Source organism: Erpetoichthys calabaricus, chromosome 18, assembly GCF_900747795.2.
Source record: "Erpetoichthys calabaricus chromosome 18, fErpCal1.3, whole genome shotgun sequence".
Taxonomy (NCBI): Eukaryota; Metazoa; Chordata; class Cladistia; order Polypteriformes; family Polypteridae; genus Erpetoichthys; species Erpetoichthys calabaricus.
This window is the reverse complement of record NC_041411.2, coordinates 42,879,386-42,951,474: the sequence shown is the minus strand read 5'-3', so window position 1 is coordinate 42,951,474 and position 72,089 is coordinate 42,879,386. Positions and strand designations below refer to the sequence as shown.

Below are 72,089 nucleotides of genomic sequence, written 5' to 3'. Positions count from 1 at the left end.
GCTTGTATTCGCGATCTCGTTCTTTCGGTCACTACCCATAGCTCATGACCATAGGTGAGGGTAGGAACCATAGATCGACTGGTAAATTGAGAGCTTCACCTTGTGGCTCAGCTCCTTTTTCACCACGACAGACCGATGCAGCGCCCGCATTACTGCGGATGCCGCACCGATCCGCCTGTCGATCTCACGTTCCATTCTTCCCTCACTCGTGAACAAGACCCCGAGATACTTGAACTCCTCCACTTGGGGCAGGATCTCGCTACTAACCCTGAGAGGGCACTCCACCCTTTTCCGGCTGAGGACCATGGTCTTGGATTTGGAGGTGCTGATTCTCATCCCAGCCGCTTCACACTCGGCTGCGAACCGATCCAGAGAGAGCTGAAGATCACGGCCTGATGAAGCAAACAGGACAACATCATCTGCAAAAAGCAGTGACCCAATCCTGAGCCCACCAAACCGGACCCCCTCAACACCCTGGCTGTGCCTAGAAATTCTGTCCATAAAAGTTATGAACAGAATCGGTGACAAAGGGCAGCCCTGGCGGAGTCCAACTCTCACTGGAAACGGGTTCGACTTACTGCCGGCAATGCGGACCAAGCTCTGGCACCGATCGTACAGGGACCGAACAGCCCTTATCAGGGGGTCCGGTACCCCATACTCTCGGAGTACCCCCCCACAGGATTCCCTGAGGGACACGGTCGAATGCCTTTTCCAAGTCCACAAAACACATGTAGACTGGTTGGGCAAACTCCCATGCACCCTCCAGGACCCTGCTAAGGGTGTAGAGCTGGTCCACTGTTCCGCGACCAGGACGAAAACCACACTGTTCCTCCTGAAACCGAGGCTCGACTATCCGACGGACCCTTCTCTCCAGGACCCCTGAATAGACTTTTCCAGGGAGGCTGAGGAGTGTGATCCCTCTGTAGTTGGAACACACCCTCCGATCCCCCTTCTTAACTTCTTAACGAGGGGGACCACCACCCCGGTCTGCCAATCCAGAGGCACTGTCCCTGATGTCCATGCGATGTTGCAGAGGCGTGTCAACCAAGACAGCCCTACAACATCCAGAGCCTTGAGGAACTCCAGGCGTATCTCATCCACCCCCGGGGCCCTGCCACCAAGAAGTTTTTTAACCACCTCGGTGACCTCAGTCCCAGAGATGGGGGAGCCCACCTCTGAGTCCCCAGGCTCTGCTTCCTCATTGGAAGGCATGTTAATGGGATTGAGGAGGTCTTCGAAGTACTCCCCCCACCGACCCACAACGTCCCGAGTCGAGGTCAGCAGCGCACCATCCCCACCATATACAGTGTTGACACTGCACTGCTTCCCCTTCCTGAGACGCCAGATGGTGGACCAGAATCTCCTCGAAGCCGTCCGAAAGTCGTTCTCCATGGCCTCCCCAAACTCCTCCCACGCCCGAGTTTTTGCCTCAGCAACCACCAAAGCCGCATTCCGCTTGGCCTGCCGGTACCTATCAGCTGCCTCCAGGGTCCCACAGGACAAAAGGGTCCTGTAGGACTCCTTCTTCAGCTTGACGGCATCCTTCACCGCCGGTGTCCACCAACGGGTTCGGGGATTGCCGCCACGACAGGCACCGACCACCTTACGGCCACAGCTCCGGTCAGCTGCCTCAACAATAGAGGCACGGGACATGGCCCATTCGGACTCAATGTCCCCCACCTCCCTCGGGATGTGGTCGAAGTTCTGCTGGAGGTGGGAGTTGAAGCTACTTCTGACAGGGGGCTCTGCCAGACGTTCCCAGCAGACCCTCACAACACGTTTGGGCCTACCACGCCTGACCGGCATCCTCCCCCACCATCGAAGCCAACTCACCACCAGGTGGTGATCAGTTGACAGCTCCGCCCCTCTCTTCACCCGAGTGTCCAAGACATGTGGCCGCAAGTCCGACGACACGACCACAAAGTCGATCATCGAACTGAGGCCTAGGGTGTCCTGGTGCCAAGTGCACATATGAACACCCCTATGCTTGAACATGGTGTTCGTTATGGACAATCCGTGACGAGCACAGAAGTCCAATAACAAAACACCGCTCGGGTTCAGATCGGGGGGCCATTCCTCCCAATCACGCCCTTCCAGGTCTCACTGTCATTGCCCACGTGAGCATTGAAGTCTCCCAGCAGAACGAGGGAGTCCCCAGAAGGTATGCCCTCTAGCACCCCCTCCAGGGACTCCAAAAAGGGTGGGTACTCCGAACTGCTGCTCGGTGCATACGCACAAACAACAGTTAGGACCCGTCCCCCCACCCGAAGGCGAAGGGAGGCTACCCTCTCGTCCACCGGGGTAAACCCCAATGTACAGGCTCCAAGTCGGGGGGCAATAAGTATACCCACACCCGCTCGGCGCCTCTCACCGGGGGCAACTCCAGAGTGGTAGAAAGTCCAGCCCCTCTCAAGGAGATTGGTTCCAGAGTCCAAGCTGTGCGTCGAGGTGAGTCCGACTATATCTAGCCGGAACCTCTCAACTTCGCGCACTAACTCAGGCTCCTTCCCCTTCAGAGAGGTGACATTCCACGTCCCAAGAGTCAGCTTCTGTAGCCGAGGATCAGACCGCCAAGGTCCCCGCCTTCGGCCACCACCCAACTCACACTGCACCCGACCTCCTTGGCCCCTCCCATAGGTGGTGAGCCCATGGGAAGGGGGACCCACGTTGCCTCTTCGGGCTGTGCCCGGCCGAGCCCCATGGGTGCAGGCCCGGCCACCAGGCGCTCGCCATCGAGCCCCACCTCCAGGCCTGGCTCCAGAGTGGGGCCCCGGTGACCCGCGTCTGGGCAAGGGAAAACGCCGTCTAAAATTGTTTTCCATCATAGGAGGTTTGTATAACCGCTCTTTGTCTTATCCCTCACCTAGTACCAGTTTGCCTTGGGTGGCCCTACCAGGGGCATAAAGCCCCGGACAACAGAGCTCCTAGGATCATTGGGACACGCAAACCCCTCCACCACGATAAGGTGGCGGTTAAAGGAGGGGTGTTTACATGTCGGCTGCCTCATTTGACATATTTCAATAAAGAAGGTGCTCTCCTGGGATTGTTTTGTAGTTCGGCCGGTAACTATCGCCGTAAAATGTAATCTTTCTGTAGAGTTGTTGCAATACAAACATATTGTAGCGACAGACGTCACTGATGTCCCATTAGGCTCTGCACCTAAAATTAAACTGTTAATTATGATATATTTCATGTTGGATTTAGAATAGTTGTGTTTAATGTTGGGTTATAGCTTTTGGCAGTAGGAGTGTTTTATTCAAGTTTAAAGGAGAGGAGGGGGATCTTGGGGTTGGAGTTTGCCTACCACCACTAGCCTGGGGTATGAGTCCGGGTATGGGACTAAAGAGGTTGGTTTAACTTGAATATAGCTGTTTTGTAAGCGTTACTTGAATGTACAATTCTACTATTATTAAAATTAAAAGTGTGTTCTTTATAATTGAGTGTGTATTTGTCACGATATATACGTACGTAAATATATACATACTTCCGGTTTACTTCCCAGTGTTTTCATGTCTCACTGTTATGGGAAAAGATGATAAGAAGCAGCCTAGTTTTCTTGTCTCACTGTAACATTGTGAGCTCGGCTGCATTACAGGCAAATTCACGTCGTTAAACTCATGTTATTAATTCTATTGCGGAATGCACTCCTCCTCAACGGATTAAGTTTACGTAATAAGCGTTGATTAAAGACAGTCAATTGAGTTATTTACAATCTGATTTTCTCGGGGCTTTGCATTTTTCACTAACGCCATCGGCCACAGGATTTGTCGAATAATTGAAAGCAATTTGCATTTTACACATTTTTGTAGCTTCAAACTTTACAAAACTTGGCTTAGATTCGTGCAGGTAAGCAGCATAACAAGCGCAGTGAAAAGCATGCCCGCTACACTGGAAAATGTTTTTCTTCTGTGAAGGGTGAGCAATCAGCGACTGAGTCGTTGTAATGAGCAGAGTCCAATCGGGGAAAGGATAAGAAAAAAGCACGAAAAAAATCCGAGAGCGATTAGAGTATCGTTTTCAGAAAACCGCGTTTATGTCCATTCACACCAAAGCTGACGCTACGTTTTCCGAAGTGCATGGCGCTGGAGAACATTTTTAAAAAATCCGTTTTCAGGTTTTGAGAACAACGGGGTAATGTGGTTGAAAAGCGAAAACGCAGATAAATGTATACGTTTGTAAATGAAAATGCATTATAGATAGGGCCAAAAATCTCTCACATTAAATATTGAGATTAAGCCATGCCAGAGGCATAGCTTCGGCCCCCACAGGAAAAAAAAAAGATTCTAGTCAGTGGTTTCAAATATACAGAGTCAGTATCAATCCAGAAAATAAAAATAGCTCTACACAAAAGCAGCATACGAGCCCAGTTACTCTATGTCTTATCAGTATTGGAGATATGCTTCCAAATCGCTCTTCTCTCAGATTCAGTTCTTCCAAAAACTCTTAAGAATGGCAATAAAAAAAATCACCATGGTATGCAACTAACGACTAGATCATCCAACAACCATTAACAAAATCTCATCACAGCCCTGTCATAAAAGACAAAAACAGATTGTCTTCTTTGGACAAAATCTCAATCTGTCACGGATACATAGAGATTACAGCATGTGAGAGGCATTATCCCCGGTCCTCCATTTGAGATGAAAGATTCCATTCAGCATGACAGATTGGACTGAAAAGGAAGAAAAGACATGAAGTGCAGTGTGTAAGATTCTGTACATATACCGGGTAGGGTATCCTTCTAAAATGACAGCGTGCATACCTTAGAAAGAAAATGACACCTCTTGAGTTAGAGTCGGTTGCCAAAAACTGAAGGAAAAAAACCCTTTCCTAGGACTGTTAACCGCTGCTTGTGTCTGTGTCAGTCGTTCTCCACCACATCTGGAGTTGCTTTATGACTATGTTCTGCGTAGTTTGTGAACAATGTTGACATAGCCTTGTGCCCAGGGATGTCAGGATAGACTCCAGCTCCCCTGTGGTATAAGAATTTAATGTCTTGTAATATCCATATTAAGTTACAGCTGAGAGCAAGCATTATATCTTTATGAAGTTAAATGGGCTCAGTCTAGTTTCACTGAATTGTGATTTCCTGCCTTGTTCTCAATACTGAAAAGATATGTTGCATTTCCCTGTACAACTATAATGGAATAAAAAAGGATAAATGAACGCACACATACTATAATAGACTGGGTACTGTACATTTAATTTCACCTTGATGAAAAAGTAAAGAAATGTTTAAGTTGTGTAAATTGTGTAAACATATTAAAATTTTCTGAAACTGAAGGTAGTTTAGTTTAAATAAATAATTGTATTTGTGTGTGTTGGAGCTTGAACCTATCTTAGCAGCATGGGGAAAAACCTGAAATCAACCCTGGATAGAGAACCAGTATATGGCAGGGCCCATTCATGTACACACCCATACTAGGTGGATTTAAAGAGGCCAGTTAATCTAACATTTACACATTTGGTTTGAAGGATGACAACAAGAGTATATGGAGACATTTAGAGAATTAGAAGATTCAACTTAAGCAGCACCTGGGGTCTTATTTATAAAACTGCATGGATTCAATCCTGAAAACAATGAGTGTGCCAAAAACAGAAAAATGTGTTCACAAAAAAAAAAAAAATCATATTTAAAAAACCTGATGTACGCACATTGCTGCACAGTTTATCTTTGTAAATCACAATTACCTTGGAAATGTATCTGATTGTGCCGCAGACCCTCCCCCCCCTGAAACAGCCATATATGGACTGCACTAATGAACCTTATACATATTAAATCATGATGCTGCAGACCATCATTGGCTGGCAGAGCAGCCTCCCACCTGATGCCCCAGACACCGCTAACTGCATTATGTAAGTTCTATAGTGCACTCTGTACAGCATTACAGCACTTCTCCTCTGCTCTCTGGGGGTCTGGGAAACACATCTGAGTGGGTGGTCACTATCACCTAGCACATGTAATGACAGGATTGCTGTTGCAATGAAAAGTATTGGCCATATAACAATCTCTGGCTTCAGCCAATTACTTTACCAACAAGCCAGGACATCATGTACAGTACCATCTGCAAGCTGTTTGCTTACAGTTAATAAAAGCAGCGTCATTCTGGGTAGGTGCCCTTATTGCAATATGAGTGCTGTCAATTTTCAGGATTAGGGTTAAGAAAACCGGACACTACAGCAGATTTCCTTTCTATGTTTGTATGCAACACTAAACCATATGGAAAATGAATGTAGTGCCTCATAGGTCTTCTGTGGTTTCCAGCACACTGACCGTGATGGAGCAAAATCTTACCTTTGATATTCCCAACTTGTCAGTGAGTTCCCTCTGGAATCATTGCCAACTATTGCTAAAACCTGAATATAAATAAGTAGAGCCAGATTTTGGGCAGTCTGTCTTGCTAACTGCTAGGGCCAACTCAGCAAATAGTTTCAAGAGAATAGCTCTTGAAAGCCTAAATTGGCTCATAAACTAGTCATCGTCGTGAGCAAAAACAAAAATAAATAAATCAGACCAGTCCCTAAAAGCTTATTCCCCTTTGTATATGACCAGCAGTGCCAAATAAGCCACATGTTGTGTCCAACCATTAGATTATGAATAGGCTGTAGGACATTATATGTACGGTTTTCTATACACAGAAAGTAAATCATGTCTGTGTTTTTAGTAAGCTTTGGTTTCTAATCCTTAAAAGCGACAACAGGTAGCCGATATAAACTGATGAAGAAACAAAAAAGTTCTTCAGTGGAAATACACAGCTTCGGACCCTCTTAAAAGGGAACTACAGTTAACTCAGTTTAGACATCATATTCATCACTTGTGAGGTTTAATATGTCTGTCATATCAACGCACATTATAATAGCAGCTCAGTAATATGCATTATTTTACACGTGAGTCATCAAGTAGCTTAATTTCTCAGTTTCCCTGAAATGTTGCATATACAGATGGGTCAGAGTTGCAGTAAAATATACACACACTTTCTCATCAAGTTTTCTTTTATAAATCCTGACATTTGTGTGGAAAGCTGCATATGCACATTTCAAGCCTCTTTTTGTGCGTACGCAAGTTTAATAAATCCAACTCCTGCTCATTTGATTTGAACTCAAGACAAAAGGTTTGTGTGGTAGCAATACTTTGCCAAAATGTCACTTTACAATTATATTTTGGAACAAGCTAAATCAAAACAGGGCCATAGTGGCTGTCATTTATTTAACATTGTGCTAGGGCTACAGTTCAGCTCCTGGATAGGTTTACTTATTAACGTACCTTTTGTGTTAAACAAAGTCATCTTCTACAGTGCATCACACTGGTAGGGTGATTAACACTGAAACTAAAGGGCCAGTTCTTTGCCCTTGAATGTCATCCTTTTTAAGTGGGATGGCCCCTACCTCTGTGCGGACCTGCAAAAAAAATGTGTGTTCAGAAAATGAAAGAGAAAATGTTATTAAAAACAATGCATGGTTTGTTTGAATATCTCAAATGTATCTCAATTGTACTTTGTTGACTGGAAAAAGAAAATAAATAAATAAATTTGTGTTTCACAATTGCAAAATTACTTGCAACTGGAAAGCAAACAAGCCCACCTGGAGAACATGTAATATAATTTTGTGGCTGTGAAAACATTTGCTGTCAAAGTAGAATGCAAAATGAAAATTAACCATATTTCATCTTGGGTGAAGTTTTCAACTAAGAATAATCCTTCCCAAACCAAAGAAGTTATACATGTATAATATTGTGAACAATGTTACAGGAGCAAGAGGAAACAGGGAGTATTGCCATTTCAGCAACTGAGCTAAACTGAGTGAGGCATGTACTCAGCAAAAATAGTTGTTATTCATTTATGAAGGAGAACTAAGAAGGAAACTGGACTCTTTAAACGAGTCTGATTACTATGAATCACTAAAGCAGATGACTGCCAGTCTTTTTGCACTGCTATAGAGTGTTATGTATTGTTGTATACTGTGTTGTTTGGTACATTTTATATTGCACAACTTAACATGTCCTTTCCGATATGTGATAAAACAAGAACAGATAAAAATAAGAACTTTGATATATTGTTTACATATGGCAAATAAAACTTACATGAACAGGTAGATATCAAGGTCAATCTACTCTTCCTTACTTTCCTAAAAAAATGTAGAACACATAAAGCAGCATACTATAAATGAAACATATCCTAAAGGTTATTTTGTCCATTTAGTGCAGGCCCAGACCTAACCTTGTAGCATCATCAGTCGCAAGGCAGGAACCAGACCTTCAAACTGAGGTAGCCCATTCACGCACAGATACACAATATGAGTGACCTAAATAAATACAAAATAGACAGTGTGTACCTTCACCCTGACTTTGACAGGGCTTGAGATTTGAACCTGATCTTGGCAGGCAATGGTGCTAACCACTGCGTCAGTCTTATGCCCTATTATGCTGACTTTAACGATGTCAAGAAGTTATGTGGTTACCTTCAGTATATGAAAAGTTAACAAAAGACAGTGTTGAGTTCCAAACTGGAAAGCACTATAGCGTCCAAGTGTTGCACAGCTGAGCCCATGAGTGCAGTGCCATCTTCATTTAAATTTGAAAGATGATTTAATACACTCTTCAAATGGAAATGACCAAACAGCGAGAGCTGCACTGCTCAGTTCCATCATAACGTTCTTCCATCCTCCCCTTTCTTTTTCTTTTTATCATTGAATTCCATCAGCCTTGCTTTGATTTTTCGGCTGCGCAAACAAGACAGATCAGATGTCCCACTTCAATTTCAATTTAATTGGCATAAATGTAATCATGACAGGCATAGTATTGTAATACTGTAAGCGATCTGCAATAATATAATAATATAAATAACTATTATCACCGTCGGCTTGACGGCGTTCAACCAAGCGCAGGCGCACTGAATCTGCAGGCCCGCCATAATAATGGTGAAGCCATGAGCATTGCAAGAGTTAATGATTACGTTTGTCTGTTCGGAGAAGATGATGTAAACCCCATCATCATGTGACATTTTAATAAATAATAGAACAGCGGGCCACAGACACTGTCTCCAAGCTGCAGGGTCGCAAAGATGTGTCGCCTCCCAACTAACGGGAGCGCGTGCGCGTGCGCTGGGACTCGTCTTCTCGCGGCGCGCTTACGACTTATCGGTGATCAGATGGCGAAGAGAAATGAGACCAAGGGAACTGTAACTTTTTGGGCCACATCTGGGGTGTTGTTCGGTCTAGTCCGCGGCGTGGGCTCCGTCTGTGCGACTCTCCATGTCGCAGCAACCGCCGCGCTGCTTGTACTCGGCAGGAGATACCTGAAAGCGCGCACGCGATCCCCTTCGGGAGAAAAACTGGACAGGTGAGTTTAAAAGGCAAAACTGATCCACTAGGCATGCTTTTGATAGCGAGTCCCATTATTGGTGAAGGTAGTGCTTATCACTTCCCAAGGAGTGTGGCAATAGTGTTAAGCTGCCTATGAAAACGTAAGGCGCAACAGGTGTCCGAGATGAGCATTTAATTCATTTTCAGAAAATAAATGGAGACGGTGGAGATAGTTCAACCTGGGCTGTGTAGTTTTGAACGATCATCTGTTCATTTCATAGCCTTCTTACACAGTCCAGGATCACAAAAGAAATTAGTACTGGGCGAAAGTTGGACGGAATGATAGTCGCTTGCAAGACATGTTCTCACACATTCACTTTGGGAGAGGTGAGGAAACAAGACTATCCGGTTGAAAGTAGACACATTTAAACTACACATATTCCACAGAGATGAAACATGTTCAGCATTATATATTGTAGATCCATTTGCTTGCGTGTCATTGATGTGTCATCCATTTATGTACACTAGAATACAAGATGTTGGGGAGCCTATCAAAGCACCTAGTGCCAGACTGCACTCCTATATACTTTCAGACTCATTCAGTCATCTGCCTATTTATTCATCTTCTGAACTCACTTAATGAAACCCGTTTCATTTGGCAAGTGCTATATAAACTGAAATATTCAAAGAGATTTATTTGATAATTTTTAACAGATTTAGTTGTCTTTTTAAAATTTTGATATCTTGGGTTAAGCTGTGCAATGCTTTCACTATATCTTCTCCAATGTATCTACCGTTCATGATTCCTAGTTCTGATCCTCAAGCACTACTTTGATTTGTTACGTGATTTTAAAGGAATCTTTTCTTAAAGCCATCTTTTTCCTTAATCATAGTATAGAAAGTCAAAATAAATGAAACTTTACACATTAGTTAGAAAGATGATCACAAAATTATCTCATAATACCTGTTGCGCCTTACGTTTTCATAGGCAGCTTAACACTATTGCCACACTCCTTGGGAAGTGATAATGGTAAATGAGATATGTCCGTTTCAAACACAATTGCCAACATTCATAACACATTTTAAAAAGTCTCTTCACAAAAACTTTTCAGCACCGTTTACACTGTATAGATTTATATGACCCTACCCTGCATAAGGGGGTTTGGAAGATAGGTGGATGTATGGATAGAAAGTAGTCTAATAAAAAAAAAATGGTCTTGCTCTCAGGGAAGGTCATTGGGAGTGAGCATGTTAGGAACAAGCTCTGTCAGGAAGAGTCACCAGTTCTGAGCAGGGAACACTCCTTACACACCCACACAATGGATTAATATAGCGTGGCAGCCTTATTAGTTGTGGGATGTGGGAGGAAAAGTGGAATAATACACAAGCAGTTGATGCCAGGTCTCCTGGAGCCACATGGTAGCAGCATTGACCACTATGCCAACAAGCTGTCTGATGATGTGAATGTGATTTCTTTCACCCTGTAATAGGTTGGCACCCTGACCCGATGCTTGCTGGGATATCCTCCAGCTTCCCTGCAATCCTGCTGTAGATAAGTGGGTTCAGAGAATGGATGGAGGATTCTCTCAGCATGAGACCTGAATATAAGGGGAATTCTTTTAAGAATCATGTAATACATATTTCTATTTCAAATGTTTGACTTAATACAGTAGTAGGACTAATACAGTAGTGCTTGCTTGCAAAAGAATTCTTAAATAAAGTGACCAGAAGCATCATCATTGCTTTAGTGTAAAATAATTGTATAGTAGTTTCAAAACGATTACATTTTAACCTTTATTTTAAAATAATATTCAGTGTAATGAACTTTCCCTGGAAGATGCCTAAACAGAGTAAAACATCCCACACTATGAAAGACACTATTTACAAGTCTATATTTCTAAACATTGCAAGATGAACATAATGGTAAGAAGATGGATGGGTGGATGGATAGTCATTTTTATGCACTTTGTTTAATTCAAAACTAGACTGTTTGTGTGACGATCAGCCATTTTAAACTATTAAAATCACACATCTATAGAAAGTAGACATTTCAATCAGTAAATCAATTTTTTATCACGTATTTAAGTGTGTGCATCATCAGATGATTTTTTTCCCTCATCTATTCATCCACTCATTTTCCAAACCTGCTTATCCAGAGCAGGTTTGCAGGGAAGCTGTAGTCTATCCCAGCAAGCATAAGGATAAAGGGAAGAACAATCCCTGGACATGGTACTAGTTCATCGCAGAGTAAACACTCACACACACACACAAACAAACACAAACTAGTGCTAATTCAACCTCGCCAATCCATCTATCCTGTATGTATGACTGTGGGTGGTAACCAACACACCCAGGAAATCCACACAGGCAGAGGTAGAACATGCAGACTCCACACAGGGAGGATGACAGGACATGAACCCTGGCCTCTGTGTTATGAAGAAGCACCGCTACCACTGCACTGCCTATATTAATAAATGATAATATTGTTTAAGAATTTGTTTACTATGATAATCACGAGTGATCAATACTATATTATACAAAATATAAATGTAGATTAAAAGCTGGAATAAAAGTAAGTGCAATTTATTTGGCATTAAACATAGGTTTAGAGGGGAATTATTGTGATGTGTAAAGAGTACAGTAAAATTCTTACTTGCATTTCTTCTTTTTTGTATTATTGTTTCTACACTATCCTTTTCCTGTTCTGTCAACTGTATATCTTCTGTCCAAGATTCTCCCCATATTTCTTCTCACCAATCTGTTTGCCCTTTACTCCTCAATTTCCTTTATATTCATAGGCATAGCATTATGTGTTGCATCATATTCCTTTTGAGCACAAGGCTGCACCTTCTCCTTCTGTCTTCCATGAAGGATCCACCTAGGGACTAAAAAGGAAAAGGATCACCACTGTAAAGTGTCCACAAGAATTGAGACCAGTAGTCTGGATAAGAGGAGAGATTTAACAGGTGTATTACTGAAAACACTGAATATGTTTCTGTGAAATGCTTACCTTTCATAATAACTTTCCAAGTAGCAAAAATTACTTTAGAAATACCCTCTCTGGCCTAAGAAATATGAATTACGATGCACCCCAGTGTCATGTCATGGAGCTCCCTATGGGCGATGAGTGCAAACTTGATGATGGAATTGTGCTTTGTGATGACATACTGGCTGTCTTGAGTTAGAATGCGTGGGAATCAGGAAATCCTCCATTCATAACTATGTAAATCACGAAGGTGGTCAACCACTTGAAATCCATGTGATGCGGAATAAATAAAGTTTACTAGTCTGGGCAAGCATACTTTTACTTAATAAACACTCTTTGCTGAAGTATCTGACTGAAGATACAGTGAACTACAGTTGTATAGAATACAACCAAATATTGTTTCTGAAAGTTTAAGTATCTGAGGCTTAATTAATCAAACTTCTAAAAGCTACTATGAAAGGCATTCATTTTTCTTTTTTCTCTGATACAGAAGCTAGATGGATGAGTTGAATGGCACGCACTGTTATGAAAACTGCTATTCAGAGGCAACTGCAGTGATTTGCTCTGGTCATGGAGAGTAAAATGCATACCCCAGCAAATGCATGGGCCAATGCAGCTTGTAAACCAAGAGAAGACAGCATCCCGACCAGCTTCCCTGTTTTTGGGTCTCACACTTGGTTCTTGGAGTGGTGAGCTGTTACTTCTTAACCAACTGGCATATTCAGTGGGAGCCAGATGAAAAGGTTGCCTTGACAGGCATGGTGCAGGGTAGTTTTGGTGATGGTGTTCTCTTCATAGGCATTTTTAAAAATCATTATTTTAAATAAGATGGAGCTGTGTTTTACAGCATCCACTTTTAGTCATGATGTTTGTGGTTCTTATTACCAGTTAGTATTTATTTTCTTATCAGTTGCATAAAAATTAAGTCAAATCATGTGATGGAACTGTTCATTTATAACAAAATGATTGTTCGTGTTGAATGTGTCATTTAATATATAACCTTTTATGCGCAATAGATGTATACTTTATTATGGACAGATGAATTTAGGTTATAATGTTTGTATTGTGCTTGTGTTACACCCAATCACAAATGTTTGTCATATCTAAGGGCTAAGTAAACATGTATAATTGTAAACAAAATACTATATTATTCACTAGAGAACAAGACAATCCTGTCAAATTCTGTTTTGGGTTTTCAAATTCAACAGTAATGCTTGCATGATTTTTGAATATATAACAACAATAGTTTCTGCATACAATTTTTATCTAAAGTTTATGGCCATATGATCAGAATACTCATTATTTTTAAATGACTAGTGCATAATACAATGTTGGAAAATTAAGTCATAAATACACTCAAAATCATCCATTCATTTTCTAACTGGTTTGGAAATGTGGGTCTAGTGTCTAACCCTGTAGTACTGGAGCTGGCCCTGCAATGCAATGATAGCTCATCTTAGGGAACACAATCACACCATTCAGCTTACCTAGAAACTCTTTGGGAAGTGAGAGGAAATGTGAAATACCCAGAGAAAAGCCTATGTCTGCAAAATAAGATTGTTCAAACTTCATATAAGCAGTGCCCAGGCATGCAAATTGATAAAAAGATAAATGATCATCATATGAGTAGTTTTAATCCAGAACACTTAGCCAGCTAAGACTTTCTTAGTACTTTATTGAAATTTTGTGCTGAAAACACAAGGAGAAAGGAAAGGGGCAAAGTGGATTCAAGCTTTTTCTACATTTGTAGTCTTTATTGTGCCACATAGCCTTGATATTTTTATGGGGAGCCTGACTGGCTCCATTGTTTCAATTTTACTGAACAATGTGGTACACTGTGTGTCTCCACTGACGATTTAAATTGAGAAAACATCATTTTCCGTTATCATTGCTCTTCCTAAGCATTAAGAGGACTGATCCATGATAGGGTTATTGGTCAAGCATATTGCTATTCAAATGGTATACACATCTTATGACATGCAATGGTAGGATTGATAACAGCAGAATGGAAATCAGGAACCAAAAAAAAAAAAAAAGTGACTCCTAGCCATTGTTGTGCAGGTTAAGATACTGGTGTTATCCTTCACTGCTACTGTGGTATTCATATGTCAAGATAGATCTATGACCATTTATAACTACAACTAACCATTTAGGTAATTTCCTTGCAGCATTAACCTTATCAAAAAAAATTGGATTGAGGATCACTTTGGATACCAGTGGGGGTAGTAATATAAGTTTGGAGATCAGGAATACACAATATTCTTTTTTTGTCTTTTAAAAGGCATGCACTGATTACCCACTTAAACTAAGCAACATTTTCATCCCAAGGCACTTTATACATCAAGGGCTATAGTAAGGCATTTCTTTACTAGTTTAAAACAGGGGTCTAGGCAAAGGGACTTGTACAGTGTCAGAGGTGTGGACTGAATTTTGTATTTCTTAAAAATCAGTATTTCAGCCATGACCCTGAAAGAGATTAAGCAGGCTTGATAATGTAGATCATATTACTCTTCTGTATTAATATGCCTTTAAGAAAGATTGCATATGCAGTAATACCATTGGAATAAATTTTGTCCAGTTCACCATTAATAGTGTTATGGAACAGCATTCCCAGCCTTCTGCGTGAATATGACTACTCTAGTTGGTACACTGTTTTTTTTTTTTTTAAATATATTTACTTTTACACTTTGTGGTAAGTGGATGCTGGTGCTAAATGTATTTTTAGGTCTACAATTAACAGAATCCTTTCTTTACAGTCCTGCCATAAACGTGGGGTTTAAGGCATAGTCACTGTAATTAGTTGCTGCACTTGACTGATTGATTAAGTATTGCTGAAAAAACAGATGAATGCAATCACATCCATTAGGCTAAGCGCTGCAAAAGAAAGGGAAGAGATCTAAGGAGACTTCATCTGTCATACTTATGGACAGTGCATCAACTGTATGTGGGCGAGATCTTGGGACTAGATTGTGGGTGCAATACTTTGTTACTGTGATTAACCTTTGAATGTAAATGGCTCAGAATTCAATTTATACACGCTTATTTTTTTTTATTGGAAATGGTATGTTTTCCAGCTCTTATCTATATGTTTTTTTAAATATCTTCCTGAATATTTTAATATCTGTGCTGTTTTGATAAAGTTTTAAATGTGTTACTCAGAATATAAAATACTGATGTAATGAAATTCTACTGTAATAAAGATTTTAAATTATTACTGACTATGGTAGTGGAGTATTAGAAGTGTAGTACAGATTTGTTTTATGTGCACAACCATAAAAAAGGAGAGCATCTTTTCTTAACTGTAGCTCTGGGGGGGGGGGGGGGGGGTTAAGGTTTGGGGACACACCTTTTGAAAACAACATCATTTAACATTCTCAGTCCTGTTCAACCCAACAGGGGACCACAGTCTATTCTTGCAACACCTACTGAAAAGCTGGAAACAGCCAGGCACAAGGTCACTGCAGGGTCTACTGACGCATATGCCCATATTCACATTCATATTGAAAGACAATTTGGAACTTCAAGTTAACCTAACCAATACAAAGTTGGGAATGTGGAAGGAAAATTGTGTGGAAATGTGGAGAACATGCAAATTCCCCACAAATAGTAATTTGAATTTAGGATGCTGGATCTGTGAGTTGTAAAGTGAATTACTACTTGTAAGCTATTAATTCCTCAAAGCCATAAACTCACTCCGGCAGTTGTCAAACTACACAATAAGGACGTACTCTGCACCAGAACCTTGATTTAATTGTTGGAAAGCCTATGGCATGCAGATATAAGAATAGAAATACGGGTGAAAGTACTCATTCAAAAATGGTGAAAAGTTAATTTCATGTTGTATGAAATTTGTAAAATACATTGTAATTGATAATAAAATTTTTCAAAAGGCAAAATATACAAAAATTCTTATATTAAAGAAATTACAGTCTGCTTTAGACTTGAAATCTAATTCAAATTCTGTATTGTGTGCACTATGTAAAATAATTTTTAATAATAAAATGCAACTGTAATGAAATTACAAATGCTTTGAAATATGTATTATAACTCTCTCTCCATCCTGAATTTTATTTTTGGTGATTTTATTTATATATTGCAAAAGTGTTGCCCAAGGTTGGGTTGGCACCTGGGTAGAACTCAACAGAAGTCAGAAAGAGAGGAAACATATACTACTGCAGGTAAACAAGGGCTGCCAGCTGGCAGATAGTGCCATAGAAGTGTATAGACCTAAAGTAGTAGAATGAAAGAGACAAGGGTGTCAAAAATAACTGCCAGAAAATTATTAGTGGTGTATGTATATGATTGGGGAAATCAAAAGGCTGTTAGGTCTAAACTTGCAGGCTTCGTTACCAATTAATTGAGGGTAGGCGGCCGCAGCACAACCACCACCTGACTAGCTGAATGTGTGTAAAACTTGAAGAAAGGGAGATCCAACTTATTTAAGTTAGAAAAAATGTGGTTTGAAAGACTGGCTCAATTACAAATCACTTTGGTGCCACTATAAACAGGACTTCCTTACTCTAGAAGCAGTGCCCTGGTGTGGCCTTTTAAATAATCCCAGAACTGGGTTTAAACCATTCTATTACCTACATTCTTAAAAGTAATGGTTCCTAAATAGCTCTTAACAGGGTTGTGTGGTTCTTTGTAAATCCACTGATTGATAAAGAACTTTTTCATTCTGGGAAGAGTTCTTTGCATATTTAATTAGTTCTGTGGGCTTTCAAAACATTCCATATTTCCTCCACTTCTTTATGGTATTGTTCACAAAGTTCCATGATTCATGTAATACCTTCAAATGTTTTTGATTTTCCTGCCCACATTTAGAACTGTAAATTACCAAATATTCAAATATCTTGTTAGGCCATTTTTGGACCATAGTTATTTCTGCATGATGCAACAAAAGAAACATACAGAGATTCCTCTGGTAACAGCTTTTTTTTATTTAAGGCTAATCAGAATCACTTCAACTGATTTAGAATGCAATTGGTTAAATAGGGACACTGTTAAATTCCTAATAAGGGAGTGTTTACATACAACGGAAATACATTTTGAATTACTTTCTTAGATCATCATATATTTTTAATTTCAGCATTGATGAGAATAAAATTATTTTAAAAGCTCAAAAAATATGATAGCCAATTTCAAGCTTTACATCAACAAAGGGTAAAATATAAGTTAGTATGTGTAGACTTGTGATGTTTAATGTGTACCAATACGTTTTAAAGCTTATTTAACTACAGAATAATAACAGAAGGACAATTTTACTCTAGCCAGCTTTCTTTTCAATTGACCCTGAATTATATTGTTAGTACAGATTAGTAATTTTGTAAGAACTATTGTCCTACTTTCATGCAATATAAGAACTGAATTAAAAAAAAAAAAAAGTAACACTTATTATAATCTTGTTATTTTTGCAAAATTCTTGCCTTATTCTTATAATGAATTCTTGAACAGAAGAAGATCTCAGACACCACAATTTTTTTTTTTTACAGAATTAACACTGCTGGATTTCATACATAGTTATATAACAGACTTATGTCAAAAGAGTAATCACCCACTTAGATACACAGTAAATAGTTATACCACTGCAAGATCTTTACCTAAAATATTGCTTTTAATTAGTGATCCATTTCTTGAATAGTTATAAAATGATTTTGGCCCACTATCCCATAGTGCATTCTCTGGCTATGTTCATTTTACGTTTATGTCTGGATGTAGATTTGACCACTCCAAAAATGTCTTTTCCTTCAGTTTTGTAGTCACCAACTTGCTTTACATGTTTCAGGATGACTGCTTTGCTGTCTTATCGATTATACTTTTGCTTCAGATAATGGACAGATTAAATGGGATTAAAGCAGGAATCATGTTTTCTTCAATAATGACAAAGCATCTTCCAAACCATGACACTACCACCATCACTCTTGACAATTAGTACTTCTCACAGAATGGGGTGTTCCATTTTTACCACACATAAAGGAATGCTTTCAGATCAAAACTCACCTGTCAGTAGAATAGTTTTTCCACTGTCGAAGATTGTTTGCCAAAAGGTGAGCAACAGCCTGATTTTCTTTTACTCTGCAATCCCCATCTTCACAGTGTCTCGCAAGCTGAAGTCATGAACACATTCTTTAGCCATGAGAGGGCTGAACTGCCCATCTTTGAAAATTGTTCTGGAATTTCTTTGCAGCTTCCTGGATGATTTTAATTTATGCTCCTGAAATGTATTTGGGACAATAGCAAGACACAGTGTTGTCCAAAAATCTCCTGTATTTCAGAATTATATTAATGTCTGTGTTTTGGTTGAGGCTCAGGAGCTGTAATCATAGCTCAATGATTTTTTTTTCTAAGGAGATCATAAACCATTATTCTTTTAAAAGGGCACTGATGTACCAATACAGATAGATTTTGAGGGGGATATGTCACCGTGATAATGATGGCCAGTGTGTTTAGATTTAGAGAACAGTTGCTCCATATCAGTTCTACTTGTTCTGAAAGTGGGCACTAAATTGGACTGAAGAAACGACTGAATGACCACACCTACATGGAAAAACAAATCAGTTGCCCATCTTTTTTCTTTACCAAGCACACACATATTTCTTGTACTGAAATGGATCTCTGATCAAAGTCAATATCAAAAATGTGTGATTCAGAAAATCTAACATTTTCACAGAACTAAGTAGATGTAGACCCAAAATGTGTTATTTTTGTGAAATGAAGGGTGAAGCAATTATACATGTTCTTTTATCTTTCCTTTTTGATATTTTGCTTTATTTTACATTTTTTGTTTTAGTTTGTGAATACACTGTATACAGTGCATAAATATGTACATATGTATATTATGTAGTTTGCGTACAGCTGTGTGTCAGCACACCTGATAACCAATATAAAGCCTAAATGTCTTTGTCCTTTACTTTTCAGCATGGAAATAACCTTTAACTTTTTTTTTCTTTGTATGTTATAGTAAATTTCATATCATTTAAAAAAAATGTCAAATGCAGTTAATGTAAAAAAAATAAGTTATGAAACTTGACAAATTATAATTTCTGACATTCAAAAATGTGCAATAAGGTATTTATTAGAAATCTTTTAATGTTTTTCACTTACTGTATCCTCATTACTTTCTCATTGATGTACTGAAGAAGAAGCAAGTGTCTAAATGAAGCACAGCAGAGTGAATCAAAAGATGCAGTTTCAATTTCTGCCACTAGCAGGATAAACACACAGTGAAATCCTGCACAAGTATGCGCTCCGATGCACTAATAAATCTGGAAATGAGCAGAGGTGGTGCCATCCTTAGAGCAGCGCAGTGTGTCAATGACTACTGCGCGACAAAATGGGCAGGTCTTCTCACGATCAAACCACAGGCATAAGCACTCCTCACAAAACACATGCTGTCAACAGAAAAAAGTAAACCTTTGTGTTTATTGTTATGCTGCAAACCAATTTTAAAGCAGAAGTGCACAACAACAAAAGTTGTACAAAATTTCTCCATTCATCAAATCTTGCACTTTTTTTTATTTAAGTTAGAGTTTTAGCCATTTTGTACATAAATACTTGGGGGATCAAGACACTGTAATACTATACTGTTTCAAGATAACATTTATAATTTTACACCTCCTTGTTATGCATGAGTTTCCTTTTTTTTTTGCTGTGCCACAGCACTCCTTCTGAATCAGTTTGATTTACTAAACAATCTCCACACATTTTGGAGAAAACACTTTATCAGATGGAATGCATGTAGCTTTCAAATAAAACCATTCCCCATTCACCAGCCAACCCCCTTTACAAACAACAGGTACAGGTAATTAATCCATCCATTTTCAGTACACATTTTCCTTTAAATGGTTGCAGGGAGCTGAAGCATTAGCATAACACCAGGAATCAGCGCTGGTATACATGGACACCTAAGGTCCTATAAAAGGTTAAATATGACAATCCATAATGTGCATTTACTTTACTCTATCTACTGAAGTTACTTCTTAAATGTAAAAGTTTCAAATTAATGAATAAGAGAGGACAAGAAATCCAAAATGCACCATACCATATATACAAGTCAAGAATGGCTATATAAAAGTGCAGTATATATTTTTCAATGGATCCAGCCAAAATTAAAATCATTCTTTCCAGTCAAATGAAACACGCTGACAGAAAAATAGGATTACTTTGAGAACAGCAATCTGAATACTTCCATGTGCGTTTCTAAAAGGTTTACAAAAATAAAGCTTAGTGATATTTTACACAAATGTATAATACATCCATTTATGGGTTTTAAATTCCAATTAGACTGTTTGAGAAGACAGTTGGGGACTATCCCAACAGCACTTGACTCAAAGAAAGAAGGAGCCCAGGATAAGGCATCAGTCTCCTTGCATATGTACCAGTAGATATAAACAAGTAAACAATACTGGTAAGACTGTTACAGAAGTTAATTAGATTTCAACACTATCAGTTGCAATATTTGGTTTGCAAAAGCCCAAAGATTTTTGACTTCAACATTTTATGGAAGTTTTAGTTATTAGCTAGCATTTGAATGTCTTCACTACATAAGTCATGGTATCAATTTATCTTCTGATCCAAAAATAAAGCCAGATTACAAGAAGTAATTATGTGCCTGATCTGACACTTAAGTATATTAAGAAATTAATTATCAGCAAAGCCCTAGGTGTTCCAGAAGTTGCTGTACTGCTTCTTATTCTGCTCAGGAATTGGGGAATTTAATATTCATTTACACAAGAGGACTAAAAGCACAATTCCAAAATACAGTATGGTGATTTCTGTTGTATCAAGATATACCAGAATAAGATGGAGTTTTGGATGCACACTTTACAAGGATGACATGATCCAAATTTACAATGTATTTGCTCAAATAATAGATACAGGTTAAATAATATCTGAAACTGTATGTGTATTTTTAGAAAACACATACTGTATAAGATTCATTGCAAAAGGCCATGGTATGGCACCTGCATTTTAAGGGAATATTAGAATTTATAAAGCAATTCTCCTCTTACAGCAATGAGGCACAACATTATCAACTTGTGAGAGAGGAATTTAAAGTAAGCTGGGACCTGTTGAAGAAGTGGAGGCAAACAGCTGCTAAGCTCTATTTTGACTCAAAGACTTATTTTGTTGTTTAGAAAGGAACATTACCATAAGCATTAAGTGCTTGCTGGAAAAAAAAAAACACAGGAATAGCACAAGAGAAACCTTACCTGGCATAACAGGATTACAGGGTCAGAAAAGTCCAAATGGCAAATGGCACACACACCTCCAGCCTCCATGCACTGCTGACTGCTGGCGCGGACACCAAATGTCTGTAAGAAAAATGGAAAATGTAGAAGAAGCAAAACCATAAATGATCACTATCAAAAACGTGAATCACAATGAATATTGTTACTGTTTTTAACTTGGATGGCGGTACTGCACTACTGTGTAATAGATATTTTATAGAGCTTACTGTATTTAATAAAGTTTATGCTTTCACATGTTGTTTATGTTGCTTATCATTCATTTACTATGTATTCCAAACTATTACTTGCAGCAATGTTAGCAGCAAAAAGAGCATGGTAGGACTATATGCTGATTTTGACTCAGTTGCTTAGCAAAGTGTTCAAATATTATGAATTACACATACAGACCAAAGTGTGTGTGTATATTTATTTATCTGTCTACCTGTTTCTGTATTTATCTATTTAAATAGCTTAAGTCTATCTATCCATCCTCGAGAAAGTAGTGGTGTTAATTTATATTTAACAACAGTTTAATTATTGTTAAGTAATATAATGTAACATTCTTAAACTCACTTCATCAAGTTCAGAGTCATGAGGGATTGAGGTTATCCCTGCAGCAATGGGTATAAATCAAGAACCATCCTGGGTTTGGGCTCCAGTCCATTGCAAGGTCCACTCAGACACTCACTCACACATGACATTTTAGAATCACCGATAAACCTAACACATGTTTAGAATGTGTGTGGAATGCTAAAATTAGTACCTGGTGTGAGTACTGTGCTGGACACTTTCCCAGACAGGACACTGTAATGGAAGGATGCATAACCCGGCCAGAATGTAATTGAAGCAACAAAGGGATACAAGGGAATAACTTAATGGATGAAGGATGGTGCATCCTAGGCAGTTCCTTCTCCCAGTATGACAGATGGCAGTGCTCTGGTGGCCTGGGTCCAGTCCGCAAGGATTTATGGGAGTTGTAGTCCCGAGGGACAGCCCTGCCAGGGTCCTTGGGTGACACCAGAGAGTGCTACAGGGAAAATGACTCCCTGCTTCAGAAGACTTCCATCTGACCTGGAAGTGTCTCTGTCGGGCTATGCCCCAGTACCAGAAGTACTCCCTGGTTTAACATAAAAGCAAGCCATCCAGCCTCTTCCGGTGAATAAGAGTCAGGAGGCAGAAGGCAAACGAGGAATAGTTTATTCAAAAATTGTGGAACTGGTCTGGAAATAAGGTATTTTGAGCAATAAAAACCTTTATTTTGCATCTGGGACTGAGTAGTGTGCTGTGTCTGGGGTTTTGGGGGTGCAGTGGCATCCCCTGTCTTTTACACTGGGGAAAAAAATAACAGACACAGAGAGTGTGCACACTGTCCACATAGTCAGTAACTAGGTGCAGGATTTGAATCCAGGTTGCTGGATCTACAAGGTAGCAGCACTAACTGCTTTACCACAGTCATTGCTGTTTATATGATAATATTTTTAGATGCAATTCCTTAGAGGCATTAACAATAGCTGAAGAAGAAAGCTAAAAGTTTAAAGTATTAAATAATCAAAATGTATAAAAGAAGAAGAGTTCAAAAAACAGTGTATAATGACAGGCATTCGGTATCAGCCATACAAAAAACAGAAGCAGAGCGCACAATTGTGCTTTAAATTAGTTGACAGTGAAAAAAAAATGGTCTGTTACCTGTGAGCTGCAAAGAACTTTAAGAGCCTTTCGCAGTGCTCCTATACGTCCACAAACATCAAAGCTCTAAAATTTAAAAAAAAGAAGAAAAAAAAAACCTTTTAGATGCTAATACAAAAACAGCTTTTGCTAACCATTTATGCTATTTCTGTATTAAATAAACACCTCTCAGAAACTTTTATATCTTTATGTTTAAAGACTCCTCAGTTTGCACAACTCACCTTGCAAAGGCTGTAAAGAATTATGAGTACACCACTGAGCAGATAACTATTGGCTGAATAATCCCCCATAATGTACTTGTACCACAGCTGGATGGGGACAAGGGAGCGAAAAAGCTGACTCAGTTCTTCAATCACCAAGTAAAACTTTCCCTAAAAGAAACAAAATACATCACCGCAATAAAGACACAACAAGCCATCATCACATCAAAGTTAACGTGCAAATGAAAAAGGTGTGCACCTAATGTTTCCTAGAAATCCCAATACATTCGATACTAAGCTAAATTTTTAGATTTAAAAACAGAAAAATTACATATAAAAAAAGTTTTAAAATGTAGGGAAATTAAATGTAATACTGTAACTAACAAAGCTGATATTGGGAATAATGAGGCTACCTTTCATTAATGATCTGTACATTAACTATTTACTTTTACACTTGTTTACAGTATTTGTATAATCACTGAGAATGAGTTTGAGCACTGGGGGTTATCAGCACTGCCAGTTTCTCATATGCAGAAATATTTGCTTTTGTAGAAGGCCCAATATTATAAATTTGAAAGTACTGTAGTGTGAAACAACCAACACAACCTGTGCTTCACATTCTAACCGATGTTCTTCTTTGCATTACTTAGTTTGGTAACACCAGACGCAATTAATCTGCTAATGCAGGTGAATGGTGCCGTTTATTGACACAACCAAATAGATCAGTGTATGCTTTTTGACAAGGATTAATCACCTTCCCTTGAGCTTTGCTGACTAGAAGGCAGAAGTGCACCCTTTGAAAAGGTGGCCATTTATCTTTCTTTTGTCTCTAGAAGGAGACAATCTGACTACATCAGTCATCATGAAAACTAGTGCTGGATGTGATCCAAGAGGCAGACTTTGTGAGGTCACTCTGTAACTTTAGTGGTAAATTTCTAATTTAGAGTCTGTTTCAGAGTCCCTGAAATCATACAGCTAGGTTTCCCCAAGAGAGAAAGTCTAAAAACTTTCATTCTGCCGGACAGTACTTAATCAAACTGCACGTATATGAGCAGTAACACTCTGCGTGGAGTCTTGGAAGTCTTTCAAAGCCATTAACTGTTGGGGAGAAAGACCTGTTACCTTATCATTAGGGATGGATGAGGATTTGAATTGATTTTGCATGATGACAGTATTGGTGCTTTTTACCCCCAATCCAACAGAGGAAAACAAATTTCCATTCCATATTCATCTTTGCATGAGGGTATAAACAAAGCTTTTTAAATTAAAATGCACTCTGTTGACATTACTATACTTTTAATTACAGACTGCCATATGGATCAAGAAGACTGATAAGCCACATTTAGGAAAGAAAAAAAAAGCAATACAACTTAATCTCTGACTGACTAAAGAGAATTATAAAACTTAAAACAATTAGGGAGATAAAACAATTGAATGCAAATAACAGCAATAGAGGCCAATTTTGAAAAAAGCACAAAGCCAACAAACAGAAAAGAATACTGTATAAAAATATTCTAATAAATATAATCAAAATGCTCAGTGTTGGGTGGACAAAATGCATAAGCCATTTTGTGTCTTCCCTCAGTTTCTTTTTTCAATTGTAAGATATTAAATGAATTATTTCTACAATTCTCTTAAAGTGGAAAAAATTAAACTGTCATTTTAAATATAAATATTTGGGCATTTATCCTTCCTTTTTATTAAACTCTTTTTTTGTAGAAGGATAATCCCTATTCTGACTGCAGCAGACAATACAACCCTAGACAATTTTCTTACATCTATATTATTATTCCATCATATCAAGCTAAATTATAGTATCCAGCTAACCCAACTTGCAGGTCTAACAAGGACAACAAGCAATCTCCAGACAGTGACATAGCAAAAATTGAAATCAAATCCCCAAAACTCACAGGCATCTGCTCTAACAGTTCTGCCAATGTTCTCATCAGTAAGTGTATGCATGAGAGCCAATTTTAAGATTTATCCTTTTTTTTTTTTATAAAGATTAATTAAATGCCTGCCCCCCACCCCCCAACAAACCACTTAAAATTATTATGGTACTGAATGTTAGGTTGCAATCAACCTATGGAAAACAATATAATTTATACGAGATTAATTACTGTGCTAAAGGGTCAAGATTAGCAGCAGAGGCTTATATATTTAAAACATGACAGTAATTAACAAAGAAGAAATGGTGATATTTAATAAAAGTCCTCATACTCTTAATGAATTTCTTGAGGTCAAAGAACAATCATAAGATAGCTTTCAATGTGGGAGAGATGACAAGTTTGCTTGGGAATCCAAAACATGGTACCAATCACAACCTTGGCTAAATGCTTTTTCCCCAAATTGCCACAAGGGACAGATTTTCAGATGAAGAGTTAAAAGAAATGGTTACATCTTTTGCTGTAAACATCAGAAATACAACAAATTGGTCAACTGTTATCAATCAGTTAAACCTGGTGGTAAAGTAACTTCAACAAGGGCCCAACTACACAGAAAGAGCCGTGGAAATGGCAGTCTAAGATAGGATGGTGACGTTTATAATCCATTTTCTCTCTGCAGGTTGATCAAAAGTAAATGGCTAATACAAAGAAATGTATGCTGGAAATAACAGTTTAGATGGCAACTACAAACAAGGACACAGTTGGAGACATTTGACAGAGAAAGATAACTTGAACCCGCAAAGCCATATGGGGGGGCTTGGGGTTGGCAGAACAGGGGGACCCTAAAGAAAAATGCATGCTGAATAAAAACACCTGATGCAATAGTTCCCTACTATACTACCACTGTGAACACCAAAGACGCATTACAATTTATTTTCCACTGGTCCTGGGTGAAAGTACTATAGTAATTTGGGCTTTAAGTAATTAGAACACCATCTCCAATGTATTAGTTGGTCTGTATCATGTAGTAACTCTATATATGGGTACATAATTCTAGGGGCACAGGAAGATGATATCAGTCCACTCTTTCTTGACTCCTCCTTATATTAGTAGCAGCTGAGTTACTGCTTCACTTTTGAAAGAGAGCACTGAAATGATGCCTTTACGGAACAATGTGTAAAATGGTGTTATAGTATGCCAATTTACAATTGCATTTATACACACAATAAAGAATATGCTCATATTCATGGAAAATGGCTTAATATAGTAAATGGTAAGTCATGCCAAACAGACATGCAAGCAGCTCCTCATGCCTTACCCGTTTCAGAAAGAATGTCTATGACCACATACACAAATAATAGTTGGACACTTGGGCATTGTGGTCAAAAATAACCACATGAAATCCTAGAAGAGAAAGGAGTTAAAGTTGACTTCAAAATCAAAAAGATGCTCATTTTTGGACTTACTGAGGAGATCCACAGTCCCTGATCCAGCCCAATAGCTTTAAATCAAACACAATATGAAATGTGGGATTTCTGCAACAACTTCTGCAAAGTTAAATAGTTTTATTCTGAAGACTTCCCCATTTACACGTTGGATAAACATATTTGGTGATGTCCATTTTATATCCACAATCAACAAGGTCAAAGAGCATTGGAAGATACCTTTAACAGATGGTAATACACAAAAAAAAAAAAAAAAAAAAAACCACTGACAAACCTGTCTGGACAATGGCTGCATTAAGTCCTTCCATTCGAATTATGCATGACACTAAAGACTTTATAAAAATATGGTGGCTTGACTGTTTCACCCACATGGAGCTGTTAGTTTAACATACTTTTTTGGTAAAACCACATGTAATATTGCCATGTACCATTTCGGCTTAACAGAAGAAAAATATCTTGGGTATGTTGCAGAAAAGAAAAATTAAACCAAAATATCAAAGGTTCAGACCATCTTTATTAATATAAATATATTACCAAAGGTTTACTACCCATTCCTCTGAGAAAATCTGTCCTCTTATCATATTCATAAAGGGCACTCAGTATTGTACTAGGACTTCAACTTCACTTACAGACTTCAGTTAAAAGTCTGCTGTGTTGACTGTACCGTTACTTAATCTGCCCTTCTTTAATCTTTCTAGAAAATGTTTCTTAATTGAACATGGAAGCAGAGTTGTTACAGTATATCAGGGATGATAAACAGTCTAATGTAACTAAGGTGAACACTACTCCTAAGGGAACAAACTTATGCAGCCATTGGACATACTGTAAATCACAGTGAAGCTGGCCATCACCCAGTTAGATTCCTAAGACTTCAACTGACTCCGAGTTTCACTGAATGTGCAGAACCCATTCAATGGACTATCTTGGGTGTTAATGACCTTGTTGCTAGATGTGCTCCTATGTGTATGCAGGAACTATTGGCGTAAGTCATGTCAAAAATGGTGGTACCGTTTTAGTTTCTGACCAGAAGTCAAAATTCCTGTCAATCTCTCTCCATTAAGAAGACCAATACAACAACTGGGCCTTGTGGTGACTACTTCTGGTTGATAGATAGAAGATAGATAGATAGATAGATAGATAGATACTTTATTAATCCCAATGGGAAATTCACATTCTTCAGCAGCAGCATACTGATACAATAAATAATATTAAATTAAAGAATGATAATAATACAGGTGAAAAAAAAAAAAACAGACAATAACTATGTATAATGTTAAATATTAACGTTTACCCCCCCTGGTGGAATTAAAGAGTTGTACCAGAGACAGCATTTTTAACAAGGAAGGGGGTAAAGAGATAGATGTAGGTCAAGATTTGTTTCAAGTTCGTTAACAGGTGGTCAAACCCAATTTTTAATTCAAGCCCCAAAACAAAGCCTACATGTCAGAAAGAATGATGCATCATAGTAGACGTGAAATTGCAACCTTGATGTTAAATTTGAATACTCAGTATTAAAACCCCCAAAAAGACCCCCTTGATCATTAAAAACCACTTGTGAACAAGCACAATATTTTTTTAAATCACTGCCCCTACTTCACTGAGCGTACAACAATAAAAACAGTCTTCCACCTTCAGCAAAGTCTCTGACCAATAGCAAAACAAAAGGGACAGACTTAGCGAAGAGAAATAAATGGGAAGGAATAAAGACCTAACAAGCTGTCAACTACACTGTCTGAGGAGAATTAATTTGGTTGTCTTCCTGTTTTTCACTCTACTTCCAATAAGCATGTACATAATTCTTCATCAGATCTAGATGTTTTACAATTAAATAATTAACCCACTCATATTAAAAAAAATTCTATTTTTAATCTTTATCTAACTTAATGTATTCCTAAAACACCAGAGGTACCGGTTAATTCTTTACCCGTGATTTAAAAGCCAGGAGAATCCTTGGAAGGACCAGAATTATACATTTTATGCTGATAGTGAAGAACTTGAGAACGAAGTCTGTGATCCCCACAACCCAAATCAAGTTGAAGATATCTAGGCTGTCAATATTGGGATTGACAAAGATTAGGCTGAGGAGAAACAGAAAGAGAAGAAAACAGCTATTGGAACATCTGTTGTCATCAGGAAAATGAAATACAATCATAACAGAAATATCTCATTCAAACATTTTAAAATGTTTCAATGATTTTGGGTTTTATATAATTTCATTATACATACACAACACAAAATGAATAGCATACCTGAGAGTGACAAGCACTGAGCTATGGTTATTTCTCCCTTGTGTGTAACAACAATGCTAAGTAAGGTGAAATGAGGAAACATGAATAATGAGCTTGCAATAATACAATTAGAAAACATGAGGTAAAAATAACTGATAAAAAAAAGGATTAAAATAAATGTATATATAAACAAAATAAAAATACTTACATAAAAAGTGGAACAGACTAATGGAAAACCTAAATAAAAGTAAAATAAAAAATGCAGACAAAATATTTAAATTAAAAACACAGATTGTATTGGCCAGGAAGAGTGGGCAATCAAACATTACAACAGATATCCTCTTATTCATTTCCTGAACTGGCATTTTCCAATAAAGGACCACAAGAAGCAATAGTCTAAAGGCAGCAGAACTGGACCAAATCACAAACCAGTCTTGGATGTGATGCCAGCGTACTACAGGGAACACTTGAACATGCTCACTCTGACTGATAAAATGTTAGTTAAGTACCATTAATTAGCCATCTTTTGTATGCAGGATGAATGAGGAATTTCTCTAGAACACTCACAAAAAAGTGTACACTCCACCAGTGTGACACTGATGAGAATCAAATCCATATTCTGATAGCTGAAAGGTAGCAGTCCCTACTGCCAAAATCACCATGCTGCTTATCAGAACGGGAAGCAATTATGTAATCAGAACGCATTTCAATACATAAAATCACATTTCTTCATACATTAGGCAGCTAAAACAAACAGAACACAAACCGCATATAATATTTATCATCCTCTTTGAAATGTACATGGTAGTTAGATTTTATAATGGTTGACAGACACAAAAAAAAAATTCTGCAGAATTGCGATCCTAGTTTTCTTTAAGACTAAGGTAGTGTATATTATGCATTCATTTCATGTCTTTAATTTGGAGGAGGAAAAAAAACAATTTTTATTCAATTTTAATATAATTTAATGGAGTTGCCAAAAGCAAATACCTCGAAGAGATTGAAATTTAATCTTCTCCGAGTTTAGGTAGAAATTGCCTATCAGCTGAAAAAAAAAAACTATAGGATAAAATTTTGGACATTTGATTTCAACACTTTAGCTTAAGCAAAGTAAAAAAAAAAAAATCACTCATGCTCCTTAAATAGACTTCTGCTGTCTTTTAATATGAGCTTACTTGTCATTCCTTTGCACCTGGAGACCACCTTCCAGGTTCTGAAGAGGTAAGCAGTTTCATCCCAGGATAAGAGAGGACACTGACACTAATAGTATATTCGCTTTCTCCCATTGCATCGAGAAGCTACTCACTAAGGACACCTATCCTTCCTACATCTCTCAGAGTAGACTCTGCCCCTTCCAGCTAAGACACTATAAAACAGAGACGTTCCCAGAAGGCAGCATCACATATTGACATGGCATTCGAGAAATACAGAGCTCCAACTTTTCTGTTATTTTGTATTTGTGTGAAGGCTGCCTAAAGCTCACTTTGTTTTCTTACTTCTGGGCACTAAAGCCTACTATTTTGTTCTACTTAAAAGGGGTGACCTGGCTGGTACAACAACCTTTTGTCTGTGTACCCTAGTGTGCACACCCTGCCATGTTACACCTTTTCTTGTTCCAATGTAAGATTTATACTGTAGCTTCAGAAAGGAGGGGGAAAAAAAAAAAAAAAAAAAATCAGACATTAGCGAACGAAGTCAGTCAGTCAGTCAGTCATTTTCCAACCCGCTATATCCTAACATAGGGTCACAGGGGTCTACTGGAGCCAATTCCAGTCAGCACAGGATGCCAGGCAGGAACAAATCCCGGGCAGGGTGCCAGCCCACCGCAGGGCGCACACACACACACACACACACACACACACACACTAGGGACAATTTAGGATCGCCAATGCACCTAACCTGCATGTCTTTGGACTGTGGGAGGAAACCGGAGCACCCAGAGGAAACCCACTCAGACACTGAGAGAACATGCAAACTCCACACAGGGAGGACCTAGGATGCGAACCCAGGTCTCCTTACTGCGAGGCAGCAGTGCTACCACTGCGCCACCGTGCTGCCCAGGAACTAAGTTACCCAAACTATTCTATAATATTTCAGTAATTATTTACTGGTCTGATGTTGATGTTTCTGATCATAAAATAGGTCATTATGATAGCAATTGATGAGAAGAATTCACAGTTAATTGCAGAATTATGGTATTTGAGGGTTCCTTGAGTTCCTCATTATCTTGCACAATTTGGATCAAAAATTAAGCAGCACATCATCATCTCATAACAGGCTTAAGTTTCAACTTTGGCATTTTTCTGTCAAGCGGTTTTAGCTCTAGACCGTCCCCTAAGAAACTGTGACATGTACACACACACACAGACACACACAAACCCATCATCGAGATATCGTGTTTTTGGTATCAGGGAACCACTAAAACGACAAGCTCTGTCGAAAACCAAATATATGTACATTTTTGACAAATCTAAAGCTTTTGTGCCTACCGATGATAGGTTATGGTGGTGAGGAGGGTGCAAAGCAAAAATCAAAACTTGTACTATGTAGCACAAATGTATATGCAATTCCCGCCATAATTCAATATGAAATCAATGAGTATATTACTGTCTCTAATATGAAAATGATCAAAAAAATTGACTTAATTTTCAACCCATTTGTTAATAAACCATTGGATGCAAAATTGAATAAATACTTCAGTTTCACAAGATCAACTAAGAACAACCATTAAGGGAGAGAATTATTTTTGAATTTCTTATGTCACGCTAATGAAATGAGATTTGGAATGTATGAAATACAAATAAAACAGAATAACATACAGGTTGCTGTTTACCTGTTATAAAGCTCCTCAGTGCGAAATGTGTGGTACAGATACAGGGTGTTACCTGTCAGGAAAATTATAATCCAGAATGTGACCAAAACTGACCTCTTTTCCTGAGAAAATAATGAAAATAATTTAAGTTATTAGAATAAGTCTCTGTAAAATATGTGGTGTGCATGATTAAGATAAATCAAAGAGTAAAGGAATTTTACATGAAAAAGTTACACACCAGATCAGGACACTACCCCATGACAATCATTCCTACTAAATGATATAGGTATAATAGGCATGTCTTGCCAATAGCCTGCACTCAGTCAAAGAGCTATAGCATTATTTAATTTTGCAGGCTGCAGTGTCATTGGGCAATAATCTATACTCAGATTTATGCAGGGCAAATCCTTTAGATTAAACAGAAAGAAACAAAATATGGAGAACAGTATTTGTGTACTAATGGATAGAAACGTTCAGACAAGGTAAAGCAATGCCTTGAAATGTTTACTAGTAATAGACAAAATGTGGCTAATAAATAATCTTCAGTCAATTTGAAAACGTCAGCCAAAACAGGCCAATATTGAGTCACCAATCAATCTAGAACGTTATTCAGATTATAATACAATTTTTTTTTTTTTTTTTAATAAAGTTAGTAAACATACAAAACTTAAAACAGAATGCAGATCATCCAGAAAATGAAACAGGGTCCAAATTTGTGAATGAGCAGTTTAATGTCATGTAAGAAGCAGCAGAGAGAGAGAGAGAGAGACCAATACCATTGTAAAGACCTGTAGTACGGAAGCGTATTAGGGCCTCGGTGAAAAAAAAAAAAATACGGACACAGTGAAGAAAGAAAAAAAAACCAAAAAACTAAATGTCGAAATTAAAGTCGACATGTTGACTTTATTCTCGACATTTCCACTTTATTCTCGCCATTTACGTTGAGATTAAAGTCGACATTTCCACTTTATTCTCGTAGTTTATTTTGTTAGTAGAATGTCGCAAACTAAACTTCATCTTAAAATGAATGTTTCATTTACTAGATTTTCTCAAACCCCGTCATAAATTATGTAGCACATTAAATGCTTTGTGTTAACTGTTCCCCGACCCATGTTAATCGGTACGCGCTTATTAAACTGATTTCCTCTGCACTGAGAGGAGGCGCAGGCAGTGATCGCCGCACAGAATACATTCACTTCATGATATTCCTGCTCTCTGAACATTTAGAATGCTAAGATAAATACTTGACATAATTTTCGTGATGAAATGTATTAAAGCATGTGGTGGCACGGTGGCGTGGTGGTTGCATTGCTGCCTCGCAGCAAAGGGGTCCCAGGTGTTCTCTGCCTTGAGTTTGCATGTTTTTCTGGTGGGTTTACTCGGCGTGCTTCAGTTTCTTTTCAAAGTCATGTAGGATGTGGGGTTTTGTTATGTATCATGGACCCTGCTACTGTATGTGTTGCTCGTATTCACCCAGTGATGTGCTGGCGCCCCATTCAGGATTTGCTCCTGCCTCGCACACGATGCTTGCTGGGATGGGTGCAACCCTGAATGGATGGCATAATTAAACATTTAAAACGAAGAATTTTTTTTTTTTTAAGTTCTGAAAACTCTGAGGTCTAAGTTTATAACTAGTTTTAATTTCACAAAGATGTTTATCGTGTGGTGATTGGTTATGTGGAGAAAGAAAAAGGAAGGATAGGAACTGGGGGTTTAGTACGTCAGATAGAGACAGCAAGCATGCAATAAAGAAAGTCCCGCTCAGGAGAACGTCCATTGAATTCTGTGTCTGTGTCTTCGACCACCACATCACGAACCCAACATTTACATAATATTTCAGTTAAACCTGTGCGATACCCATTCATATATCCAGTTTTTTGGAGCCTCGTCACACCTGCCATAAAGTTCTCTACACTGAACGTAGACCTGGAGACCCCTTAATGCAAAGGGAGGAGCAGTACAGCCACGCCACCGTGCCCCCCGCCACCCGTGTTTAATACATGCCTTAATATATTTTATCATGAAAAAGTATTTATTTTAGTATTCTGAATGTTCATAGAGCAGGAATATCATGAAGTTAATATGCAGCGATCACTGCCGGCGCCTCCTCAGTGCAAGAGGAAGTCAGCTTAAGAAGCGCGTAGAGATTAACAACTGGGTCAGGGAACACTTAACATAAAGCATTTAATGTGCTACATTAACTTGTGACAGGGTTTGAGAAAATCTAGTAAATTAAACATTAATTTTAAGATGAAGTTTAGTTTTAAAACTTAAAAAATAAACTACGAGAATAAAGTAGAAATGTCGACATAAATGTCGAGAATAAAGTGGAAATGTCGACTTTAATCTTGAAGTGAATGGCAAGAATAAAGTGGAAATGTCGAGAATAAACATGTCAACTTTAATCTCGACATTTAGTTTTTTTTTCTTCACTGTGTCCATATCTTTTTTTTCACCGTGGCCTTAATATGCTTCCGTACTGTAGTCATGCCAATGGAACTGAGCTATCACCACCAGGGAATGCTAGGCCCCATACAGAATATCACTTAAATTGTAGGTCTACTCAGTCTGGTAAGTGCCAGCCGAGTGCCATGCTTGTGATTCATAGCCTCCTCCTACTTACTGGAATTGGCACCTGACTTGGGGATTGCCTGGTCCTCTAACTGAAAGCTGGGGATTTAAGACCGCAGGGTCCACCTTGCTGCTAGAAACAGAACACTAGGAGAATGGTCCCAGGGGATCCAGAGGCTGATCCTAACCCTGGAAGCAGTTTCTAACTGGGAGTTAAAAGCCCCCTTCTGGACATAACTTTTTTGAATTTTTAATCAGGAGGTGAATAAAGACAAAAGCTTACTGGAAGTTTAGAAGCCAGACAATAGACATACAAGTATTGGAGCAGTAAAGGAAATTTAAAGATAGAGATGAAGGACCCTGTATTAGACTGGTCCATTGGAGCAACTATATTTGTAACCCTGTTTATTTGAAACTTTGGTATCTATCCTCCTCCCTCTATTACATCATTCATAAAACCACCGTTTTTATATAAATTTGGTCTCCTTCAGGTTTATTCCGGATCTGGGGGAGGCTAAAGAACACCTCTGAGCACACACACACTGGCCACACCTTATATAATTACACTAATACAGTTTAAAATGCGTCCTTACCCTCAAAGAGACCTGATACTTGATAGTTGAATTTGCACTTGCAAATGTACTGGCCAACCCAATGCACACTGCAATACCTAAAGACAATGATTAAATAAAATTGCAAACCACGTCTCCCAAAAAGTACGAAGCAATGTGTAAAAATGCATTTGTGACATAGGTACTATTAACAAAAACACACAAATAATATCCCTTCATAACATCATATCAGTCCTAAACTCCATTTTAAATGGACTACTTTATTTAATGAAAATTTTAGTTTTACTAATTTGCAGTGTTGAAAATGCTGTTATAAAAGTACTGATTTTATTATTTGTACTATGCATTACTGGTCATCAAACTGCAGCAAAATGAACTTACGGGTATAGTAATCATGTTCTACAGATCTTTTCATTGTGCATCAAACACTGGCAAAGCAGCCATATTATACATTTGCAGATCTCAGAATGGGTTACACAATGCCTGAAAAATTCAGGTGTATATGCTTGCTAAGTATCTGTAGTGACACTGATGTATAATCTATAATAATAAAAGGCAAAGCCCTCACTGACTGACTCACTCACTGACTGACTGACTCATCACTAATTCTCCAACTTCCCGTGTAGGTGGAAGGCTGAAATTTGGCAGGCTCATTCCTTACAGCTTACTTACAAAAGTTAGGCAGGTTTCATTTCGAAATTCAAAGCGTAATGGTCATAACTGGAACATATTTTTTGTCCATACACTGTAATGGAGGAGGCGGAGTCACGTATCGCGTCATCACGCCTCCTACGTAATCACGTGAACTAAAAACAAGGAAGAGATTTACAGCACGAGTCACACGCGGGAACGAAGGTAAATGACGTTAATTTTTGACTGTCTTTTAATACTGTGTAAGCATACATATTAACACATGTGCAATTAAACGTGTGCATTTACGGGGTGATTTCTCAGGCTTAAAAGCTCACCTTTTATCAAACGCGGGAACAAAGGTAACTGACGTTGTTCACTGTCTTTTAATACTGTGTAACCATACATATTAACACATGTGCAATTAAACGTGTGCATTTACGGGGTGATTTCTCAGGCTTAAAAGCTCGCCTTTTACTAAAAAGGTAAATGCAAAACTATTTTCAATCAGTTTATTGAAACGCTCCCGTTAAGGATTGGAATAACATATTCGCGAGATAAAAGAACGAAGTAGGGGGAAATGGAGGAACAGCCGGAAACAGCGAAGAGCAAAAAATTAATTAAACAATTGAGAACGGAGCGAGTGAAGCATACAAGCATGTTCATAAGGGGAAACAAAGCACGGTGTAAAACGTAAGTTTAAATTAAGTTTATAGAAACGCTCCCGCTGCGGATTGCAATAACATATTCGCGAGATAAAAGTTTAATGAGAAGACACGAGGTATAAACGAACCACACGCCGTGGCGCAACGTTAAGGGCAACAGTTTCAACCATTCTATGATCTGCTTCTCACAACTGAAAGACGGCACATGGCGGATGTTAGCCGACTTGCTGACTGCAACGTTAGGGGCTTCAACTATGGCGCTGACGCCACATCTCAGTGCCAACACTTTGCAGACTCTACTTAAAAGACACGCCCTCCTCACTGGACAGTTAAAAAGACCAATCAAACTAACGATGACATCAAGTATTACCCAATCAAAAGTAGGAAAGGAGGCATCTTCATAAAATGCGTGTGGGATGATTTGCATGACACGCTGCTTTAAAAAAAAAATGATAAAAAAAATACGGGATAAATCCCGTCCAGTATTGATTCAAAACGGGACGCGCAATTTCATTCTCAAACGCGGCACGATTCCGTATTTTAAAGGACGGGTGGCAACCCTACAGTGCCAGGTAACCACCCATACAATCAGATTGTGATTCAGACTAGGAATGCAATGAATGTAATTACCCCGATCTACATACAAGGCGAAAGTCTTGCAACATTCAAAGATGATCGTTTGGGATAATTAGTACTTATTAAGTACACCATGGCACATAAAAGAGCTTATGAAGCCTTGAACCGAAAAAAGCAAGATCTCAGAGATCGTAAAAAAAAAAGAGGTAATGTCGTTTTACTCGCTGTACATTTTAGTCAAACATTACCAGTTATTCCACGAGGGAGACCAGCAGATGAACTCAACGCGTGTTTAAAATCCATGCTTCTCCCACGCTCGGTTATATGTCGCGTGTTCTCGGGTAGGTACATCAAAAAATGTATACATTTAAGCATGTAATGGGCAAACAAAAAATGAGGTATACCCGAAGGCACTGCAGTAGTACTCAATGTAACTTTACTTCTTAAATGTTAATGTTTTACTGTTTAATAATTTATACGCTTCTTATATATTGTTCAAATTCTTTTATCAAAATACCAGTGACAGCGCAATGCACGATAACATGGAGTGAATACACCATACGCATCTGCCCACGGCCGCCCTGGTGTGCGCAGATAGGAGTTGATTCTAAAATAAAATAAACATAAAAAGAGTAATACAATCATCACCCATAAAGCGGATAGCAGACGTGACGTATTACATGTGTACCAGATTTCAAGTCAATAGGTGAAACGGTTTGCAAGCTACAGGTGATTTAAAATCCTGGACAGACCAACGAAAAGCCACGGTAGCAAATTATACAAGAAGATTTTACTGTTTAATAATTTATATTTATATGAAATGTGCTTCTTATATATTACTTCATATTGTCATATGATAATGATGTTAATGTTGTTTATATTGATTTCTATGTTATTGTAAGTGCATCTATGTGTGTATATGTATATATATATAAAAAATATATATATAAAAAATATGTGTATATGTATATATAAGATATCTGTATATGTGTGTATATGTGTGTGTATATGTGTATATGTATATATATATATGACAGCAACACTCATAACAATGACAACACAATTACATTGACAATCATGTTACGTTATTTTTAAAATGTTTCCTTTACTTTTTCATAACCTCTTTAACACACTACTTCTCCGCTGCGAAGCGCGGGTATTTTGCTAGTGAAACATAAATGGTGATTAAAATAGAAGTTTCTGACAAGTGAAAGTTGTGAGGTTACGGTTACCCGGCAGGAGGCTTGAAAAAGGTGGATGACCATTAAGCACGTGTAAAGAAGGGACTGAGAGGAACTACAAAATTCTGTAATTGAGTTCATATAAAATATAGTGTTGTGAAGAGAAGGAAGCAGGTGGTAAACACAATTTCAGTTTTGTGTATGAGGTGTGTGCAAGATGTTTGGATGTTTGCTGTAAATTTAAGATATCTTTAAGAGCTGTGTTTGTGAAATCCTGCTACTTACTATAAGGGGACATGACAAATTGGAATAGTTGTGCAGCAGACTCAAAAGTGGCTGCTAAACTGAGATGTGCATGGGGCACAGACAGTCTGTCACTGAAAGGAAAAAATATTAAGAAAATATTTCATTCTGAAGAACATAGAGACCACAAGAAGAAGTGAATTTCGGAAACACTTGACATACCTGGTTAAAATAAGATAATGACCCTTAAGCACATTTGCGGTTTACAGCAATACTATATATAATTATCTAATTTCTAAATTTGAAAAATCTGCTTTGTTTTAAATTTTCTATGCTGCCTCACAAATACATATTTTTTATACATCTAATCCATATAAAACTTTATATAAAGTTTATACTTTATATAAAGTAAATTAACAACAAAACGTCAGGAGATCAAAACACTAGCCTGATGCAAACCCTGTAGATGCAATTTTTTTTTATTTATTTTTTTTTTTTTTTAAATTGTATGCCGATTTCCGGTCACTAATTGAACATCACCTTCAACTAATAGTTATTAATTTATTTAATTCTTATTGGCATCTTTCTATTTATTTTTTAACCTGCACAATTCAGCTCATCTTCATGGGGCATATCCTGGCTACCAGTCCATCATGGTATTATTTGCAGATACTAAATATACTGTAATTAATGCGTCTATACTGACAAGACCCTATCATGTCACAGTGGCAACTGTTAGTAATGGATTAAATAGAAAAAATAAAATCAGAATTATCTTAATGATTATAACCAATAAACTGATCTCAATTTCAATGTAATTCAGTTTAATTAAATCTTAACCTCATGTAACATTGTCAAACTTACTTAATCCAACTCAGGGGTATAAGGGGCCAAGGCAAGTGGAGGACCAGCAACCTCTAACATAAGGAAGGAACCATTCCTTGATGGGACATCAGTCATGCAAACAGCCAACCACACTTAGACAAGACCAGTTTAGAATCAGAAATTAACTTAAAATGCATGTCTTTGGATGTGAGCAGAAAAGTAGAGTATTCAGAAGAAAAATCAACACACTTGAATTTTTTTTTTTATATTTTTGATACCAGATGTGATAGCAGTGCTAAACACTGTCCCGCTCTGCTTCCTAAATCCATTCTAGTATATAAATTTCCATTTATAAGTCTAATGCTATTTAAAATAATTACTTTTTCTAATCCTGAGTAATGCTGTAGTATATAATGCATGCAGAATATGAACTTCTCTGGATGTCATGCTGTAAACCGACACTGCGTTTTTTGTAACTAGTGTTAAGAATTGCTCAAGTTTACCCCCCCCCCCCCCCCCCCCCGCCATTTCCTTTAAAAGTAAAAATAAATAAACCAACCTGATCATTTCTTTTAACCTGGAAGGAGCAGTAACAAGTAAAGGGTGAATATACTAAAAACAAAAGAGTGGTTTAAAAAATTCAGTGGGACAGCTTTTTTTGTATTTATGGCTGGTCAGTGTGTGATAATGCAGGAGGAATAACTTTTTTATATACATTTTTCAAATAGTTTTTAGATGTTTGTTAATGGCAAAACCTGTTCCAAACTGTACTGTTTTGATGCGCACACTTACTGGTCACATATTGCTATTCATCTCTGTGGCAGAACCAGAGGAGAGCGGAGGGTGGTGAAGATGTTACACAGTATTTGCACATAACTGCCTATTCTTCAGACCATATTTTTATATATCTTAAATAAAACTACTTGTCCAAACATGTACTTGAGTAAATGGAAAAAAAAACCCCCCACACATACACAGTACACCATAAAGACCTAATTACATCAATGTTAAGATTTTTTAACACTTTAAAATAAACGCAGCATGTCTTTTCAAAAAATTGTACTATTTGCATTAAAATTAGAATTGTGAAAAAACAAAACTAAAACAATTTATAGTACTGTTTTATTCGTTTTACAGAAACCAACAGGTTTTTAACTGTTTAAAAATATTTTCAAAAGGCTCAGCTGTGGGCAATTAAAAATTCAACCCTCTACATTTCAGACTAAAAAAGCTTTATAGTGCTGTTGTTAATATAAACCTTTCTTCAAATGGTGACTTACATAAATGTTGGATAGCTAGTATGCTCTGATCTGCCCACTAAGAAATTGAGTGATCATAGCTATGTGCATTCATAAATTGCAGTTAGAGTTCTTGTATGAGGATATTTCTGCTTCTTTAACATACATGGGATTACAACACATGAAATAACTCAGTTGATTTTATTTCCAAACTAAACAGTCTAATCTGAATTAGAAACCAGGTATGTTCCCTCAAGCTACTTGGCAACTCCTCTATTGCTCTATTTTTCTATATACAGTACTGTAGTGGATCTTCCACCAGAATGGGTGTAGCATTTTTAGAGCACCTTTTCCTTCAAGTTTGTTCAAAGTTGCAACTTGCTGAGTAGCAGGACATCTATCTACTGAGTGCCAATCACAACCAATGAATACAGTACATCAAAACAAGTCATGGGAAAGGGATAAGAGTTTTCCATTTGCTACCAATATTAGAAGCCAAAAGGGACCAACAAAATCCACATAATAAACCAGCTAGTGATGAGGATCTGTTTTCAGTTTTTCACAGCAAAAAAAAAAAAGTATGATTGGTCTTAATTAGAGGAAGCTGAGGATGGCAAATGTAATGGATTAAAAGTACATTTTTGTGCACAAATGTGCACGTTTAAAATTCTGCCAATGGACACCTAAAATAATACTTCCTTTAGAAACCTGGCCTGCAATAGTAGATAATCCCACACACAATACTAATAATAAATTTGTATTGTTTAAAGCTTACCCAGTTTGTGCTGAAAGCAGACTTTAGCCAGAAGTATAAGAATAAAAGGCAGGCCTTTCTGTAGCCATGAAATAATAGCTCTGAGCTCAGATAGGGCAGGGGCTGGGGTAGAAGGATCATCTGGTCCTTCATCTCCATTTCCATGACGATCAGATGTAGCCGCATGCAACAGGGATGAGCGATGGGGAGGAGGCTGGTGGAAATGGTGGTGGTGATGGTGAGGCATTTGCCTTGGCAGGTAAGGGACATTGTCTGGTCTATGAGGTCCTTCATCTCTGTTGGAGGTGGTCATTTGAATAAAGACATCTGACGTGGAGCCTAACACTAAGCTTGCTGCCTGGAAGGATGTAGTAGTCATGTTTCCAGAAGGCAGGCCCACCATTCCTGAGAAGAGTTGTTGGTGAGAAGGACCCTCTTGTTTAAGGCCTTCAAAGACTCCTCCTTCATCCAGACTGGCCTCTGAACCTACTGTCTGTGTTCTTGTTCTAAGGATATAATAAAGTTATTACAAAATCAATATACTGTACTACAAGGGAATAAATATTAGAATTAGCATTTTTCAAATAATCTATTTCAAGTTATATTAAAAATAAGTTGATAGTATAAAGAGAAGCTAGATAACAGAACATACCTTTCAGGTGGCAAACTGTCTGTGTTACTGCTATGCCTCCTCTGCATTCTTCAAAGTTTCAGAGTATCTTTAAAGGTTCTATGTAAAATTAAAAGATGGCATGTATGCAATAAAGACATATCCAGAAATCTGAATTATAGCAATGAAGGAAAATAAATGTTTCCTATAACCTACTGTTTCAATAATCATTTATATACCTGCAATAAATACGCAGAAAGAAGCAAATTAAAAAAGTAGTTTGTTCCATCAAAGAAAACACCAAATTGAAAATATTATTTAGGTGTTAAAAATCTACTGCACGTAACTCTGTTTATAGTGGTGGAATACAATAAACTAGCACGGCTGAACAATGGTTAAGTCCATCTGTTTTGATTACATTGTGTATTTAGGAAGCTCTGTTCATTAGATATGCAATCCCTTACACCCCTCTTTCTTTACGTGTCTTGTTGGTCATTGTTCATTCTAGCCTCTTTTCTTTGTGTTTCTTGTTGCCTTCATTTGTCGGACACTGCAGCCATCTAGTGGATGCCAGAGGACATTATGTCCAGGGGACAGACCCTGCACATTTTGTCGTTGTATGTACAATGTTGTAGATAAGCTGTGTTGCCAAGGTTTGCCCATGTTTTTACCAAAGGCTAATATTATTGGCAGGCAGTGTGGTGTAAGGACTGAGGTTGCTGGTTTAAATTCTGCTACTGACACCATGTGACCATGAGCAAGTTACTTCATCTGCCTGTGCTCCAACTGGAAAACCAAATGAAGTGTGACCAATTGCATCACACATGTTGCAAGTCGCCTTGGACAAATGTATCAGTCAAATAATACGTAAATCATACTATTAGGTCACTGGGTCATGCTATATACAATTGTACGAGTAAAATATTTCTGCATTAGATCATTTTATGCTTTTCCCCAGTGTCTATTGGTTATTAATTATGGTCATGCAAACCAATTTTACAAGAAAGTGTTTTCTTTTGAATTGAAATGGATAATCACTAGGAAAAATCCTGAAATCGGAGTATACTGTATATTGTTAACTATGTGTATCTCTCTCTATTATTAAAAAAAAAATCTTGGAAGGAGATGAAACATGATTTTCTCAGTAAGACACTTATATGTCCCGCGAGAAAGATTTAACCATGCCCGGGGCAGGAAGTAAAGGACAAAGAGTAGATGACAAAGTAGAATGTCGTGAAGAATTCAAAAACAGTGCGGTACACATGCAGAGCAGGTTACAGATAATGGAAGTACGAAAATTCAAGTCTCAAAAAAAAAAAAAAGATAGGAAAGATCGCATTAGCACAAACAAATGGAAATTATTACTTGGTGAAATAACAGAATAGCGAAAAGAGATCGAATATATTGTTTGGATTTAAACTTTAAGTCAGAGACTTGAAGATAGTCTATTTCGTGTTGTCAGCGAGAATTAAAAAATTCCAAAAACATTGGCGCTGTATTGAGTCCCGTGAGACGGAGACTTTTAACATGAGATTCTTTCAAGTCACGCCATACTTACAACTATTTTCAAACAAGACCACAGTCATCTAACCTCAGTCATCTGAATACTTTTGTCAAACACACCTCCTGCACTCTCAGCTCTTATAAAGTTTATCAGAATAATTTTATGCATTCTAGATGACACGTCAACGACAAAGCGAAGAAGAAAGAGTACGGACAAACAATCGAGAAAGTCATTTTATTTATTAGAGAGAAAGAAACGATATTCATTCACAGGCAATTATACGTTGTGTCGTCACAATGCAAGTTCAAACATGGAATCAAAATTCAATGCGATCTTGAAGAAAAGTTAATTCAAAATATTATTTTTACTAAAGTTTTAAAGTAAAAGTGAAAATAATGCATATGTAACAATTCCCATGAAAGTAATCTCTTTAAAATTGTATATCCGGTAAACCAAACCTGGGGGTGGGCAAGCAAAGTCAGCAGGAGGTGGAGCCCCCTAGTTAAATTAAATATTACATGTTGACGATTTTCACTTGTTTACGTCATTTGTGTTTTTCATCAGTTGTATGTTTAAGATTGCATTTTTTTTCCACTGCCATAGGCAGACAATAAAGTTTTAACTTCTAACACATTTACAGGCTGCACATTTATACAGCTTGTATAATGAGCTAATATGTTCTTACTTTTGGGGTTGTTTTCTCTAGTGCTTGAAGTGGGGAAAAATAACTGCCTGTACGATGTTTTGGAGGGTTCTAAAACAATCAGGAGACCCTTTTCAAGGTCAGGATATACATTAAGAATGTTGGAGAGCAGGTAGCTGTGGGACATCCCCATTCAAAGTAATCAGATGTGCAGGTAAATGTAAACGATTTGGAGGGTGAAGGGGGGGGTCTACTTTCAAAGTCTGTAGATATGAATGTGTATTACAATGGAGTAGCTTTTTGGGAGACCCGTTAAATTTAATCTTGCACCATCTGTTCCCTTTCTCTTGAATCAGAGGATGCTACTTCCACCTGTTTTTCTCTCTCTCTCTCTCTCTGCCTTTAGCTTTATAGGTGTAACAAAAAAGTAAGCTTCACTGAACTTTCTCTTTACTATTTCACACCTCACTGTACACGACAAACCCAATTACATATGTTTTTTTCCCTGTACAGGACAACAACGTCATGCATCCACACTATTGGTTAGTGCTGCAGTCAACTGCATCTGCCACATCCTTTGTTTGCATAAAGACACCTGTCAGCACCATGCAGAGCAAGTAACTTAAAATAATATTAATAACTATGAACAAAAAAAATGAATAACAAAAAAAAAAAAAAAAAACAACATAACACAGGTTGAATAATTTTCGTTCTTCTATAATGTTACTGAATTTCAATCAAATCAGTCAAAACATTGATATTTTTGATTTTTTAGTTTTTCTATTGCAGGAGATGTATTTATCCTTAAATACTGACATTTCAAAATGTCCTACTGACCTAAATGTACAATCCTGCCAAATTTCAGCTTTGTAACTAACCAGGAAATACTGTTGTAAGAGCCAAACCCTTTACGTTAATGTTAATGGCAAATTTTCTTCAGTCTGCTTAGCTTTAACTAAAATATAACATAGGTTAATATACTGTAGATAATGGAAGATTCAAGTTATGGAATGTTTATTATCTTAACTCTGTGTGACAGTAGAATAGCCCATAGATTGAAGTTAGACAGCTAGAAAGAAACATGAATGGTCAGATAAATATTAAAAGGCATACCATATGCTGCATAGAACAATGCATAGGAGCCTTAAGAAATGTAACCTAGATATTTAAACAGAACATCATATGTTCCTCATTTTCCTTTTATATTTGTGTGTACTATAAACCTTTTGCCTATTTTTTGTGTGAACTGTTTGCTTTGAATTTCACTAAAATCTTTAAAAACAAAGACACTTGGACCATGGAGTCATGCTAATGTTGGAATATCTATCTGATAGCTGCATTTGAACTATTTTGAACCATTTGGAAACCTTCATCAAACACAGCCATGAGTGCTTTTGTTGATGAGTAACTGAGTGCAAGAATGAGTTTGTCAACTTTGCATTATATGTTTATAAAGCATGTAGTTCTTAATTATTTTATTTTGCATAACCCATTTTATACAGGCACAAACTGATCAGTGCATGTAAAAATAAAAATTAAACTATGCAGTATGTATATTGGAGCATTATCATGAAACCTGGAAGTTGGAATTCAACTTGTATTCATGTTGACATGCAAAATACAATATACACTTTTCAAACAAGCGTCAAAAAGGGACAGAAATTGAATTAAAGCTTCATGCTAATGATACCCCTGATGCATCGAAGACGAACAGAATCCTTCATTGGAACTATGCATCTCTTAGAAAAATGTTCTCCTACACCACAGTACAGTACACTGGATTAAAAAAAATCCAAAAATATCTATTATATAAAAAAATCTTGGGTCAAGACGTGATACAACCTTAGGAAGCAAGACACGCGAGACGGTGACTTTTGCACGTCACGCCCTACTTACAAACAATTTAAAACAAGTTCATGGACATCTAACCTCGCAATTGTTGGAATGCTTTTGGCAGACACACTTCATGCGCTCCCAGCTCTTAAAAATGTTACACGTTCTAGATGGCACGTGAACGACTAAGCGAAGAAGAAAGAGCAGCGCGTCTAAAAGAGACACGAAAGCGTTGGAGAGAAAAGAAGGCAAAACAGGATGCACAAAAGAACAATAATAATCTATGTGCAAATTCAGAAAATAAGGAAAGAAACAAATTGGCCCGGACATCCCACGAGAGACACTTTGACGTACCGCGAGAGACATTTTGACGTTCTGCAAGACAAATCAGTGAGACCAAAGGACAGCTGCTGTACAGTCTTTTAAATGATAGACGAGCAGTACGACAAACAGAACACGCAGCTCGCCAGCAGCAGCAGCAGAAAGACAGCAGCTGATCCGTCCGCATCTCCTGAGCGTGCATTCAGCCCCCCCCCCCAAATACCCCTCCCTTCACAACGTGAGCGGCAGAGACGTGAAGTGGCAAGCGCTTAGCGTGCCCCCGGTGTTGGGGTCGGTGGGTGGTGAGCTTGGGGGAAGGGGTAAGCGAGCAAAGCGAGGACAGCTGCTGTACAGGCTTTGAAATGATCGACGCACAGTGCGAGAAGCAGAACACGCAGCACGGCAGGAGGAGCAGTAAGCAAGCAGGTGATCATTCCACATCTCCAAAGCATGCGGTCAGCCACTTCATTCACAACGCGAGCAGCAGAGCTGCTCCCTGGTGTGGGAGCGCAAAGCAAGCAGGGGGCAAAGCTCCCTAGTACATAATAAAAAACATAATTTAAACTACAACAATTCAATTAAGATAAATGATAACATGGCCAGTTGTAAAAAGGTTTCCCCTATAAATATTTAGGGTGGCAGCTACCAAAATTAATGCACTACAAAGATTGCTTTACCTTTTTCATTCTCTCCCAACTGGGATCCCCAAAGAACAATTTAATTTGAGGGATTAAGAGATTTCACGGTTCATCTGAAATGAAAACACAAGGATAGGATTACTATTAGAGCTACTCAAGAAAAGATTGCTAAATTCTATTATGTTCAAAATCATATGCAGCTCAACTTAGATTAAGATGGAGGCATATTCAAAATTATACTAAAAAGTGGAAGGAGATGAAAGGAAATGGATAGTGAATTTTCATTCCAGATAGCCTTAAAAGTCATAACAGTCATACCTTGGATAAGGATACCGATTAATATTGATTTTAAAATGATAACCTTAAATTTTGAATATCTTAAAAGGATAAATGAAAAAGATTTCAGAACTAAGGAATTTAATAAATTGTATACAATTTGGGTTTAAAAAGGTAAACACCACTATATACTATAATTATAAAGTTCTTTGGAGAGCATAGGTAAGAGCCTGAGGAAAATGATCGCCAATATAGATTTTCATACTAGGAGTTATAAGCATAGCCAAACAAAAAAATTATGTACAGACCAGAATATTAATTTTTGTTAACAAATTTGAAATGGCTATCAACAAACCAAACAGAAGACAATAGTTCGAAAATCACTGTTACAGTTCACTCCGTCTCCTCGGGAAGGACCTGCTGGGAGCATAAAGAAGCCAGTTAAAAGAGACTTCAGAACTTGTTCTGCTTACTTTTCAATGAAACACAGAAATATGTTATATCAGATCTGCCCCACCAAAGGTCAGCTTAGGCTAAGAAGGTCAAAAGAAAAAGCAAAGATCTGCCTGCTGTGGTCATGTGATTCAAGATAGGTATAAAACAGAATCAGAACAAAGGAAGACCAATTTGTCTTTGAGAATCAAGTGTTGGAACTCCATTTGGCATATTTCACAAGTACATGGAATCAAGGGACTTCTGTTAAACAGAGGGTTTTAGGACTGAAACTGAATTTTAATTTGATAGTCGGTTTTTTTTTTTTTTCTGTTTTTCTGTGTTGGCGGAAAATTATATTTACTCAAGGGGAAAAAAAAAAGATGGCAACAGTCAATTATTTTTATTTATCCCATGTACCATCTCATTCTTTGATCAAGAGTCTTATCTTTAGTTCAAAAAGGCAATATGAGGGGGACTTGCGTTTCCCGTAATGTGCACCGATTTTCTGGAAGCATCTTTTAGCAATATTTTCGAAAAACATTAAAGGTGTTTTGCAAGTTTTGAGCATATGACTAGATAACTAACATGTATGTGACACAAGTATTGTGAGAATTCTTTTTATTTTCTCAATACACTTTCACATCTTTTGCCATTGTACAACGTTGGTCACCACTGGCTTATATTATATCTCGTTTATAATGAAAACATTAAAAATATTCTTTCTTGGCCATCAGTATAAACTATGTGGAATAAGTAATATAAAACAATTAGATGGAATATTCATTTAAAAACTGCTAATGTAAAACAAATGCCATGTTTAGATAGTCAACAAGACTCTCAAGCTACAGCGCCCATTTAAGTAAGGAAACAGTAAATATGCCCGACAATAATAAAGGCAGTTAGGATATGCTCCTTTAAAAAATTGTGAAATGTGCCACTAGAATCCCTATTTCACATTTCTTTCTAACCTGCATGCATGGTTTTGAGCAAGTTGTGTCACCTGCTCAAGAAAAAAAATCTCATATCTGCTGTCTTTGACAACTTTATACCAATTTCTAGCATGTCTTTTTAAGTAAAACTCTAGAAAATGCAATTAAATGATTACTTGATCAAATATTCCATATTAAGATACAGTCAAGTTTTAGGACAAATCACAGTCCACAAACTGAACCAGTCAAAGTAGTAAATGACTTGCACGTTAATGCAGACAGGGGCCTGTGACAATGCGGATTCTGCTCCATGCTCCCTTCTTGCTTCTGGGAGCCCTTGAACCCGACACCGTCAGTAATGTCACTGATGAGCTAGGCAGTGAGGCACAACAAAGCAAGGGGATGGTGCAAAAAGTGCAAAATGCTTTTATTAAAATCAACAAAACAGTGTTCAAATAAATAGTGCAGTGCTTTAGAAACCCTTCAAATAAATAATACATTAAAACGAGTGAAAGGGTGGAGGTTAAAATCCATTAGAAAAAAATCTTTTTTAAAAACAACGAGGTTAAAACAATGGCGGGAAGCTGTCCTTTTAAAATCAGCCTGGTGCCTTTCTACTGGTGACTGTCTTGCTTCACCCATCCAGGCTATGCACCATGGGAGCCACCCTACCTGCAACTGACCTGCTCTGCCTTCTGGTCTGGAGGCTTCCCGATCCCTGGCTTCAGTTCTGCTCCCCCAGACCGAGACTTGGGTTCCCCCAATGGCCAGGACGCTCACACTGAGGAATCCACCTCCCAAGCCTCCTGACTCCCGCTACGAGTCATCCTTCCAGTCACTCCCGCTCCTCACTGAATGCTCAGCAGGAGCGACCACAATCGACTGCCCTAGGTGTCAGCCAAACACCTCACTAGAGCTCACTGTCCAGCTGCCTGCGAGCCTGCGCTCGCTCGCTCGCTCTCTTGCATTGCACCGGCTTTCCTCTCCCTGCTTCCTGCCTCCCTCTTCTGCAACCTCCGTTCCTTTCCTTTCTTCTTCTTCTTCTTCTTTCCCCCTAGCCGCCTCACGCTTCTATTTATCATGGGGACATGGATCAGATGTGGCAATTAGCAGCTCCCGTGAACAATTACGGATGCGGATGACTCCTCACCTGTGCACTTAAGCGAGGTTCGCCCGCATCACGAATTCCCCGGGAACCGATCTGCCACACTACCACGCACCCTTTCTAAGCCATGAAGATGGCGATTATTTATTTTAAAAAGTGGCCTTTTTTGACGTGAGCTGTGGACCCGCTATGCCACTGGGCCATATATTTGCTCCTGTTTTGTTCAACTTCAGACAATAAGATCTCTTGAGCAATGTCTTAAACTGGTTTCAATCTTACTTAACAGATTAAAAATTCTTTGTTGGTTGTGATAACTGCAGCTCAGAGATCCAGGATATTGTTCACAGTGTGCTACATAGATCTATTCTGGACCCACTGCTTTTTTAATCCAAGTGCTCCCATTAGGCCAGATTATCTCAAAACACAAGGTTAATTTTCACAGCTACAATATGCAGATGACATGCAGCTTTATTCATCTATGGCACCTGGTGACTCCAATGTCTTACATCTATTTCTGAATGGATGAAAAGTAATTTTCTCAAGCTAAATAAGGGAAAAATAGAATTCTTAATGATCGACAAAAACGGAAATCATGAAGGTCCTAGAAATAAACTTGACCCCTTAGTATTAAATGTCAAAGCAGAAGTATAAAATGTCAATGTAATCATGACCTCTGGGCTATACTTTAAATAACACATTAACCAGATTACGACAACTGCATTTTTCCATTTAAGGAACATTGCAAAGGTACACCTTTTGTAACAATGCAAGATGCTGAGAAATGAATTCATGATTTTGTTTTCAGCTAGCTGGATTACTGTAAGGCACCTCTAAATGGTCTACCTAAGAAAGATATCAATCAGCTACAATTAGTTGAGAAAGCAGCAGCAAAAATCTCAAACAGAAAATGTAAATTTAACCACATCAACAGTTTTAGCATTTTTATATTGGTTACCTGTGTCCTTTAGAATTGACTTTAAAATACTGCTAATAGTATATATAAATCCTTAAATCTTGATCTTTCCTATATTTTGGAATGCCTGTCCCCCTACATTCCACATTGTAACCTCAGATCTTCTAATAGTAGCCTGCTTATTATTCCAAGACCTAAGCACAAAAGAAGTGGTGAGGCAGCCTTTTGCTGTTATGCACCAAAAATATGTAATTCTTTACCAAAAGAGATACAGCAGGCTAATACCAGGGATATATAATTTTTAAAAAAACACCTAAACACTCACTTTTTTCATTTGTCTTTTTCATAGCTATATTTTATTTGTACTCCTACTTGACTATAAATACATAGAATTAGCATATTCTACATAGATTTGCAATCATTATTAAACTTTATTGTTCTCTACTTTTTTGTCTGGTCTTTCTTTGGTTGTGTTCTGGGACACCACCACCTGATCACCATGTAGCCACCTGTGATGCACAAGTGAAGGCTGATGCCCCAGCTGTCCGAGAGACGCAATGCATTATATTCACAAAGATGAAACCTGGAAATAATGAAGAGCAACTTAAAAACATTTTTGGTAAGCAGAATGCCAGTGGGAGTTGGTCAGTCTTTTGGTCTTTTTTTTCCTCCAGCTTAGCTGCAATTTTTCTTATTTTTTTCTGCCCTGTCGGCCATCTAACCTTATACTTGTACTCATCTTTATCAATCATTATCAAACCATTATCAATCTTTATTAATATTGTTTTTTGTATCAGTATGCTGCTGGAGTATGTGAATTTCTCCTTGGAATTAATAAAGTATCTATCTATCTTTAGAAACATAAAATACAATATTATATATAAAGACTGTCCCGGTCTACTAATTATATATCTATTTTTATGCAAGTCTGTAAGTTAATTTTAAGCTCTGGTCTGTTTGCCTGTTCCACTTGTTCTGAGCCACCAGGTGGCACAGTTTTTCAAACTGTGGTTTTTTTTTTAAAAAAAAAAAAGGTACCTGCAGAGTCAAAATTTTTGATTTGGGACAAAGTCTATTGTTTTCTACAGATCAAATAATAAAGGTGTGCAAAATTTGGCAAACATTGGTCCAACGGTGCAGATTTGTGTACTGGACATGCACATCTACAATATATATACACAAATATGCAAACACACTAATTTTGAGCTTTACATATTAGATTATTCTTAACTAATTTGTTTTTCTTTTCATGTAATATTTCCATTGGACATTCTGTAAAGCAATTTAAGCTGCATCCTGTGCATTAAAATGTGCTACAGCAATAAAGGTTGCTGTCATCACCTGTTTGTGTGATAACTATTGTTATAGTTATCTACGTATTTCATCACTTACTTCAGAAGAATCACAGGGAGTCAGAGCTCACACCATTAGCACTGGGCATACATATCCCTGCATGGGGCACCAATCCACTGCAGAATTTCCAAATCTGTTTATTTCAAATACAGGTCATTGGGTGCCCAGACCTATCCCAGCAGCATTGTGCACAAGGTGGGTAAATTCACCCACCTACATCAGTTAAGAAATGCTAGTAACTCTAACAAGCATGGCCTCAAAACATGGGAGTAAACTCATGCAGACTAAAAAAGGGCACAAAAGCTCACATAAGTTTACACAGACAGTGAGTAGGCCAGGAATCAAAGTCAGGTCCGTGATGCAGTTAGGCAGGTTCACTAATCACTATGTTACTGTGCCAGCCAATTATGGGTATAACCAGTTATATAAGAAGAGATATTAGATTTATAATTATATATATATATATATATATATATATATATATATATATAAATAAATCTAATTCACTACCGTGGAGGTGCATTTGTCTGTCCAGGATTTTAAATCACCTGTAGCTCGCAAATTGTTTGAACTATTGACCTGAAATTTGGTACACATATACTACGTGACCTCTACTATCTGCTTTTGGGGTGATGATTGAACTCCAAGGTTATTCCTCTTTTTATTTTATTTTATTGTAGAATCGACTCTTGGTAGCAGCCAGCAGGGTGGCTGTGTGGCACATGTGTACGGGCACCATTGTCATTCCTGCCACCTTCGCCGTCACTTCTCCTACCTCTTCATATCTTAAATCATTCTTGAGGCAGATTGAAGGCTTAAATATCAGCTTAAGTAAAAAATTAAGGAAAATGTACTAAGTAATTGCAACACAAACACTGACTTAATCAGTTTTAATGCGAAAGATGCTGACGAGAGAAGAGAAGAAGCAGGCCGCTAGGGTGGAGAAAAGAAGTGCTGCTCAGGGAGCGCATCAGCCTCTGAGCAAACAAATGCTAAACGTACAGAGAAAGAGTATGAAAACTATGAATGCTCAAGTCAAGTGTATTCACTGCACGCTATCATGCAGTACGCCATTTATGGTATATACTATATATATATGGTTGAAATAGTTTAACTGTCAAATAAATGCAAAGAGTACACGACACGTGTTTCGCCCTCATTCTGGGCTCATCAGGTGTACACACTCCACTGCACTCCCTCTCGGAATCGAACCTCGGACGTCAGCGCCAGAGGCGATGCCCCTTAACGTTGCGCCACGGCGTGTGGTTCGTTTATTTTGACAGCATGTAGATCGGGGTAATTACATTCACGGCATTCGTAGTCTGTGTCACAATCTGATTGTATGGGTGGTTACCTACCAGGTAACGCTTGTGGTTGGCCAGCAATCTAATATAGGACACTACATTACAAGTGTCTTTGGAGCTTTCTATCTTTCTATTCTAGTCCAAACATCCTAGAGAGTGGCTTATTTACAACCTGAAACCAGGTAGTTTTAAATTTACTGATTATTATGGCAAACCCTCCACCAAACCTTTCTGTTCTAAGCAGTGCATGTTCATTTATTCTAGGAGTGTGTACTTTTCTTCATTTTTTGGATTTTATAAATATTCAGGTATTGCTATAAGTATGTGTAGAATATACAGCAACCATTTAACAGTACTTAAGCACAAGCAATATGTCAGCACTGTGGCTCCAGAAAACTGGGTCTGCAGTCTGGCCTGGACAATGTCTATGTGGAACTACTGTCCTTTTGTTTATATGACTCTTTCTTTGGGTACTCTGGTTACTCTTTCCTTTCATAAAAACATACATTTTGGGCCAACTGTTGACTGTATTGTAGTGTGTGGAATACCTTCCAGGAGGCGTCCTAGAGTGCCAAAGTAGCTGCAGGTTTATGTTCAAACATAATAATGTAATTAAAAGTCAATTCTTGCTGAACAACATAAAAGGTTATTTAATTGTATGGCCACTTAGTATTTTAGTTAAACCACAGGTTTTTTGATTTCTTAAATTTTTCTTTTCTGTGGGTTCCTGTGTGGTGGATGCAGCAACACGCCATCACCACATCATCCCCATCTATAAATGTATTCCAAATGATTTGTGGACTGGAGCAAATCAGAAATCCTCATTTCACTTTTTTCCTCTTTCATTTCTTTCCAACTATTTTATTAAAACAGTTACCTGATGATGAACAGAAACTGACGTAACCAAAATCAGGTCAAACAGTGTGGTGAACTGCTGGTTCCTTTGTCATTTGTAACTCCATGTTAGCTGGAAGCTGGTTAAGAGCACAAGAAACAAATACCAGAGAATGAAGCCATTTAATACTACAACAATAACTTTTATTACTATAGTTCATTTTCAAACAAGGCATGAAGCTCAAATTATTTTGCTAGATGTCAAAGAAATATTTACGTGGAAAAAATAAAATGAAAAAAGAAAATAAATGTATACAAAAAATAAAGAAACAATTAGGAGTTCGAAATCTTAACAAATAAGCGTTAAAATAAACGAAGCATAAAAATGCTGCTGGGGCACTAATTATTTCAGCAGCAATAAATGGCTTTTAATTAAGAAATACAATTACTGTACAATTTATTTTTTGTATAGAGTTCTTAATGGAGTGCAGACGCATGTTGTTGAAACAAAAACCTGCAGCCACTATAGTCATGCAGGACCGAACCCGAGAATCTCTCCCATTCAATACTGGTTCTCTTTCATGTGTCCAGTGCCAAGATGAGTTATGTTTGTACTCCGTTTTTTTTTTTTTTTTTTCGGTGCGGGGGAGTAAGCAAATTTGAAAAAGAGATACGTCAGGCACAAAAAGAAACAAATATTAGCCTATCAATATCTCATCACATCTGTACTTTTCTGCATGCCTCGTTTTAAAATACTACTTATACATCTTCGCAATTTAAATTTGTTTATCCTGCACACTCCCACGTGCTTCCCAAATTTAAAACCCCTTGACTTCTTCGTTAACGTATCTATTTAAATAGCTCAGAATTAAAACAGGGCTGTAGGTTTACGGGCTGACCAATCACATGTCAGCATGGGCTTCAATAATGCCCGCCCAACACAGTGATTGGCTGAGCATTTAATGATGCTTTTAGAATGAAACCAAACGTGCCCTAATAATAAAATATTGTATTAGAAAAAAGACAACACTAAAACCACAATCTGAACTGTAAAAGGCGGTCGAGCCTAAAGAAAACGTACAAAAAACAATTCTGGGTATAGTAACCGTCCTTCGGTAATTGCCTGCACACAAATAAATATTACAAAGCGGCATGCGCAGGCTACAGACTGTACAATACATCAGCGAATATGTGTTTACTTTATAAAACAATTTCACAACAATAATTCTCGGAAGAAAAAGAAAAAAACATACCTGCTCTCTTTATACAATTGCGTCTGGAAGCTTGATAGGCGTATACACACGTTAGCAGGAAGGGCTACGGGAATGAAGAAGTGCTGCCTATCAGAGGTCTTATGTGTATCACGTGGCAGCACTGCCTTCACCCAATAGCCGCGCGCTGTGCTATTCGTTTGTTTCCGGGATGCTCTCGATGTAAGAAGACAAACAGAACGGTGCAGGGTAGTGACTTCTTTTGTTGTAAACCCGTTAGTTTAATGAAGAAAGAGTATAAAATGTATGATATATTGAAAACCTGTACCGTCAATTAGGTAATCTGGCAGTTGTAAAGGTATTTATGTATATAGCATTCGTTAGTTCTTCTTCAGGAGAAGTCAGTTATGAACCTTGGAGATGGGTACAGAGTCGAAGCAGAAATATAGTGTTCTTCCTGACCTGAGCTTCTGTCGATACGAATGTTACTCGAATCAATTAGCCACGGCAGTTCTTCGCTTCTGGTTTTCATAGCAAGAATCCGCCGCTTATTCTAAGGCAAGTGATGCGTTTTCGTGGCTCCATCATTACATCTGGCGTGTGCGTGTTTACCATTTTATAGACGATTGTATCTTAAGATCTTCTTTATTCATTCTTTGCTGGATTGTGAGCGCGGACAATGTGCTATAACAACTGGGACTGTGTCGAACAGCACTTATCTTATTTGTGCTAGGAGGACCACTCCGCCCTCTTCCGAGAGTCCTGGCCGCTTGATTGCAGAACAGCTCCTCCATGGTTCTTCGGAGGCTTCTCAGGAAGCGCTGGGTTCTCGGGGTTGTGTTTGGACTGTCCCTCATCTACTTTTTGACCAGCACTTTTAAGCAGGTAAGTAAACAAATAGCGAAAGCATTAAAACGCATCTGTTACTTTGAAACGCAGAACTGGTCGCATTAATGCCAAATGTGAAGAAAGCCAAGTGTCTCTTTGTTTACCATCTGTTTTATCCAAATAGTGAATTTCATTTTAACATGTTTGGGATACACGCAACTTATTTTGCTCGATTGTATTTACTGCTTCCTTAGGTAAAGCCAAGGTTTTAAAGGTTCATTTCCCATCTAATGTTTGAAATGGCAAATCCCAGGAGATTAAGACCAGCTCTGTAAATGTAACTACTGTAAAATTCTGTAGTCTTAGGCTTAGAGTGGCAACGTGTCACATGTTTATTAGCATATGCAAGTAAGAATTTCTCTGTACTCTGTATACAGACTCAATGCGCCTATGATAAGTATGGACATATTAACCCCAGTCATTTCTTTGCATTACAGTATTTAAAATACCCATCTCAGGATAATACTATACTGTAGTATCTCGTCTGTTTCTTGTACCTCTGCATAGTTGACCTAGGCATGCTTATACAGCAGTGTTTCTCGGCCTTTATGGTCTCACAACCCAACACAAAGATGGTCATCAACCACTTTAGTGAAATGAGTGGGAATGTTACAACAGTAGTGGAAGTCCCCCGTGGGGAAAGGAGTTGAAATGTAAGGTTGGGGGGGGGGGGGGGTAGCTGGTTGTATCAAAGGAGGTACCCAGGGTAAAACAAGCATGAAGGTATAAGCTTCCTTCTTGGTGAAATGAGATGAGTAAAAATGTAAAGGAGGTTGTGGCGAGACAAACACAGGTACAAATGGGGATAAATATTACGCAGTGCTGTACAGTGCATCAGGAAAGTATTCACAGCGCATCACTTTTCCATATTTTGTTATGGTACAGCCTTATTCAAAATGGATTAATTTCATTTTTTTCCTCAGAATTCTACACACAACACCACATAATGACAACGTCAAAAACGTTTACTTGAGGTTTTTACAAATTTATTAAAATAAAAAAAATTGAGAAAGCACATGTACATAAGTATTCACAGCCTTTGCATGAAGCTCAAAATTGAGCTCAGGTGCATCTGTTTCCCGTGATCATCCTTGAGATGTTTCTGCAGCTTAATTGGAGTCCCACCTGTGGTAAATTCAGCTGATTGGACATGATTGGAAAGGCACACACCTGTCTATATAAGGTCCCACAGTTGACAGTTCATGTCAGAGCACAAACCAAGCATGAAGTCAAAGGAATTGTCTGTAGACCTCCGAGACAGGATTGTCTTGAGGCACAAATCTGGGAAAGGTTACAGAAAAATTTCTGTTGCTTTGAAGGCCCCAATGAGCACAGTGGCCTCCATCATTCGTAAGTGGAAGAAGTTCGAAACCACCAGGACTCTTCCTAGAGCTGGCCGGCCATCTAAACTGAGCGATCGGAGGGAGAAGGGCCTTAGTCAGGGAGGGTGACCGAGAACCCAATGGTCACTCTGTCAGAGCTCCAGAGGTCCCTCTGTGGAGAGAGGAGAACTTTCCAGAGGGACAACCATCTCTGCAGCAATGCACCAATCAGGCCTGTATGGTAGAGTGGCCAGACAGAAGCCATTCCTTAGTAAAAGGCACATGGCAGCCTGCCTGTAGTTTGCCAAAAGGCACCTGAAGGACTCTCAGACCATGGGAAAGAAAATTCTCTGGTCTGATGAGACAAAGATTGAACTACTTGGTGTGAATGCCAGGCGTCACGTTTGGAGGAAACCAGGCACCGCTCATCACCAGGCCAATACCATCCCTACAGTGAAGCATGGTGGTTGGCAGCATCATGCTGTGGGGATGTTTTTCAGCGGCAGGGACTGGGAGACTAGTCAGGATAAAGGGAAAGATGACTGCAGCAATGTACAGAGACGTCCTGGATGAAAACCTGCTCCAGAGCGCTCTTGACCTCAGACTGGGGCAACGGTTCATCTTTCAGCAGGACAACGACCCTAAGCACACAGCCAAGATATCAAAGCAGTGGCTTCAGGACAACTCTGTGAATGTCCTTGAGTGATCCAGCCAGAGCCCAGACTTGAAATCCGATTGAACATCTCTGGAGAGATCTTAAAATAGCTGTGAACCGACACTTCCCATCCAACCTGATGGAGTTTGAGAGGTGCTGCAAAGAGGAATGGCGAAACTGGCCAAGGATAGGTGTGCCAAGCTTGTGGCATCATATTCAAAAAGACTTCAGGCTGTAATTGCTGCCACAGGTACATCAACAAAGTATTGAGCAAAGGCTGTGAATACTTATGTACACGTGTTTTCTCAGTTTTTTTATTTTTAATAAATTTGCAACAACCTCAAGTAAACTTTTTTCACGTTGTCAATTATGGGGTGTTGTGTGTAGAATTCTGAGGAAAAAAAATGAATTTAATCCATTTTGGAATGAGGCTGTAACATAACAAAATGTGGAAAAAGTGATGCGCTGTGAATACTTTTCCGGATGCACTGTAAATGCTGCCCGCAGTAATTATCATGTCACTCAAGGTATGCCTTCATCCTTTGATTTCATTCACATTATGCTTACAAATATCATTCATGACACATCCATTCTGTAGCATGGAGTACAAAGTTCACATGCAACATTGTTATATTGTGTCTGCAAAGAATGCAGATATGTAATTATGGTTAAGGTTAGGGTTGGAGAGTGGCTATCTTCAACTCTGTCATGATGATAAATAAATTGGCAGCAGTTATTTGGAGTTCTGATGATGATGGCAATAGGAGTGTCATGAATTACATCAATAGGTATGTGGAGAGTTCTATTGGAGGATGTAGGCAGCAGTTAAGCACTTCTTGCTGATGTCAGTGCGATTAGTATTGGTTTGAGGCGACCTAAAAATCATTTTTCATGGCCTTCTGTTTTCCTGGCTTTTTAGTACCTCTTGGTCAAATCTAAAGTTAAAAGGAATACTCCACCCAAAAATGATATTTTTTTATGTTAATTACCCCATGTAGTTTGTAGTGGTGGCTGAGGGTTGAGCCTCTGGTTAATTTTCTGAGTTGGTACAGTTTTATAATGAGGCTTTGATTGTGTAGGGGATGAGAAGTTAATAATGAATTTGTAATTAGAGCGCCAAAGCTGTTCACAGAAAATACTGGAATTTTCAGAATGTAATTCAATATACTTGTGATATATAGTAAAACATGACATTTGCATCTTTTAAATTTGTATCAGAATGTGTTGTGTTGTGTCAATCCTTATTGCAGCTGGATTTTTTTTTTTTTTTTGCAGGAAGAAAAGGACAATTCGGGACAGAACATTGTTGCAAGCCTTGGACCCTGATCACCGTATTGTTTGGAAGGTCCGGTTTATTTGGGAAATAGCAGCCGACAAATCAGTAGATGCAGAAATTCCATACAAGGCAGGCTTCTTGTCACAGATGAGCTGGGTAAGATCAGTTATGTTTTTTTTTTTCCTTTTTCATTTTAGATACAGAATTCAATGCGGTGGGCTGGCGCCCTACCCGGGGGTTTGTTTCCTGCCTTGCGCCCTGTGTTGGCTGGGATTGGCTCCAGCAGACCCCTGTGACCCTGTAGTTAGGATATAGCGGGTTGGATAATGGATGGATGGATACAGATTTCAATTTTTTAAATTCATGTTGTGGTTAGAAAGAAATATTTAAGCGTAACTGTTCTTAAATATACATAATAGTGTAAAATGAATTCAAATTTTAGACCAATATTTTATCTTTCAGGATTATTATTCATATATGGCATACATTGTGATAATTAAAGATTAGGTAGCTTCTGTGATGAAAGAGTGTGTATGGCACACTATCATTTATGACACGTGAGATCTTTGATAAATAGCTTTTGAATTGTCTGGGATGAAAATCTTAATATAAATAAATAGTCATTCCACCAAAATCGTTAATTTCCACATGGTGTTGGGCCCTCGAGCAAGGCACTTAACCTACAGTTGCTTCATCCTGAGTATGACGTTAATGTGCATCATACTCTGCGAGCAGGTACTGCAACTTGCAGGAAAAACTCGAGAGTTGATGGCAGCATTGGCACTCCAGCCAATGTAAAAACAACACGCTCTATTCAGCACATGCTTCCAACTGCAACTAAACATAACAGTTTGAGTTACCTCAGAATGTTGAGACTTGAATTGTACACCAGCACAACAGTATACAATATTTTCTCAGTTACAGTGTTTTTCATGTGTATACACTTAACAAAAATTTTGTTGCAACAGCTGTCAAAAAGTATTGTAAGGTCCAGTTCACTGTAAAATATTGCACATTTCTACATAATATAGCTCAGAGTGCCATTTGCTATTGAGACTGTTAAGTGATTGTGGGTTTAAAAAATGTTCGTGTCAGGCTGTCAGTTATATTTTTTCTCCATCAGATTTTTCCATATTAAAACTTTTATATATGGATAATTTGGAATTCAGTTCATTTGCATATGGCATATTTTCTATTTTCACGACCATTAACACTGTACCACCTTACTAACTTAAAAAGCATGAATAATATTACAAATCTGCAATAAGATAACTAAAATACAATGTATTATTGAAATAGATGAACAGCATACTTATATATATATAAAAATATAAATATAAATGACTGCTGCAGTAAATACCCTTGTGACCTAGGGTTAGAATAAGGTCACTGCCCCTCTAATGTCGTGTTAAAGAGATTAATATCAGCAGTGGCATCCTGACATTAATTCTTTGCTGTAATAACAACCAGCAAATAGCTATTAACCTGAAAAATGCCAGTAATGCAACAGTCAATTGGTAGCTCTTGTAAAGTAAACAATCTAGTATAAATACATTAAACTATAGGCAACGTGACAATGTAATAAAGGAAATCAAAATATAATCATTTGGAAAAATAATTTTAATTGGCTACGATCAGTCAAATTTGACTGTCTAAATGGGTTTAAGTGCCACCACAAATGTGTCATGTTTTGCATTGGCTTGGAGATCATTCTCTGGTTAGTGGATTAATGGCTAAACATAGTAGATTTAGCCCCACAGTAGTTTTATTTATTACTGAATATATTAATGAGTGGTGATAGGTGGAGGGGGGGGGCGGCACGGTGGCGCAGTGGGTAGCGCTGCTGCCTCGCTGTTGGGAGACCTGGGGACCTGGGTTCGCTTCCCGGGTCCTCCCTGTGTGGAATTTGCATGTTCTCCCCATGTCTGCGTGGGTTTCCTCCGGGCCGCTCCGGTTTCCTCCCACAGTCCAAAAACATGCAGGTTAGGTGGATTGGCGATTCTAAATTGGCCCTGGTGTGGTGCTTGGTGTGTGGGTGTGTTTGTGTGTGTCCTGCGGTGGGTTGGCAACCCTGCCCGGGATTGTTTCCTGCCTTGTGCCCTGTGTTGGCTGGGATTGGCTCCAGCAGACCCCCGTGACCCTAGTGTTCGGATTCAGCGGGTTGGAAAATGGATGGATGATAGGTGGAGGGGGGGCACTTTTTCCAGATTGCCACAGTAAATTTTAAACATGTGCCATTTAACGATACAATTTAAAAGTGGGTTAAAGCAAGGTAGATATATGCAGGATTACTCTTCTTTTATCTATACACATTATGATGAAGAAACGAAGATGTACATTTGCAGTCTTTTTCCACAGACTAGCCATTTAAATGGAAATCTCATTTTGCATTTTTGAAATGGTATAATGTAAAATAGTTTCTCTCTTTTTTTAAACCTTTTTGTTTGTGGTGACACCTAGGTTATGTTTGTGAAAGGAAGGATCTCCAAGTGAACGGTTGCTGTAATTCAAATGCTCCAAGTTCCAGACAATATTCATGCAAGACCTGCTTGCCCAATGGATGCTGCAGTGTATATGAGTATTGTGTTTCTTGTTGTGTGCAGCCAAACAAAGTAAGTGAAAAAACATACACATGTACTTTTGGGATTGTAAATAAAACAGCTCAGAAGATTTAACAATGAGCATTGAAATCTACAATTTCTGACCTATTTTGAGAAGCAGTAGACATCTGAACTCTTAATTTGTGAAATGTTTGTGGTAATTTGTCTGTTAGAGATAGATATCTAATATTTGACACAGTGGTGTAATTATATTTTGATGAAAACTAATTTATTTTCTAGTTTTATTCTTAATACAGTTATGTGTTTTGCATTCTGGTAAATTATTTCCATTTTGAAAGAATTTGTCTGGTTGACATAATAGACTACCATATTCTCTGAGACTGGTTTGTGCCTTGCACTCTCTGACTTTTTGAGATATTTAAAGGATAATTAAGCTGGAAATGTATTGATAAAAAGAAACTCAATGAGAGAGTAGAATTTAATAAAATAAAGTGACATGTGCATTAAGTAAAATAGAATATTTTTGCAATTTACCACAATTTTTGCTGTTTAATCAAGTGTATTTTGAGCGGGTGAGAAATTAGTATTGCAGTATGTTTATTTTGTTATTTTATATAACTGGAGGTTTTTTCATTCGCTTTCCACTCTGGCTTATTTAGGTACAGGGTCACAGGGAAGTCCATGTTTCTTCTGCTAGCACTAGCTACAATAGGAAGTCAATCCCAATGGTTCACTTGATATTAATTACTTTCATAGCTGTTATGTAACAAACTTGGCAGTAAATCTGATGTTTCATGTTCAAATTATCTTGTTTAGCGACAGATTCTTGAGCGCTTCCTGAATCGAGCTGCTGTAGGATTCCAAAACCTATTTACAGCTGTAGAGGACCATTTTGAGTTATGTCTAGCAAAATGTAGAACCTCTTCTCAGGTATGTGCTTTCTATGCATACTAGTGTTGATGCATTTACTTTCTTCTGTAATAGATGATTGGTGAATTGATCTTGTTTACTATGGTTGTTTTCTCCTTGATTTGTGTAATGTTGTAATTTCTACGCCTCAACTAAGAAATAATACCAGTCAGACACTGTTTATTTTGGTAGGAAATTCTGGTTAGGAGAGCAACCAAGTTATCATTGCTGTGCTTCTTTTATAGTGACTGCCTGACAAGCACTGTTTACATAGTACGGTTAAACTAGTTTTGTTTTTTTGTTTTTTTTTTTTGGCAGAAAATATTTTAAGTCCTGCTTTTTTTCTGATTAAAGGAATGTTTTTTGATGTATACTTTATTGTTCATAGAGTGTACAGCATGAAAATACCTACAGAGATCCAACAGCCAAATACTGCTATGGAGAGAATCCACCAGAGCTGCTTCCTATTTAATTGTGAGTTTATTTTGGAGTTGATGATGGGACTATCATATTTAAACTTGGCAACACAGTTCTACCTGGACTAAATTCTGTTTCAAGTAAACCATCATAAGCACAGCTCTTTTGCTGAATTTGATGTGCTGTTTAAAGACTATGCAAACTGAGTTTAAAATTTCACGTGGTGAGAAAACATGACTTATCATGTGAAAAGGTTATTTTGCATTTCAGATCACTGGATTTCGTATCTTGTTTTTGGATTTAGTCCAGTTTACAAATTAGTATAACTCCAGAAATCACTACATTTAAACTATAAGTCTTTATAGTCTTTTAACCATCTCTTAATTTATGTTCTGAGTTTTATATTAAGAAACACTCTTGTTGATGAAAATTAACGTAAGTTTAAAACGTGAAACATTCAGATGTCAAGTTTTGAAAGGCGAACTTCATAGATGATATGTGAAAAGTTTGCATTTTCCTACTAATTAGTTGAAGATACCGAACACCGCTTTGTATCCTTTATTTTTTGTCTTGTCCTAAAACATGGGCTTCCAAACATGCACAATGTCTTCTTTTGTTACTGTCTGGTACTCTTAAGATAAATATTTTTATATACAGTACATAAGAGTTGAAGCTTTTCTGTTTGAAACAATTCCATTTTTATTGTAAAAATTGACTTTAGGTACATCTGTTTTGTGTAAAATAAATAGTTCTATCTCACATATATTTTGCTTAACAAGTGTTTTTGAAATCAGTGTTATTTCTGTAACTTTACAGATTTTGCATAAACAAAATAACCTTTATACTTTTAGGGTTTTTTATCTTTAAAAACTGACTTGGTCATTCTGCATAGCCGCTTTAATTTGTTTTGCTAACCGTTATCACCTCCAAGGACATACTCTACGGTAACAAACTCCCTTGCAAGTGCCAGGCTGTACAGGTAAGTTTGTGTTTTCAGATGCAGGATTAATAATAAGAGTTCCTGAATTTTGCATTATTAATACTCCAGTAATACAATGTTTTCTGCAATTTTTTTAAGAAATGTAGTATTTGTGTCATGTATTTATATTTTATTTAAATCATGGTGTGCTATCAATAGAAGATGTGTATACAACACAACAACAGAGTTTTAGCTGAGGTTTGAAGCCTCGTGTAGGTTCTAATGGACCGTATGGGGCAATAAGGAAAAGAAACGCTCAGTTAGCAAAGTCAGTCTCATATTATTGACAGGCACTCCCAGCAACGTCTTTGAAACATATTACTTGATGTTACAAAGGAATAACAATCTACTAGGAAATATCAAATAATTGATAGTCCATCATAAGTTAAGTTGGGTATTTAAGAAGACACTGTTGTTGGAGATTGAAAAATGTTTGCAAAAATTAACTAAGGGAATCACAATGTGTGTGTGTGTGTGTGTGCGTATGTATATGTATAAAAAAAACACTATGTAATACACACAGACATGTATTAGGGATGGTCGGATCTATACTAAAGTATTGATGCTTCCGATCCTGACCTTTTTAATTTAAACATTGATGTTTTCATTAAAAGTATAGATGTTATACATTTTCAGTAATATGCAAGTTTATTAGAAATTATTTTTAAAAATATTGGATGGTGAGAGCTTGATTAAATTAATCATGTCATTGTGTAAAACAGAAGCTGCTTTTCCTTCAGTGTTTATCATCTACCTGCATTCACATTGGTAAGTGCTGCGGTCCACTGGCCAAAGCAGTGGAGCTGTGTATGTTAGGTAATGGCATATAGAAAGTGAAGCATTGTTTGGAGTTATTGTTCAGTCAGTGGAGTAAAGTAATGAAGCAAAATGTGATATGTGTCAGAAGACTGTATGTTACTGCAGCAGCACCACAAACCTAGTTAAACACATAAAAGTCAGTCACGTTTCTGAACATATGAAGTTTCAATGGAGGTGATCAGAAGAGGGCACAGACACTCAGGCTGCAGTCTACTCCTAAAGAAGCCTTCCATAAAAGCAAGCAGTACCCAGGCAACATTAGTATTGTAATCTGCTGTTGTAATTGTTTAAATAGAAAATAATCGTCTATTTTTAGGAAGATTTATATTACATTTATAGGGGGGCAACCCCCCTCCGGTGCCCAACCCCCAGTTGTGACCAGAATATTAGTAATATCTGTAAATATACAAAAGAAAAGTTATTATTTATTGGAGTCAAAATCACGAAATTCTATAAATATGTAAAAGAAAAATAAATTTTTATTTAAAGGAGTAAAAATCATGAAATGAGAATAAAATATTTACTTTCTTAACGAATGGAGTATTCCCCGTTAAACTGAGGTCCACTATGCTCAATGCATGACTTTCTTGATATCTTAGTTTATAATTTAAAACAGAATAACAATCTGAAAATCTAACACCATCATATTAAAGTTTGATAAATTCTGAAAAGAATGATACCAAACATATATATGTAGGTTTTAAAATAAGCCTGATTTAAAGCGTGACAAAAAAGTGACATAAAATTGTTGCACAAAATTGCTGCACTTTTAGGCTTAGGATTATGTTACAGCCTTACTCCAAAATAGATTAAATTCATTTTTTTCCTCAGAATTCTACACACAACACCCCATGATGACAACGTGAAAAAAGTTTACTTGAGGTTTTTGCAAATTTATTAAAAATAAAAAAACTGAGAAATCACACGTACATAAGTATTTACAGCCTCAAGTCTTTTTGAATATGATGCCACAAGCTTGGTACACCTATCCTTGGCCAGTTTTGCCCATTCCTCTTTGCAGCACCTCTCAAGCTCCATCAGGTTGGATGGGGAAGCGTCAGTGCACAGCCATTTTAAGATCTCTTCAGAGATGTTCAATCGGATTCAAGTCTGGGCTCTGGCTGGGGCCACTCAAGGACATTCACAGAGTTGTCCTGAAGCCACTCCTTTGATATCTTGGCTGTGTGCTTAGGGTCATTGTCCTGCTGAAAGATGAACCGTTGCCCCAGTCCGAGGTCAAGAGCTCTCTGGTGCAGGTTTTCATCCAGGATGTCTCTGTCCTCTTTCCCTTTATCCTGACTAGTCTCCCAGTCCCTGCCGCTGAAAAACATCCCCACAGCATGATGCTGCCACCACCATGCTTCACTGTAGGGATGGTATTGGCCTGGTGATGAGTGGTGCCTGGTTTCCTCCAAACGTGACGCCTGGCATTCACACCAAAGAATTCAATCTTTGTCTCATCAGACCAGAGAATTTTCTTTCTCCTGGTCTGAGAGTCCTTCAGGTGCCTTTTGGCAAACTACAGGCGGGCTGCCATGTGCCTTTTACTAAGGAGTGGCTTCTGTCTGGCCACTCTACCATACAGGCCTGATTGGTGGGATTGCTGCAGAGATGGTTGTCCTTCTGGAAGGTTCTCCTCTCTCCACAGAGGACCTCTGGAGCTCTGACAGAGTGACCATCGGGTTCTTGGTCACCTCCCTGACTAAGGCCCTCTCCCCCCGATCGCTCAGTATAGATGGCCGGCCAGGTCTAGGAAGAGTCCTGGTGGTTTCGAACTTCTTCCACTTACGGATGATGGAGGCCACTGTGCTCATTGGGACCTTCAAAGCAGCAGAAATTTCTCTGTAACCTTCCCCAGATTTTGTGCCTCAAGACAATCCTGTCTCGGGAGGTCTACAGACAATTCCTTTGACTCATGCTTGGTTTGTGCCCTGGCATGAACTGTCAACTGTGGGACCTTATATAGACAGGTGTGTGCCTTTCCAAATCATGTCCAATCAACCTGAATTTACCACAGGTGGACTCCAATTAAGCTGCAGAAACATCTCGAGGATGATCAGGGGGAAACAGGATGCACCTGAGCTCAATTTTGAGCTTCATGGCAAAGGCTGTGAATACTTATGTACATGTGCTTTCTCAATTTTTTTATTTTTAATAAATTTGCAAAAATTTCAAACTTTTTTCACGTTGTCATTATGGGGTGTTGTGTGTAGAATTCTGAAGAAAAAATGAATTTAATCCATTTGAAATAAGGCTGTAACATAACAAAATGTGGAAAAAGTGATGCACTGTGAATACTTTCCGATGCACTGTACTTAGAACACATTTTCAACTTTAAATATATTTATTATGTCCATTTTCTGGAAGAAAAAAAAAAAGTCGATATTATCTTTAAATCCCATTCCCTAGCATTAGATAGATAGATAGATACTTTATTAATCGCAAGGGGAAATTCACATACTCCAGCAGCAGCATACTGATACAAAAAACAATATTAAATTAAAGAGTAATAAAAATGCAGGTAAAAAACAGACAATAACTTTGAATAATGTTAACGCCCCACCCCTCCCCGTGTGGAATTGAAGAGTCGCATAGTTTGGCTGTTTAAATAAAAAAAAAAAATGCTATAAGCAGTAGTTCCAAGAGGTTACCTGGGCAACAGTACAGCCGCATCTTCTCCTCTCGCCTGTAGGCATGTCTAGTAATAATTGCGTCTCATTAAAAAGTTTTAGCAGCCCAAGTATTACACTCTCTTGACAGTGATATCAGCAGTGATGTTGAGGAGCCTCATATCAGCAGTGATGTTGAGGAGCCTCATATCAGCATATCAGCAGTGATGTTGAGGAGCCTCATATCAGCAGTGATGACAAAGTGAATCTGTCTTCAGTTCATGAAATGGACAGTGAATCTGAAAGTGAGTCTGATGCATACTTCCAGTGTTTTGCACATTTCACAGTAAAAAATAAAAAAATTTAGTTTTTCAGCCAAAAAATGCAATGCTTTTTTACATGTTTTTTTTTCTTCCAAGAAAAAAAATGTGACACTGATGCTTGGTGTTCCACAGATTGTAAGAACTGAAAATGTTTAATTAGTTCTGTTAATAAACAATCAAAGTAGTCCGATCTTTTGGAACTATATATATATATATATATATATATATATCCATCCATCCATCGGTATTGGCAATACTGGCCTCAGTATCACCCGGCATCGGATCAAACAGAAAATGATCAGAATCTCCCATCACAAGCATACATGACTTTGTATCATAGATGTTGTTTTTAGTTTGTTAATTATAATTTCACATATTTTCTTGTTACTTGTACTGTATCATCATGTCCAATGTGAGCCTAGCATACTTAAACAGGATATTGAATGATCATGTCATCTGTCAAAAGCTACTTGGAATCTCATTGTTAAAACTCTTCAGTGATACTGTATGTTGTTTTCACATTTTGGAAAATACAAAAAATTAGACTACAATCATAGAGAAATATGAGGATTCATTTTTCAATAAAATTGAATACATTATGGCAGGAAGGCATGTGTGCCTTCCAAAGAAACTTGACATCAGGATAAGAAGAGGGACAAAACTGACAATATCATCAATGGAAAGGGTAATGACTGAGGTTGGTCATTTTGAGCAAACTGTTTACCTGAGGAGAAACGTCCAAGGATTGAAAAATTAAATTTTTGTGGCAAATGGATTGGAAAATGCCACACAGCATAGACAAAAAACTTAAGTTCAAGTTCAAATAGTGAATCGGCATTTTTGTATCCTGCAGAAAGTCAAACACCAATATGTTACAGGTGGGCTCAAGTTTACATATAAAGGTTTTATTTTTATGGAACCAAGGTTTTTAATATACATTCCAGTGTATACATTTCAAGCTCAAAGTTACTAATAGTAGTGTTGTATGTGTAATATTTTAATTTAAAGATTATTAGGTATATCTGAGGTAAAGTTCATGTTTATTGTCCTGTATATTGTACAGTTAATTCATACCTGTATGTCTTAAACAGACTAGTGATGGTAATACCACCAACAATAAATAACAGTAAAGTAGGTATATGTTTAAAATTCTGCGAACTTCGTAAGCTGACCCTATTTCCATGCTATTATGGAATGGATAGATACATTTTTATCACCCTGAGAGCTAAGTTCAGAGTGTCCATTGTTGTGCAACTTTGTTGTTTTTGGTAATTTTAAATTGGGCACAAATTTACAAATGGCTATTGTAATATTTAGTCACTAATATTTGATATTAAAAGTGAGTGGTCTCAGATCAGGTCACTGTTCTTACAGTGGTATCAGACAATATTGGTTTAAGAACCCTTTTTGGTTCTGTTTTATTGCTGTGGGAAGGTTTTGCATTTGGTTCAAATATAAAGCAACCTATACAGGACTGTACTGGGTGTTTATGAGCTGATTGGATCGGCCACTCTCTTAACCAGCTTCTTCTCTGATTTTATAAGTGGCATAAAGATATTGCCTTTTTCTATGCAGTTCTTCCTTCTAGGTTTTAAAAAATATACATTGGAGTATGTTACTTTAATCTGGATTATAACAATTATTTACATACATTTATTAGGTATGAGTATATATACTATTTAAATTTTATGTTACTTGTATTTATGAGCATGTAAAAATATATAAATATGAGCATGCTTAAGGTACTCTATTAAATTAAAATTATGTACAATTTCATGTTGGAATTGTGGAAAAAAAATGTCATGCAGCATCTCTTATGGTTTGCCACTAGATGTCTCTCTTTTCCACATATGTGTAATTGAGAACGTTCACAGATTTTAAAAGGTAGGGTTTCTGCAAGCCTATTTTCCACAGTCCTTTCCATGCTTCAGTGTAATCTATAAAACTTTAACTGTGCAATGGACATGCAGTGTTTTTCTTTTGAGTGTTGTGTTACAGTACACATTCTGCCTATGAGGGGAGCTGAGCTTTGTTCCCTATCTGTTGGTAAGGGGTAGGAACTGGCATTTTGGCAAGCACAAACAGATGTCTGCTCATCCATTACATTTCTGAACCTACTTGGTTCATTTGAGGTTGTGGAGACTAGAGCGTATCCTGGCCGCATTGGTGTATGACAATGCACAATATCCTGATGATTTTTTTTTTTCTCTATCACAGGATAGATTTTTGCATGTACAAGGCACACTTACTCTAGGTCAATTAAGGGTCACATGTCACATATGTTTTGTGTTGTGGGAAGAAAACTGGAGTATCTTTTTAGAAAAACCCTAGGAAAATTTGGAGTTGGCCAGTACCTTTAGCAACATGTGTGGAGTTTCAGAGGGAGTTATAAGCCTTTTAGAAAGCAATATCTGAAGGGAATGCAAACCAAGAATGTACCTGATTTAATATTTTACCATTTAAATTTATTTATCTACAAAAGGTTTATATCCAGGATGGGCAACCTTGTAATTCCATTACTACAGAAGTTGCAGATTTTTGTTGCAACAAGTTGGTTAACAACAAATTAATTTCTGCTTTTAATTCTCATCCATGCTAAATTAAACTTTTGTTTTTGGTACTTTATACTCATCCTGCTGATTTTATAAGGTTGTGAAATTTAGTACATGGTGCATTTACTCATTGATTTGCTTTTATTTTTTTATGTAATTTTTTTTTTTAATTATAAGTTGACAAGAATCGAGTAGATCTTTGCTGTGGAATGGGACCGGGTGAGATGTAGGTGGGCTCAGATGTCAAACTGCTACATTGTAGCAAGCAGGTCCTGGCTAAAGACCATGGGCTGTGTGAGGGATCAGAGATGTCAGGTACTTGTCATTTAAAAAGCCCTAACCGTGCATTCTGGTACACTAAGTGGGAGTAACCCACTTGTACAATGAATGAAAAATCAGTTTCTTTAAAATGAATGTGTGTTTTGTGCCTAAACCTCCAAAAGATTAATTGAATGATGTAAAAAGACAAGGTGATTCACAGCAATGTTATATCTTCCTAATATAGAGTGTTTCACAGCTGACCTCACCAACATCTGACTCTGCATAATGCCATTGGCATCCCAAATGTATTAGTGTTTATATTGAGGAATAAACCATTTTTGCCTTGTGTTTCTCCTAATAGGTTGGATCCAAAATTTTTCTAATTAATACTGAAATTCAGGAATTTTTGGTTTGCCTTGTCATGTCTTTCTGCCCTGATTGAGGTAAAACAAAAAATCTAGGCAACTATTGCTGTTACCAAGAGCACCATTCACTGGTTGTCTTCTGAATGTAGTTCAAATTCCAATTTCACAATTTCTTTAACTTAAAAGTTTGTCTAGATATGTGCTTTTGTACTGTTTGTGCAGAGATGTAATGTCATATAATGGGTTTAAAGGGATAGTGTGGGTTTTTATTTTTTTTTTTTTGGAGTGTAGGGTAGTTATTGCATGGTAACAAAAAAGAACATTATCTTTCACTTTTTAAGATATTACTAGAAAGTGCTCAGGAGGCATTTTCCTGGAGGGCAACTGGTTAAAAAATGTTTCCATTCATAATCTATCTTTAGCTTCCTTTCCCTGCATAAATGTATTTTAAAAAAATAAAAAAAATTTCGGACATAAGCTGTTGAACAAAGATAAGAAGTCTATTTTTCAAATGTATAAATGTATATGCAGTATTCGTTTTAGATGGTATTACACTTTCCTTTGCTTTTCACTGCTAGCATCAAGATTATTCTTTGTAAAATGTTTGCTAGTAACGGTAGCTTCTAATAATAACTTGTAATGTCATATACTCCCTTTTAGTGTTTCAGATTTGCTCTTATGATTATTATGTCAATCATGGTACTGTATGTATTACTTGGTAAATGGAATATACAACAACATACTGTTTACTTTTCTCTGGATCCAAAAATAAAGTGAAAATTGTGGGACATGAAAATATTCTAAATTTGTAACTTGCTGTTTTGATTTTTGTACAGTATTGTTTTGTGCCTTATGTTGCAATTGGAGTAATAGTATTTTTTGCAGCAGATTATAAATGTTTGAGAAAATTTAGGGTGTCACATGTTTCTTAATTTCATTTTATATGTTGCTAAGCTTTTAATCACCTGTTACCATTTGTAAATCTGATATTTCGTTTGTTTCTTGATGCTAAGGAAAACAATAATGTGTTCTCAAGTCTAAGCAGCCTTACCTTTAAAATTACATGTTAGTGATTGTTTGCTAGCTTTTAGAAATATGTGTTGTTAGAATAATTTTTTGGTCTTCATATATTCAAACAAATGTACATTGGATTAAGCTTATTTGGGGGGTAAAAAGGTCTAGCATTAGTAAATATCCTTTATCTGTATAATAAAAT

General features: G+C 37.7%; 2 protein-coding genes across 2 annotated transcripts; one reads left to right on the top strand and one right to left on the bottom strand.

Moving 5' to 3' along the window:
• Window positions 1–19,013: 19,013 nt before the first annotated feature.
• rnft2 (ring finger protein, transmembrane 2) lies at window positions 19,014–53,866 on the bottom strand. Its single transcript, XM_028824305.2, has 11 exons — window positions 53,770–53,866; window positions 46,617–46,690; window positions 41,681–41,758; window positions 41,050–41,534; window positions 34,938–35,014; window positions 31,795–31,895; window positions 28,658–28,811; window positions 23,424–23,573; window positions 23,203–23,268; window positions 21,499–21,600; window positions 19,014–19,677 (listed from the first exon to the last, which is right to left on the bottom strand). Exons 3-11 carry the CDS (start codon window positions 41,725–41,727, stop codon window positions 19,543–19,545), a joined length of 1,317 nt encoding a protein of 438 aa, XP_028680138.2. The 5' UTR covers window positions 41,728–41,758; window positions 46,617–46,690; window positions 53,770–53,866; the 3' UTR covers window positions 19,014–19,542.
• Window positions 53,867–55,125: 1,259 nt separating this feature from the next.
• On the top strand, window positions 55,126–63,730 carry spring1 (SREBF pathway regulator in golgi 1). Its single transcript, XM_051921355.1, is given in 7 exon segments — window positions 55,126–55,822; window positions 56,520–56,522; window positions 59,082–59,154; window positions 59,157–59,234; window positions 61,539–61,690; window positions 62,456–62,569; window positions 62,937–63,730. Coding segments are annotated over 7 exon segments (597 nt in total). The 5' UTR covers window positions 55,126–55,729; the 3' UTR covers window positions 63,021–63,730.
• Window positions 63,731–72,089: the final 8,359 nt, after the last annotated feature.

Excerpts from the sequence above, each read along its gene's own strand:
- rnft2 (XM_028824305.2), bottom strand. The coding sequence starts at position 41,727 with ATGCAGAGGAGGCATAGCAGTAACACAGACAGTTTGCCACCTGAAAG. Across the intron at positions 41,535-41,680 it reads GACAGTTTGCCACCTGAAAG|AACAAGAACACAGACAGTAG; the intron begins GTATGTTCTGTT and ends TTATATCCTTAG. Across the intron at positions 23,574-28,657 it reads TCCTGGCTTTTAAATCACGG|GGAAAGTTTTACTTGGTGAT; the intron begins GTAAAGAATTAA and ends TGTTTCTTTTAG.